The sequence below is a fragment of the Anolis carolinensis genome, chromosome 1, assembly GCF_035594765.1.
Source record: "Anolis carolinensis isolate JA03-04 chromosome 1, rAnoCar3.1.pri, whole genome shotgun sequence".
Classification (NCBI taxonomy): Eukaryota; Metazoa; Chordata; class Lepidosauria; order Squamata; family Dactyloidae; genus Anolis; species Anolis carolinensis.
The window spans coordinates 73,323,199-73,395,287 of NC_085841.1; the positions used below are offsets into that span (position 1 = coordinate 73,323,199).

The 72,089-nt window shown below is 39.4% G+C and overlaps 2 protein-coding genes across 3 annotated transcripts; both read right to left on the reverse strand.

Annotated features, from left to right (window-relative positions):
- Window positions 1-24,793: 24,793 nt before the first annotated feature.
- LOC134292300 (uncharacterized) lies at window positions 24,794-32,375 on the reverse strand. 2 transcript variants are annotated; one of them, XM_062976940.1, is made up of 5 exons: window positions 32,062-32,375; window positions 29,850-30,015; window positions 29,674-29,754; window positions 29,458-29,517; window positions 24,794-29,360 (listed from the first exon to the last, which is right to left on the reverse strand). In XM_062976940.1, exons 2-5 carry the CDS (start codon window positions 29,989-29,991, stop codon window positions 24,964-24,966), a joined length of 4,680 nt encoding a protein of 1,559 aa, XP_062833010.1. In that variant the 5' UTR covers window positions 29,992-30,015; window positions 32,062-32,375; the 3' UTR covers window positions 24,794-24,963. The 2 variants fall into 2 exon arrangements, with proteins under 2 accessions (XP_062833010.1, XP_062833006.1); XM_062976936.1 differs by lacking the exon at window positions 32,062-32,375 and having other exon boundaries at window positions 29,850-31,998.
- Window positions 32,376-33,277: 902 nt separating this feature from the next.
- LOC134297943 (uncharacterized) lies at window positions 33,278-35,026 on the reverse strand. Its single transcript, XM_062976948.1, has 3 exons — window positions 34,249-35,026; window positions 34,033-34,137; window positions 33,278-33,934 (listed from the first exon to the last, which is right to left on the reverse strand). Exons 1-3 carry the CDS (start codon window positions 34,474-34,476, stop codon window positions 33,389-33,391), a joined length of 879 nt encoding a protein of 292 aa, XP_062833018.1. The 5' UTR covers window positions 34,477-35,026; the 3' UTR covers window positions 33,278-33,388.
- Between the last annotated feature and the right edge of the window lie 37,063 nt (window positions 35,027-72,089).

Below are 72,089 nucleotides of genomic sequence, written 5' to 3' on the forward strand. Positions count from 1 at the left end.
GAAGGGAGAAAGCTGCATCCACAAAAAGCCAATCCAAACGTCATTACCGAAGGTCATCAAACAGAGCCGAAGTTCCCAGTCCAAAGGTCCAGGAAAGGAGAAAAGCACACTCACGATAGTCCAGTCCAAATCCAAGAATCACAGGAACCAGGAATGCCAAGCTGTAGAGCCAGGACCCAAAGCCCAACAGGAAAACAGGCAGCGACAAACCTACGCCAAAACGACACTTTGCCTTCTGCAAAGGATCCCCATTTCAAACCCTACTTTTAACTTACATATCATTATCTAAGATGAGCTGGTCTCCACCCCATCGTCATCTCCCACAGCTGTTCCTGTTATCACACGTGAATCCTGGTTATCATCCCTCCAGTTCCTCCATCTCCTATCAAGACTTAGGTTTCCCCATGACCCTGGTGTATCAGCTGTTTGCCAATCCTCCTGTCCCGAAAACCCCACAAACGTATCACTAGAAGTTGGCTCTGCACACATATCCCTTATTTCTTGTACCCTAGTCCAGTCTGATGTGCCCTCCACATTTTCATCACTCTCAGACCCATCATCCCCAGAGAAACCCAAAAACGACCCCTCCTCTGTGGGAACAGAAAGTATATCCCAGAGCTTCTTCCTCTCCCGTTCCTCATTTGATTCCTGCTCCCGAGTAACCCTCTTAGTTTCTCTATTCACATCCATCCCATCTCCTTCTTCAATCATTGACTCCTCATCACTTGAAAACCCTTCAAACGTGTCTTCCTCAGAAGGTGCCATAAGTATCTCCCGGATCCATTTCCTTTGCTGTTCTTCATCTGGCACCTGCTCAAGATTACCCCTTTTCCTCCTACTAGTACTTCTACTACCGTTTGTAATATTGCCACCAGACTAAACTACAACAATACCCCTATAAAATGGAGTGTAATGGAGAAATCCACCACTTCCCATGGAGCCTAGATTAGTATTAAGGAGAAAATACAGTGATAGCAAAGTGGTGAGGAATGCCTATTCCTCTGCATTACAGAAATGATTCAACATGGGCAAATCTGTCAGATCCCATCACATGTGTTTTTTTTAGCATTAGCAACAGTTTTGTCATGTGCCAGGGGCTCAGAACATGATTACTTGCACATGTTCTGAACTCCCTCCTTTCCGCACACTTCATCTCCATTTCAAGGATAAAGGGCAATGGGGAAAATGTTCCATGTCATGAGGTCAAGTGTCTCACAAAACTCCAACTCCCAGGTTTCTATATCACTGAACCATGACAGCTAATGTGGTAACAAGCTGCTGTAATTCTGCAGTGTGGTTACAACCCAGGAGATCATTATATGTCCCAGCAGGGTGTGTGGAGAATGCTCTGCATTGCCTGACTTACCCCAGGCCCCATCCCACAGGGGGAAGTGTCCACCTCCTAGCTTCCCCCCATTGACACCAATGCAACACGGGAAGCCTTCTGAATTCCTCTTCAGTTTTATGACAGAGCCCCGGAAATAGATATACACCATGGAATAGGAACTAGTGGGCTCTGTTGCAAAACTGAAGAGGAACCAGCATATCCTGTCTGTTGAGGTCACCAGTCTTCTTAGCCTAGAACTTGGAAAGGCTACCTCCTTTGAGTACAACTCCCAAAATCACCAAATCAGCATGTCCAGTGCCCAATTTTGGGAGTTGTAAGCCAAAAACTACTATCCCAAAATCTGTTCTACCCTTAACCTTCATACTCACTCATCTCTGAAATTTATCCTATTGCAGTCATTCTGTTTTTTATCTTTTGCAGTATTTAATAGTGGGACAAAAAGCCTTTCATTTTTACCTTCCTTTTCTTCTTCTGAGACCTACTTCTGGCCATCATCAGCTATTCAGGTCTCTGTGTGAAGTATGTATTGCATGGGAATTGAAAGCTCTGTCCCTACTTTGCTGTAGAAGCCCCTTTCAAAATCGACAAAGTTTAAAGTTAGTCACAAAGCTATCATGAAAATGGTGTCAAACTTTGCCTTTTCTATTAAACCTCCATCCATCAAGGTGGATAGGGGGTATTTTGCAGAGAAGTAACTGGACTCTTAAAGCAATAGCTAATTTCCTTTGGGTGGAAAATGATACTTTCTTGCCCGCTCACCAGCCCACTCGCCTGGCTGCTCTCTTCGCTCCCCCCCCCCAATTTGGGCATTTGGTCTCCAAAAGGTTCATCAATACTGCTATAGAATGTTGCCATGGCAGTTAAAAGGAGGCATAACACTATGCTTCTGTAGTGTGAAAAGGTCTCATGTCTTTTCTTCAAAACTGATCCACATTGGGCAGACAATATTCAGAAAGAGGACTGGGAGTCTGGATTGGGATACTATTTTCAAAATCCAAGAGTTAAGTCCCATTATATTTAACAGTTTTGTAAAATTAGTAATGCTTTACTTTTATAGGTCTTAGAAGTAGCTAAAAAAAAAGACAGTGTGGTGTAGGTATTTGAATGTTGGACTATGACAAAATTGAGGAGACAATTGCTACTATATGATATCTTATACTACTTGGAGGAAAAGAGGAGTATAAATGTAAAACAATAATAATAAATTCTGACTGTTCTCCACTCGGCAGCGTAAGGTACAATATAAACCAGTGTTTGAATCCATTTATATTCATATGAAAATAACTGAAATAATACAGTTACATTGCAGGCATGACAGGGCAAGAGAAAAACAAAAATGAGGCATGTATTTTAGTAGAATAAAAATGTAAGATCTTGAAAATTTTAAATAGCATCTTAAACATATCATTGCTTCAAGATTTTTCCATGCAGTTGTCAACACTGCAAACACTGCAAAGGGGCAATCTTAATGGCCATATCACTGTATCAAAGTTCTTTTTGTGTAATTTTTGAAAAATCATACTGTAAATGCACATCAGGAATACAGAAGTGGGGGAAATGTACTTAAACATTATCTGAGGCCATGCCCCATGCATGGAAAGTAGGGCAAAGAAGCAAGAAATGTGGAATAGATTATAATAGGTCAGCCATCCTAAGTCAAACCTGGAGTGCCTCATATGAATGCTTTTCGAACATGCATAAAACATACTTCCTCTTTCAACATGGATGGCTGTCAAAATGTGCAAAAGTTATTTAGAGGAAAGATAGCAATGCTCTTGCTCTATATTGGCTTTGTGATGTCACTGGTTATATCTACACTGAAGAATTAATGCTATTTGACACTACTCTCACTGCCAGGGCTAAATTACATAAAATTGTGGGAGTTGTAATTTGGTGAAGCACTAGAACTTTAGCAGAGAAGGCTAAAGACCATGAAAAAGACCACTCCCAGGATTCCATAGCATTGAATCAAAGCAATTAAAGTACAGTAAAGTCTCACTTATCCAACGTAAACGGGCCAGCAGAATGTTGGATAAGTGAATATGTTGGATAATAAGGAGAGATTAAGGAAAAGCCTATTAAAAATCAAATTAGGTTATGATTTTACAAATTAAGCACCAAAACATCATGTTATACAACAAATTTGACAGAAAAAATAGTTCAATACACAGTAATGCTATGTAGTAATTACTGTATTTACGAATTTAGCACCAAAATATCACGATGTATTGAAAATGTTTACTAAATTTTGGATATACGCACACACATCAGACATGAAAAGCAGAAGGCACATTTTAGTAATATGAAAAACTGAATTTTTAAAATGAGGGTGTAGTTGAATTCCCAATTTTCACTGTTGAGAGCCCTTGCTATCACTTGGTTTCTTATAATGAGTTTCTCATAATGAGTAAGCTATTAAACTTGATGTATACCGTTTGCTTATTGGTATTTCTTATTTTTAACATGTTGCTCTTATTATTCTTGATCTTGTTATCCATAGGACTGCATGGATGCTGGTTACAGCTTGTAAAGCATATGGTAGTGCTTACAATATGAATATTAAAGTCTGAAAGAACAGTTTGAATTTTTAACATGTGCCACTTCAGTTTCCCATTGGTTCTTTCCCTCTGGTAGAAATTTCACATATTGTTATATAATACTCCCTCTGTGACTGGCATATGGTTTCCTTGAATTTGTAAGTGATCTGTCCCTTATTTCTATTGTCCAGCCATGGGGAAGCAGCTCAGATTCTGAAATAATGTATGGGATCATGTTTTGGATTGGATGAGGTTGAATAAATTCATGATGGCAAGGGAAATCTTATGAATTTGGTGAAATAATATAACTTTTATTGGAATGGGTAGCATAACATTTTGCAGTATACGAATACTCCAAGGTCTAGTAATTCTCATGGATGACCAAGGCAGAAGCCACTACACCACACTGTCTCTTTCACCACATCTGCAACAAAGCAGGAGTTACCTAAATATTTGTTGTGACTCAGCTGGAACCTCAGATTGACTCTGAAGAGGATGATGGGATTCAGGTTCAAAATCAGGTTCAAAATGTCCCTGTTGTAGAAGATGAGGAACAGAGAGTGCAAGTTCATTTTCCCACAGCAAGGAATTATGTTGATGATACTGAAACTAGCCAGGTGCAAATTGACTTGGAAAAGAAGGACAGTTCTCGGTCTGATAATGAGGCTCAGCAAACTAACGAGCAGGCTGACCTTGACGAAACAGATTCCCTAGATCGAGCTGACTGTTTGGAATTCAGGGTTCGGAGTAGTGTGAGAATTGCAAACAAGAGGGAGGTCAGAGGCCAGAGAAATGCTTTCATGCTTTGCAAAGGATATTAAAGCAATGTGTTTGGAGACAACCCTTTGCCAAAGCAACTTTTCGCTCAACCAAGAAGCAAGCTTGTTTTCCTGGATTATCTTGCAGCTCTTGTGTTCATGTTCTTGGGACTTTGTCATGCTCTAATGGGACTTTGTTTATTCCTGGTGATTTCTTGAATTCTGCTCTAAGGCTTTATTTTGTAACAATCTTTTGGACTTTTACTTTTGTTTTTAAAGAACTTTTTATCTTCTATTTTCTAATAAACTAAAAAGACTTCAACCTGTGTGCAGTTTGGTGTATACAGCAAGGTGAAGCTATCCTGAGGTGTGACAATATTATCATCCCACAGACTTCAGTGTAAAAAATAGGCTAAATTTCAGCTTGTTACCCCCAAAGTATTTTGGCCATATCATGAGAAGATAGGAAAGCTTGGAAAAGATCATGATGCTGGGGAAAATGGAAGGAAAAAGGAAGAGAGGCCGACCAAGAGCAAGATGGATGGATAGTATCCTTGAAGTGACAAGCTTGACCTTGAAGTAACTGGGGGCGGTGATGGCTGACAGGGAGCTCTGGTGTGGACTAGTCCATGAGGTCACAAAGAGTCAGAGACAACTGAGTGAATGAACACCCCCCTCCAAAGTCACCACGACCAATTTTCTTTCTTTCCTCTTCATCTGAGAATGGTTTGGATCTAGCAAATGTTTTATGATTGTTTTTTAAATAGATTTTTATTAGTTTTTCAGATGAGTATACATAATATAATTTGACAAAAGAAAAAAGAGAAAAGGGTTGGTGTGGAGAGGGTCTAAGTTGTAAAGGGTAAGGAGGGGGGTTAGGAATAGGAAAAGGTAAAGGGGGATCAAAGGGAAGAGGAAAAAATGTTTTACGATTGTCATTATAGCAGATCACTACAAATGTAAACATTGCATGCTATTCTAACAGTGCAATCCTATCAATTTCTACTCAAAGGTAATTGCTAGTAGCAGGTTCAAATGATTCGCCCTCCTTCTTGCTTGCCCAGGTGCCTTTGCAATTGCTTTAGTGACTAACACAATGATTGTTGTGGTTCAGCCATCATAGCCCAGGTTTCATCGAGATTTAGAGTTAGAAACAGATGAGGCAATGGATTTCGAGGGCATTCTTGCTTCAGTTCCAGGCCCCATGGCCTTGCAGGTGCCGAATATTGTGATATTACAGGATCCGCTAATTGACGAACATTCCAAAGTCACTTCAGTGTTACCCATCCCAGATGTTACAGACGTGGGGGAGAATGGAACTTTTAATCGGAGAGATTTTGTTACAAAAGATAGAAGCAAGAAACAAGGGGTGAGAAGAAGTCAAAGACTTGCTCTCAAATTGGATAATGATTAAATTTCCCATGAGAACTTTGTGGGTCCTGCACTCCCTAATTCTTGCAGACTTGGGATTCTGTTAAAAGTACTCATCACTCTATGCTGATTGTGGTGTCAACTTTGTCTTTCCTCGGAAGAGGTTCCAGTTTCCAGCTCCTTGCCTTATCTTCTAAATCCGTGCTGAGTTTCCAGTTTCAGGAGAGCCGCGCTGAGCCGTAGACCTTGCCTTGTTACTGTGACTTCCTTGTTCCTGAATCGAGATTGACTCTGCTTTGTTTACCTTGCTTCCTTGACTTTGCTACAGGACTTTTCAAGCGGATTTGCAGTGCTTTGTTTCTGCTGTTGCTTCATGGACAAACTTTGATTTTTAAAGGAAGCTATTGAGCTTCACTTGTGGATTACAAATTGGACATTGATAAACTCTTTCTGAATTGCGATAGACTATATATTATGGACTATTTCTTACTCTGACTTTCCACCTTAAATGCACATTGATATATATATTCTGCTTCAATAAACGGCTTGTGTGTTATATTGGCTTCGGTCTGGTTTTCGGGTGCTTGAGCTGCCTTGGGGTGCAACAATGATATAGCTGCTTTCCCTGATCCATCTGCTTTCCTGACCACAGGGGAAACTGGGTGGCAGCACCAACCCATATAGATAGATGAGTTTGGAGCTGGTCTGCTATCCACACTCAGTACAAATTTCAGGGTCTACTATAATGTATTACGTGAAATCCCAGATCATTTCTAGACTTTGCTTAATGTGAGGCTAAACCAGATCTGGTCAGTTCTGACAGTGAAGACGAAGGGTTGTTTGAAGGGCCAATGTTGTAGCCCTCCCAGCCTAATTTAGTTATTGCAGAAGAGGAGCCTTCAGCAGTAGCGACCACCTCCCAACAGGAGAGCAAGCAGAAGCCAGTACATCAGGGCAGACTGCTTGAAGGGTTAAATGCATGGTCTCTTTTCAAACAGACAAGAGAGTGCTACAACTGGCAAGTCTGCCTGATTTGCAGAGAAATGAGCTCTACACAGGCAACACTTGAGAACATAGGATAAAAGCTTTTCAAGGTTTTAGTCTTGTTGAAGATGGCAATGTCTTTGGACCTTATCACATAAGGAAATTGTCAGTTTCCGCGACTGCTTGAGAATGATTTCATCACATGACATTTGCACCATCCCGTCAGTATTTTATGCCCATTGTACTCGGCTACTGGTTATTGGTTGTTGAGTTTAAGTTTTTATGATGTTTTAAATGTTTTATGTGTTTGATTCATTGTAACTGCAATGTATTTTATGGTGTTATATTTCAATTTTGTTTTACTGGGCTTGCTCCCCATGTAAGTCGCCCCGAGTTCCTTCGGGGAGATGGGGTGGGATATAAGAATAAAATTATATTATGATTATTATTTTTCCATCAGAATCCGTCTGCAAAGTGGTTATTTGCAGATGAAATCTAATTGTGTTTTTTTGAAATATTACTGATTCTTCTGTTGCTAATACACTGTTTTTGAGTGTGATATGAAAATCTGTATGCATCCCATCTGGCTGAACAGTTTAAAGACCCTCTCCCTAAACTACAAGCCCTAGAATTCTGCAGGAGGCAGAAACTGGATTTAAAGTGGATCTATGCTCTAGTGTGATTAGGTTATCTATTAGCGTCAGAATCTGAATGTGTAGGGAACAGCATAGTGGTGTGTCCATCCATGCTATAGGATTACAGCATCATCTACTTGCTTGTTTTCAAAGTTTAAGAGAAGAGAGTACACTCTTCTCAAAAGTAGCACATTGGCCATACAAAAATGCTCTAAAATATTTTTAGCTAGGTATTGTGGATGCCACAGTGGAAGATGTTTTTCTTGAGAATTGGTGGTCTTTGGGGTACAGAAATGGTCTGTTCTTAAATCAAGAAAAGGGTCACCTGCATTAATAATCTCCACCACCACTTTTTCTTCAACTTTTGGAAGGTTGGAAACCTTGCAGAAACACACACAGAGAGCATTTACAGGAAATCTCTGGAGACAGCTTAGCTTCCACGTTTACTCTCTAAAATGCGTAAGCTTAGAGAAAATAGAAGAGCATATATAACAGAAGGTGAACATTTGACATTCTATGGAGAGAGAAATTCAGAAAAAATGACTAGCTGTCATCGGTATTACTTGCTTGTATGCACAGCTATGCATTTGTTATTTTTATTATTTTTCTTTATTTGCAATTTCTAGTACCATTACCATGGTATCCTTCCAGAGCACATGGATGAGCTAGGGCTTTTTGGGGGGAGGGATTCTTCATTTTATGGTGGATTGAGTTATTGTCTAAGAAAACCCAATGAAATTTATCATGTTGCTATAAACCGAAAAGCAGCTTGAAGGCATATATGCACCTCTACACAGACATTCCTAAGTAGTAGGACTCTGAAGATGAGACTTGGGAAACAGCTATTTTATGCAAAGCACATAAGTAAAGAGTTACAAATAAACACAACCAAATAACAAACAACATCAGATGTAACTTACTATATTAAAATCAATATAATGTGCAAAATTATGCAATTGCTCCAAGATGTAACATTTTTATGGTTTTTAAATGCTACCTTTCAAATACACTATAGAAGGAATTTATTTCAAAAATATCATCATGAAGACAGAGAAATTAATTGCTTCAAGAAATGAATTTTCCAACCTGTCCTCCTATTTTTTTTTACATCCAAATTCTACATGATCAGCTGGTTTTTGCAATAAATAAAACAAAATAAAATCTAGCAGGACAATGGAAAACATGAATCACCACAAGAGGTGGGCTGGATGACAAAAATACACTGAAGGTTAATTCAAGTAAGGGATAAATGTGGCATGTATTACATATAAATAATATAAAATAATATCATTTGTAGGTATTACAATGCACTTATATGTAATGCATATAAAGGAAGATGTGCAACCTCATTTTGGGGCATTGGTGCTTTCAGTCCCATGTGCAATTGGTGGCCCTCTGTGTGAGATGTTTCTAGGCACTATCCAGTTGCTGATTTGTATGAAGAACTGTCTAGACTTCCAATGCACTGGTTGAGAACCACTGCTATAAACAAACACCACCAATAAAGCAAGCAAAAGATGGAAAAAATAGGAGCCACCAAACTGTGCTCAGGAGGAATGTATGAAGTAGTTGTGGATATAGTGCTGCACTCCTAAATGACAAGAAGGGGAAAGAGGTTGGCATAAAATAAAAGGTAACTGTTGTTGGCCACATGGAGCTCAGAAGTCTGGACTTTGCCAAATTGAAATGGGATGGGGCACAATTATGAAGATTATAACTAGAGAGATGATTAGAAACATGGGGATGCTTTTTGCAAGAAAATGGGATTGTAATTAGAAGAGGAAATGGAATCGAGAGATTTCTCAAATGTGAAATGAAAAAGCTTTTGTGAATGCTAAAAAAAACATGGTAAGAGGCCAAAAAAGCCACCGAATATTGCTTATGATTTATTTATATTTTTATGCATGAAATTGATACTTAGGTTACTTAAAAAGCTAATTATGAGAATATTCAGTTCCTTCTTATTTCTCTGTTAGCATATATTGAAACAACTAACAGGATGCTAATGCCATATACTCATGCCATTCATGTTTGGAAATATGAGCTGAGCTGTACAGAATGCAGTTATCTGGGACTACTTAACCTTTGTAAAGTTAAGCACATAAACACTTAACAAATGGATGTGTGTGCTTCCAAGTGTTTTTTAAATAATAATTATAAATTTATTATACATTTATTACCCATATCTCATTTTATGTACATCTGAGGGATATTGTGTTCACTGAAGGAAGTGATTTAACCCTTCCGTTTACCTCATATCCACACTGCATCACAAATTGCTTTCAAAATTCTCTCACTTCTGAAAAATGTTAAGACATGAAGGACACCAGCTTTAAAAAAAGGTTGACACTTCAACATAACACCATATGTGTAGAGTGATAGAATTAGCAATGTACCATACTGACTAATTACTAGTTCCTATGTTGCTAGGTAAGAATTTAGGCACAGAATGTATTTAGGGGGAAGAAACTGGTGGTTGTTCAGCTTCTGTCTTGCTAGTTTGATTACACTGCCTAAGGATGAATCTACACTGTTTTATATCACAGGATCTGATCCCAGATTATCTGCTTTTAAATTGATTTTATGAGTCTACACAACCAGATAATCTGGGATAAGCAGATAATCTGGGATCAGATTCTGGGATATAGGGCAGTTTAGATCCATCCTAAAGCCCCTTCTACACTGTCATATAATCCAGATTATCAAAGCAGATAATCCACATTATTTGCTTTAAAATGGATTATATGAGTCTATACTACCATATAATCCAGATAATCTGGATTTTATATGGAAGTGTAGAAGAGACCTAAGGGAGCCAATTCTATGTATCACATTTCCTTAGATTTTCTCAGTGTATGCACATTTATCTCATAATCCAAATCAGGTAAGATGTATACAATCAGTATTTTATTCAAAATTGTTCTGTGTTTTGCAATGTTTTGATTAGAGTCATGAATTTTTGAACAGAGACAAGCTAGAATGTAATTCTTCATGTGTGCAGACCTTGAAAAAGTTGCTTGAGCTTTCAAAATACCTCAGTCAGCGTGGCTGGTCTTGGCTCAGGGACTCTAGAAATTGTAATCTATAAAGTGATAGTCGAAATTCCCAATTGCAGTTTACAATGTATAGCTTTTCACATCTAGGCCTGTGCGATCAATGAAAAAATGTTTCAATACTCATTACAAGATTAGGGGGTGCGGAGGAGTTGTTTCTAAAGTGTTTTTATATGGCATAAGTGTCTGTTTCGTTACTATAACAAGAGTAATCAATTCATTACTATTATGTTAAGTGATTGCATTGGGGGGGGGGGGGGGAGAGAGCTTCCAGGGCTCCTTTCCCATTCATTTTTAGAGCTATTGGAGAAAAACATGCTACAATGATAGAGCATATTTACCAATTTACCCCCCTCCCCCCTCTGCCGGCCAAGTTTTAGAACATTTCACTCTCATTTATTAATTTTGGGGAATTTTTAAGCCTTTTACAAAACGCCCTTTAAAAAAAAAGTACAAGAGTAATGTCACTGAATTTCTCTACAATTACATAACATAACCAGGGCATCATTCCCGTCAAGTTTCAGAAAGATTAGCACATCTCCTGATTTTTGGGGAAAGTTTTAATTTTTTTGTCAACATTTTAAAAATCTTTTCTAGTTGCTATGACTGGATGGAGTGGGGTGGGGTGGGGTTGGGTGGGGGCCACACTTCGAGGACAAGATACATTTTCCACTGCAAGCAAGCCCATCAAGTTTCAGAATGTTTGAGTTATCAACAGATTTCTAGGAAATTCTTGATGTTTCTAGAAATAAAATCTCCTTTAAAATAAACCCAAAAAAAAATATAAAAGACAAAAGGCACACACTTACCCCAAAAAAGAAGCAAGAAGTAAAGCCACAGCTTTAAGCTATCGTTGACTCATTTTCTCTCTCTCTCTGGTGCTAGTACTCTAGTGCCAGCCTGCCTGCCTGCAAAGATAACTAACTGAACCCAGCACAGAGTTCTTATAACATACCCTGCCCAATTGCAAATGGAGTGTGCAGTGTGGCACTGAGGAATGTAAAGAGCAATGGCTCCGGCTCTGTGAATTAAAACTGTGTCACAGAGAGTTATGACGTTTACGTAACTTACACAAATATACCAGGTAAAAGTTTAGATTCTTACATTTTTGGCGTGGGCAACGCCAGCGTGTCGGATATCACATCGTCTGCATGGATTTAACAAATTACATAGATTACGTAGATTTTACTTGCTTATGATGGAGAAACGATATTTTACACAGCCCTATTACCTACATAGTAGGGGGGCTAAGAAACCCTGTTAATGAATTCTGAAAATGTATAATGGGACACCAGTAAGAGGATCCTCATGCGTTTTGGACTCTATCAATAGGCATTGGTACTCCTTAGCCACGATCCCATTCTGCATCAACTGTTAGTTTGCTGGTTCCCTTACATAGTAGTAATGCAACAACAGTCCCTTGCTGAATATGAACATTGAGAAACTGCTGAGTTAAAAATTTTTTTGCAGATACAAGAGCATTTATGAAGACCCAATATCCTAAAAGAACTCCAATCAACGTTTCCAAGCTCTGCCTATGTACACTTGTGAATTTCATAGTCTAGAAACTGTGAAAACATTCCATATATGGTTTTCAGTTACTTTTTACTCATGTAGAAAAGTAACTTTTTTACTCATGTAGAAAAAACAAAATATCACGGATTCTCCATCCTCTGTATATGTTAGAAAAGATGTATAGCTTCCTATCCACTGACTCAGAAATGGAAAAGGCTATGGAATAATGAGAGGGATTCATTTTATGTTTCAACTGGAGATGTGGTACGTATAATGGTATAAACCACTTCAATGATCAATGTTCATTTGCCCCAAAGGTAAGGTGATTATTCTATTTTTAAACTGCTTTATACTTTATGGATGTTCTGTAGAGCTGCTTTTGCAAAACAAAAGTTCTGATATTTGAAGATTTGGGCTTTGATCTTGCTGAAATGCAATGCTTAGCTACACAGCAGGCAGCTCAGAGCTGCATGAACCTAGTCAGTGTGGATCAATACTTGAATCTGTCATAAACTAACATCAGACAGCTCATGCCATCAGTAGTGCAGCCAATATGAGAGAGGCCATCTCAATGCTGTGCTTGTGTGTAATGGCCTCTTCGCGTTTATCAGGGTTTTGCAGACTCAAGTGTTACATATGGGGAATACTGAGCTGTGGTCTGGATTGTCCTTTTGTGTCATAGTACTATATGTGAGGACATAGAAAAGGACATCTTCTGCCATGGCACCCTATTTGTCTAATGTTCTCATTGTGCAGGCCCAGCTGGCATTGAGTTTGGCATCATTTGGGTGCCAAGTTAACATATATATGCTGTTTGAAAAATTAAAGCTTTAGGATCTAATGATTTTGTCCCATTTGTACACGTGACTGGTTTTAAATCATTATATAATTTAATCTTCTTTCAGACTGCAATTTAGCTTTCATTATTTTAAATGTTTATTTCTTTTAAACGCTTGGATTTATTTTATCCTGTGCTACTCTTGGATCTTGCATATTACAGTAATATATTTACAAACTAAATTGGCACATATACAAAACATATACAAAATAAATACTTTTATAAAAATGAATTAGTTATACAACTGAGATTTTTTTTAATGCAGCAGAGAATAAAGTGAGGGTTATTTCACTGTTCTCCAGCCTTGTACAATTGATGTGACTGCCTGATTGACCTTTTGTGTAAAAATGAATAATTCTATTCACTGATGTGTCTTTTGACTGAGCTGGGCATTGTCTTGTCTGGGTTGAGTTTCAATTTGTTTCCCCTCATTCTGTTTATCACTGCCAACAGGCATTGGTTGAGAACACAGGCAGTTTCCTTGAATTATGGCAGAAAGAAGTAGTAGTGCTGGGTGACATCTGATGCCCAGACTTTTGGTAATCCCTTGTTGTGGCTTCATGCATACACTAAATGGAGTAAGGGACAGAGCCATGTGGGACCCCATGTGTCAATAGCAAAGAAGTCAAATTGAAGACCACCAGTGCTGCTATCTGGATTTCTCTCTCCAGGAAGGAAAATAATCACTGAAAAACAGCACATTTCTGCAGAGAATTATTTCCTGAAACATTTTGGGATGAAAGAATATCAAGCAGGAAATATTTATTTTCTCTGCAGAAGGAGAAGTCTGTGGTAGAGAGAAAACTGTGGAAATTATTTCTCTGCACTTGTGAGGGTGATGGAATTTAATATCAACATACTTACCAATGCAATCCTTTATGTATCTACTCAAAAGAGAATGTTGTCATTTAGGATTGTATTGGATTGCATTCCTTTGTAGTTTACCTCTTGTGGAAAACAGTAATATGAAGTAACCCCTTACTCAACAGGGTGTGTTTTTCTTTGTCTTTTGGAAAAAAATCATTCCCTTTACACTTCTCCCTCATATACCCAGCTCTTTCAGTTGCTCTTTATAGGGCATGTTTTCCAGATCTTTGATTATTTTAGTCGCTTTCCTCTGGACACCTTCCAGCTTGTCAATATCTCTCTTGAATTGTGGTGCCCAGAATTAGACACGGTATTCCATGTTTTTTTCCCCCCATGTCAGGAGCGACTTGAGAAACTGCAAGTTGCTTTTGGTGTGAGAGAATTGGCCGACTGCAAGGATGTTGCCCAGGGGACGCCCAGATGTTTTGATGTTTTTACCATCCTTGTAGGAGGCTTCTTTCATGTTCCCACATGGGGAGCTGGAGCTGAAAGAGGAAGCTCATCCGTGCTCTCCCCGGGTTGGATTTGAACCGGCAACCTTCAGATCAGCAACCCAACCTTCAAGTCATCAGTCCTGCTGGCACAAGTGTTTAACCCACTGCGCCACCGGGGGCTCAGGTGAAATCTGACTAAAGCAGAATAGAGGACCACAATTACTTCTCTTGATCTAGAAAAGAATACTATACTCCTTTTGATGCAGCCCAAAATCTCAATTGATTTCTTAAACCATTAGCAGCTTTTGTAACTGTTTACTAAATTCAAAGGACTGCTTAGGCAGGCAGGCATAATAATGCAAAGATAATGTGCCTGTCAGATAAGAAAAAATGTGGGCAATCCTATTCTACCATTTGGGTTGTAGAAAGAGATATAGACTTCCTTCTGGTGTCACCTGGGCATGCTACAAATATGCATTGTTATTTTCATTCTACTAGTTTTAATAGTCATTGATTTTGTCAAATTCTCTGATTGTGGCACAGTCTACTATAGGAGGAGGTTCATGGATGGGACAGCATGGGATGCCTAACTAGGTGATACCTAGCCTAATGATGCCACTGTCCCTGATGTTAATCCACAGAATCCAAGCCTCTGAATCCTAAAGTGAAGGTTTGGTAATACTGTATACACTAGGATGAAAACCTCACTGAAAACAATGCAGTGGGGGTACTTGGCACCCACACTCAAACTATACATCTCTGCGGGTGTTTGAATTCAGATCCAAGCTGTACCTGTGGTTCATTATGTACCAAGAGGTAGGTGCCTGAAAACTTCTTATTTTTGTGGATGTCCTTCCTTAGGCATTTGTGAACAACATTTTTTTAAAAAAATCATTTCACCAGTCTGCATTCTCAAAGAAGTGTTTTTAGATTGGATCCTTTCTGTCTTTTGCTCTTGTATTGAGTTTGTCACCACGGCACACAAATGAATTTGATCAATAATGTCATGTAATTAGAGGTACATGGAATACAACTTAAAAATTATCCACAATCACTTCCCAGATCTCATAATAAGGGAACCTAATTTTGAATTGCATCGGCAGGATTTTCTTCCAGGTTTCCAAATATTTGCTCTTTCAATTAAGCAGATGGAGAGCCTGCTGGTAATAGGCACGCAGGCTTCAGAACTTCTCCTGCAACTAATTCTTGCCCAGACTGAAACGAATTATGTGCAGCAATTTTTTATCAAGGTAAATAACACCATGTGCCACTTGGCAAAAAGCCTAACAAAAGCAGCAGTGGCAGCAGTAAGAGAAAACCTAAGAAATGTTTAAAGGTATCGTACCTACTGGGAGATTTTTATTTTTATTTTTTGCTGGATGCCACCAGAACAAATGGGGCACCACAAAAAAGCGAGCTGTTCAAGAGAAGGCTTTCTTATCTAAGTGCTCTGGAGGATATTTGCTGATCAATCCTATGAAAGGATGATATGCTTATGTGTGTCCAGGGGATGAAATAACAAGCCCGGGGGCCAATAAGGCGCTCGTATCATCTTTGTGAATTTTACAAATACAGCATGAAGCTCAGTGTGACTCAGCCTGAATGGAATTTTTAACACATGCATTTTACATGATAGTTCAATGAGAGCTTTCTCAGGCAGTTTCTCTAATACCATGGGATGTTGGTTTATAGGCAATTTTTTTTATCACATTGGGATATGCCACAACACATTTTGTGAACCATTTGAGTCAGACTGTAAAGCCCTAGAATATGGGAATTTCAAGGCTATTTGATTTGCATCCTTTTGTAAACACTTTCTGGTCCTTTTTGAGCACTGGTAAGAATAAAAAAATGATAAATTTTAGGAAGCCCTGAAGAAATGCAGATTATAGCCTAGTCCTATGTGTGTTTGTTTACTTGGCAGCAAGTCCCACTGAGTGAATTTTCAATCTTAGTAGCCCTGAGTTCCCAAGATTCTAAACAAAGTTCCATGAAGTACAGTTCCTTTAAAGTCAGAGAAACTTATTACTAAGCAATACATTTTTAAACAAGGCATTGTGTTGCAAAATGTGAGACAAGTGATAATAATTTCTTATTCCTCCCACAGAACAGAATTTAAGCCCATGGCCACTGGCTACCAGGGCTCTCTTATCAGTCCGATGGTGAATCAGCCCTTGATTTTATTCTGGCCTTGGATATATTCTGGGAAGGATTTAGAATCATAGGTGGTGCCTTTAGATCTAAATGTGGAATGTCAGCATCTTACCGACATGCCTTTACTGTTGTCATGTGCTTTCAAGTCCTTTCCAACATACAGGCAACCTTGTCATGGGAATTCCTTGACAAGATTTGTTCAAAGGGGTTTGTATAAGTGAGATATCAGCACTCTATTTGGCAGAGATAGCTTATAAAACTACAACTCGCATTTTCCCATAGCATTGAAAGATGTGTCGAATTACAATAACTCTACAGTGTAGATGCTAGATGCACCCTTAGGCATTCCACACCCTCCTTTTAATAAGTCGAAGCTTGAAAATTGGAAGCAAGTGAAAGAAATCTTCCCCTCGGAAGGGAAATTCGCCCCTGAAAGAGTTATCATGGGGAAAAGGGTTCTCCACTGAAGCTTTATCTCAAATTCTTGTTTCCTCAACAAGTCAGTTTTTTCCAAATCCAATTATCACAGGGACAGAAAGTGAGGCAAAATCTTCTAAACAGGGACACAGACAGCAAAACAAACATCACAGGGTTCTTTATGTGATATATATATATATATATATATATACACACACACACACACACACACACACACACACACACATATATATCTTTAAAATGTACCTGTTCTGTCTTAGATACACATTTATCTTAAGAACCTATCTTGTCCATAACTTGGGGACTGCGTGTAGTCTATTTACATAATTCCAAGTGATAATTTACCTGGCAACCATATATTATATGTTACCATGATAGCATAATAATTTACTTGTGTAAGTTTGTGAGTAGATCAATAGGTACTACTCCAAAGGGAAGGTAACGGCGCTCTATGCAGTCATGCTGGCCACATGATCTTGGAGGTGTCTACGAACAATGTTGGCTCGTTGGCTTAGAAAATGGATATGAGTACCAAAGTAGTAATAGGGGCCACCTCTCGTCAAACTCATTTTTGACAGGTGCCACGCCCCCTTGAAGCAAGGAAGTCCTGCCCCTTGAAGCAGGAAGTGCCACCTCCTAAAAGAGGAACTCCCTCCTCCTAAAAACAGGAAATGCAATCCCGGGAGACCCTTCCCCCTGAGGTGAAGCCCTCCCACAGCCCACAGCCCACCCCTACCATAAGCCGCCCATGTGATGGGTATGTCTATGGTGCATGTTCCCTACTCCTACTGCAGGAGCTTACCACGTGGTGGGGCAAGCACAGACATGTTTCAATGAGGCATTCATGGTGATGCGTATGGGCTGAAAGGCCCCTTGCCTAGACTGACCCCTCTGCTTGAGGAAATGGGGCAGCCAGGACCGTGTGCTAGGTCTTAGTGGTGAGCTCTGTGCTCTGTGTCCAACAGCCAATGGATTTAGGCCCATAAGGTCATCATGTGATACTGGGAGGGCCCATTAGGGCGGAGCTTTTAGGAATAAATACTCCATGTGAGTTTTAGTGCATCCCTTGACTGCTTTCAGAGGAATGGAAAATATGGAATCACCAGATGGCCCTTCAAGCTCAGCGTGCCTTTCAGTACCGGAAGTGCCTAGAAAGAAACAAACTGCTATGAAAAGAAGAGCTGAAAGCGGCTATAGGTATTGGGCCTATCCAAACATGTCAGGAACAACAGGACTTTCCCTACCTGTGACACCAATGAATAGTCCTAAAAAGCCGCGAGAATCCTCGAATGCTAAACCTCCGACAAGGCTTAACTTATTACCAGGTCTTTATGCTGTGAAAAATAAATTCACAGAGGTTAAGCCTGATTTAAATGATCAGGGCACAGACAGGATCGATTTGAAAAAGCTTTTCCCTGAAATGCCGAGAATGTATCATGCTGATGCTACTGCTGTTCTTAAAGAGGCGGATGAAGAGATGCTTTGTAAAACAGACTATAAGGATATTGAGAGAACGGGAGAAGAACCAACCTCAGGCAGATGCGTCCATCGGTCACTCCTAGAGGAGCTGTTGAAGGATGGAGCGGCGGAAAAGGAAGTCATGGCTGTTGATGAAAACACAACTGATGGTTTCGAGAATATTACGGTACGTGCTAGAATACTTGTTTGGGGAGTTGGTGGGGATTGGTCTGGTATGGGGAAGGGAGATGTGTGAGCAATATGAGATATCTTTAGGAATGATGAAATGAGTGTTGTAGACTCAATGCTATTTGTTTGATCTCCGTAGGGCTGTATCCAGTTTTCTGGTGATGTGGAGGATCTTCAGATTGGCGACTCTCAGACCATGGAGCTTTTCAGCATGCCGCGTGTTTAAAGCCTGTTCTGCAGAGCAGAGCTGCTATGTGTGTCTCACAATAAAATTGGTTTGTTTTGTACCCCTGTGTTCATACTTGCATTCGGTGACATAATGTCAGAGTCCGATGAAATCCTAAAGAAAATATATTTTTCGCCGGGTAAGGTAGGAAGCCTCGGAGGTGTTTGGCCGCTTTTTCAAGAGGCCAAAAAACAATGCAAAACTGTAAGGAAGGGGGATGTTACTCAATGGCTATCCAAACAAGACAGTTACACGTTACACAGGCCAGCAAGGATCCATTTTAAAAGAAACAAGACTATTGTATCTCATGTGGATTCTCAATGGCAGGCTGATTTAGTGGATATGCAGCGACTTTCCAAGTTTAACAGGGGTTACAAGTACATTTTAACAGTGATAGATATCCTGTCTAAATACGCATGGGGGTTGCCTCTGAAGGATAAGTCAGGTAGAGAGGTGTCGGAGGCCTTTAACACTATCTTCACTCAAGATGGTCGAAAACCTGAAAAATTACAGACAGACCGGGGTCGGGAGTTTCTAAACAAGGCGGTAAGCACTCTGTTGAAACATCATGGGGTTCACCACTTTGTCACCAACAATGAAGTTAAAGCAGGAGTTGTGGAGCGGTTTAACAGAACTTTAAAAACAAAAATGTGGAGATATTTCACAGCTCATAACACTTTTACATATATTGATGTATTGCCTATGTTCCTCAAAAGTTATAACCACAGTTTTCACCATACTATCAAAACAAGGCCCGTAGATGTTAACGATTCCAACGCTCTAGACGTGTGGAGGAAAGTTTATGGGCCACATGTGAAAAGAAAAGAGGAGTTATCGCAATTCAGAAAAGGAGACCATGTGAGGATTTCCAAAAGCAAGGGTAAATTTGCTAAGGGGTACGAACAGAATTTTACCAGTGAGATATTCATCGTGGACCAGGTTCTTCAAAAAACATCCAGGCCTGTATTTCTATTGAAAGATTATGCGGGTGAAGATGTCATTGGCACCTTTTATCCTGAAGAACTGCAAAAGATTAATACTGACAAAGACCGCATCTACAGGATTGAAAAAATTCTAGCCACAAAAGGTCGGGGTGCGAGAAAGCAATGCCTAGTGAAATGGTTAGGCTGGCCTAGCAAGTTCAACAGTTGGGTTCTGGCTTCCGAAGTAACAGAACCTGAGTAGCGGCAGTGTTTTTTATACGCCTAGGAAAATGGGGGGAGGTAGTTTTTATCTCACACTACCTAGCAACGCGAGTGCTAGAGCCTTCCCTAGGAACAGCATTTCAAGCTTTACTATATCTTTAGCAAAACCTCTAGAGCTCTCAGGGGCATGGGAAGTAGGACTAGTTGAGATACAGTACCCCCACACCTGGAATAACGTGACCACCGACCCACGCTTTGAAATTGCACAGGGGGAAAAGAAGTGGTCCTTCCAGCTGCAGAATGGATATTATTCCAGCATCCCCGAGCTGTTGGAATACATGAACGAGCGCATATCATCACGCAAGAGACCGCCCGATGCGATTCTTAAGTATGACCCCGCAACCAGAAAGGTCCTAATTAAACCCGAGAATCAGTGTACAATCGAAGCTGACGTGGAATTACAGCGTATATTAGGACTGTCTCCCAACATTCCTCTCAGAGCGTCAGCTTTCTCAGCAGACATCACAGGAGGTTTCAACACATTATATGTTTACACTAATATAGTGGAGCACCAGCTCGTTGGTGATTTCTACGTGCCTCTGCTGCGCTGCGTACCTGTGAAGGGAAAGAATAACGAGTGTGTCAACATTTGTTACGATAAACCTCACTACATTCCGGTGAGCAAACACCACATCGACACTCTCACTGTTGAGATAAAGTCAGACCAGAACAAAAAGATACCATTTCGCTTTGGAAAGGTGATTGTGAAGCTACACTTCCGTCCCAGGAGGACATTGGATCTTTAAAAAAGAAAATGGTCATCCTGAAATCCTATGGGGATCCCGGTCTTTATAAAAACTATTACAGAGCACAAGCTGGAAATGGACTTCCGGGTTATCATGGTATCCCCCAAATGTACGGCTCAGGACTGGGTGGGATTTTCAGGAGCCTTTTCCGAAAAGCTGTACCGCTTTTGAGAAGAGGCCTGGACATCATTAAACCCCACGCAAAAACAGCTGCGCGTAATATAGCCAAAGACATGGTCGGTCATTTTACACAGGCAGTTCTAAACAGAACAACCCATGAAAACCCACAAGAGGGATCAGGGCTGATGTATATTAGAAGGAGAAGAGGCTTAAAAAGAAAAGCATCACAAGTGAGGTTGAAAGGCCCGCCCCGCCCTGTTAAAAGGAAAGCGCAGCGTAGAAAGAAACCACAGAAGCGTCGTGGAGCGAGAAAGAGGCAGAGGATACAGTCTATGAGCGATATATTCTAAAACAGCATCATGGCTTTTATTCACGGATGTTCTGAAGAGTGCACTAAATCTGAACTAGATTTGTTTCACATTGGGCCTACACAAACTAGTATCGAGAGAAGCCTTTATATCGAAGTACCCCCACTAACGGCTCTTACAGAAGCCGCACCCTTGGATTTTTTTATTGCTGGAAATGGTGAAGACTACATGGATCTCAACAACACACTTCTATATTTGACGTGCAAAGTGGTGAATGAAGACGGAACAAACCTCCCCAACGATGCTGCGGTAGGCCTCGTGAATTACCCGATAGCCTCCATTTTCAGTCAGTTAGATGTGACTTTAGGGGACCGTCTCATCAGTCAAAGTAACAACTGCTATCCTTACAGAGCATACATTGAATCCGTGCTGAACTATTGCGAAGACACACTAGCCACGCAATTTACAGCGGGGCTTTTTTATAAAGATGATGCTGGGGAGCATGAGTCTACCGAGCTGGATGGAGAAAATGATGGTTTTATCAAAAGAGCAACCCTGGGAGCCGGTAGTAGAAAAATAGACTTGATGGGACATCTCCATGCTGACCTGTTTTTTCAAGAAAAACTGCTGCTGAACGGTGTCGATGTGAAAATTAAACTTACCCGCAATAAAAATGCCTTCTGCTTAATGAGCAATGATGCAAACAAGCGTTACAAATTACATATTTTATCAGCCTCCCTCTTTGTCAAAAAAGTGAAATTGACACCCGGTGTCCGCCTTGGACATGCTGAAGCCCTCTTGACATCTAATGCCAAATACCCAGTGGACCGTGTAAGCATGAAAGTATTCAGCATACCGGTAGGGAGCCGTGTCTCCAATCAAGAGAACCTGTTTTTGGGTCAACTTCCTAAACAGGTGGTGATAGGGTTGGTCGATAACGATTCTTTCAGTGGTGCATACAATAAAAACCCTTTCAACTTTAAGCATTATGACATCAATTTTGCAGCTCTCTACTTGGATGGAGAACAGTATCCCATGAAACCATTTCAGCCCAATTTTGAAGAGGATAATTGTGTGAGAGAATATATGAGTTTGGTTCAGACTGCTGGCAAACACATGAAAGACAGCGCACTTTTAATTAACCGTGAGGAGTATGCAAAAGGCTACACGCTCTTTGCGTTTGACTTGACTCCAGATCAAGAATGTGCCGACCACTACTCCCTGATTAAAACTGGAAACCTGAGGGCAGAGCTGCGTTTCGCCAAGCCTCTACCAACAACCGTCAATATGCTGGTTTACGGTGTTTTTGACAACGTGATAGAAATAAATCACAGGAGAAATGTCTTGTTTGATTATATGTGAGATGGATAGCCTTCAGTTAACTCATCTACTAAGCTCAAATCCCTATACTCAAAAGAGTTTCTATGGGGTGTTACCATGTGACATGCTTCCGAGAAAGCATCTGCAGCAAAGGCCGCTCGCGTTGATTATCAACACTCATCCCCATAACCTCCCCGGGGAACACTGGTTAGCTGTTTACCTGCCGAATGAAAGAACTGCAGAATTTTTTGACTCATATGGACACCCTCCTGACTATGCCTTGTTTCCCAAAACCATCGTGAACTTTTTAAAAAGAAACGCCGACAAAACTGTGTATCAATGCAGGCCTGTACAGGCCTCAGACTCTGTTGTTTGCGGACATCACTGCATATTTTTCCTTCATCAACGCTGCAAGGGACTGGACTTTAAAAATATTCACGCATTATATTCCGACGATTTGGATAAAAATGACAAAATGGTTCTTCAATTTGTAAAGAAAATGAACACAAGACCACGTGCCTCGGATATGTTCCAAACGATACAACAATGTATGTCCTGTAGTGCATTTCATAATCGTGTTTAATAAAAAGCTCCTCCTAGAGCTGCTTTTGGAATATGATACGTGTCTGTCGTTTTTAAAAGAACATTCACAAACAACAAAATAGGTTTTAAGAATATAAGTATTTTATTCATTGAAAATAAAATGTATTATAAGCTGAGCCATGCAGGGGTGCTGGCCTGGCGTTGCTTTTTAGAAGATCTGCGTGACAGAGACGGAGTTTGAGTTGGGGGTGAACCCTTAGGGTTCTTTAGATAGTCCAGAAGTTCTCTATTGGACGTATTACCAACCACAGATGTCGGGGTGTTTATTTCGGCCAAGGCCCTCATAAAGGCATCCCACCCTTTAGGGAGACGTGTGACAGGTAAGGCGTGAGTTTGGATCGCAGCTTTGACCAGGTCCAAGATGTTAGATCCGGGAATCACCGCTCCTTTATACACAAAGGATCCTTTATCATCCCATGTAGAAATATTCTTGTTTTGGCTTATTTTGCTGAGCATCAATCTCGCATGATTCTTGTATCTAGCAGGCAGGCCGTCCACCACTTCACGAAACACGGTGTCAGAAGGGGGCTGTGGTGTTTCTTCAGCAGGTGGTTCAGATAGAAACAGATTTAAACTTTGCTTCTCAGCATCCCTCTGTTTTACATGAGTTAAATATTTTTGAAGTAAGGTATCGTAGAGTCGTGCTTTTTCATGTTCGGATAAATCAGACCTTCGTAGAATCTCTTGCATTTCTCTATCTAGGGATGAGATGGCTGTAGTTCGGATGTTTTCATCCTTGGGAGGTGCGCCTCTTAATTGATCCAGTTGACGGCTGGGAACCAGATACATTTTTTCAGCATATTCCATCACTGTTTGGTTAGAAAACTGGTTAACAGAGGAACGGCAAAACTTAGCAGAGGTCCCAAAAACCCTCCAGACTGTTTCACAAGGCACTTCTTTTTTCGAAGAGACACTTTGCTGTTTCCCAGAATTCTAATAAGGCGGCGCCTTTTTCTCAACGCCCGTAGCTGGTGCGGGGCCAAGGGGATGTTTCCCTTTAAAGTATTGAGTGCTATTTCTGAGATAGTAGCAATTAAATCATTGGAGCCCGTGCACAAAATGGCTTTTCTCTGGCGTGGTGGTACCTTAATAAGTAGTTTTAAAAGTTCCAGGTTTCTCTTTACACGATTGGACATATTATCCAGGAGGAGCAGGCAGCCGCAGGTCCTACGCCGTTTTAAAACAGTTGCCTTTTGTAACTCCGGGATTTTTTCTTCATCAAATATACCACAGGCCAATCTGGCGGGAAGATTCCAGTTCTTAATCTGTATGTTTCGGGTGTAGTACCATTCAAATCTATCATTAAATAACCGTGAGGTTTGCTTGTTGCGTCTGCGTAGGATTCCATGAAAAAACTCACATTTCCTGGATACATCTGTCGTGCCAAAGTAGCAATTTGTAGTTTATCCCGGGGGTTTTTAAACAGTACCATATATTTTGCATTAAGACTGATGGTTCTGTTGCTTTTTCCTTTGCAAAAAATATTTTGTGTGATGAGGAAAACACTTATATTCCGGTGATGGACATACTGGGTGAAACACATCTCCAAACCACGGTTATCGCAAGCAGGCTGCATCAAATCATCGATTACTATAAAATTGACTTTATTGGGTGGTAACAATTCATCATCATCAAATTTTTCAGGTAAACCCTGCACAAACTGGATAAAGGGGTATTTACATTGGAGTTCATTGTACAGGGGTTGCCAGCAACTGTAAAACCACACAATATTTTGAGGTAGTACAGAGAACACATGATCGGCATTATCCAGCATATTTTTTATAAAAAAGGTTTTACCACAGCCACTCGGACCTGCTAGAATAGCAGAGAAGGGATGCTGCCATCGGGTCTGCAAATCAGTATCCATAAGGGAGCGTTGTAAATCCGTCTTTAATTACTCTTTTATCAAAAACAACCTTCTGTGTTTTTTTGAGGGTTTTCGTATGAAGCGTCCACTGACGCTTATTTCGAACAATACCCGGCTGATGTATCACAATTTCACGAGGCTGGCAGCCTTTCTTGTCCGAGACGTAAGCGAATGCCAAGTCTTTTAGACTGCTGAAATTAATTTTCTCACAGTTAGCACTATTCAGGGTGATTCCCTTAACTTTCAAACAAGCTGTGCCATCAGTCAATTTATATCCATAGGATTTTGGACCTACACTGACAAATTCTGTGATAGACCGGCCTGATGAAATTTCGTCAGTAAGATCCCCTAAATAATCTCCTAGAGGCGGTTCCCATTCCCCTTCCCGACTCACAAAAATGACACTGTCCGTGTCGTGATACAAAACACGACTACCTAATTTATCTAGCAACTTGTAGAGTTCAAGTCTAGCATAAGCAGTGGTAAAACATGCTATGAATTCATTTTTACGCCCAGCGGTTGTCACACGGTCCTCTGAATATTTCCATGAGAGACAGACAGCCTCATCATCCAGACATTCAGACATGGACACCTTATAAGCATCAGAAAATAGAATCTGAAAGAAATCCTCAGGATCTCTCAGTACTTGTGTGACAGGTAAATTTGTTCTCTGTCCAAACTTGCCCCACAATGAGTTTAAAAACAGTTTGGCAATTTGACGTTTTGCAGGATTCACTGCAATCTTGTTTCTGCGTAAACGCACCCCCTCCCGTGCATGATAATCCCTTATATATTTAGATTTATCTTGTTTACTCACACACCACTGTGGGTAACCTGAAGCCTCCTGCTTTTGACGAAGATGCATCTTTATATACCCTGAAAACAGATCTGCAGAACGATGCTCAAAATGCCACACCTCATAAATTTCAACAACTTTGTAGCCCTTCTCTATAGCTACATTCAACTCGATTGTACACCATGTTCCAATTAACGCTCTTTCCTCATCTGTGTGGTCACAAGGGTCCAGATGTCGTGCTTCTGCACAGGTTGAGCACAGTACGAACATGAGTTTTCCAGAGATTCTGGAAGGCAAAACTGGAAAATAGAGATTTCTAGGGGGAAAAACCTTGGCCTTAACTAGTCCAAAATAATTTGAAAGGGGCTTGAAATCCTTGTAAATGATTTCAGGATGCCCCAAGGGGTACTCTTTTGTTTTGTTTACATAGGGGTACAGACTAGTAAAGTCATAATATTTCACAGATTCCCCATCTTTAGGTTTATAATAGAGGCATATTGCATTTGTACGACCCCCAAAAAGCGCATCGCGAGGTTTTAGGGGTTCAGGAAAACTGGCTTTTGCAAGATAAGCCTGGACTTCCAAATCTGTTTTTACCATATTTCTCCACTCGTGCTCCCAAATGGAACGCACTTCAAACCCTAGGCTTTGGAGCTCCGCGGTCCTTTTCTGTGTCGCGTTAAAAAGAAACTCGTAAGATTTCCCCACCACGGGGTTGTCCTCCTCTGGAGAATAACAAATCAAACAACCATGAAAAAAACAACCGAAATACTCATAGGCAACTTTCTTATCATCCACAACTGCAAAACCATCCAGAAAATAATTTCCAACTTTAACCTCCCCACCATTCAATGCGTGACGTATTTCAACTTTTTCCTTATGACTGACAAAAGAGAGCCACTGTATAGAGGCGGATGAGAATCGCTTGTACTGATTATGGTAATCATTACAACTTGGAATCGCTATAGTATTTACCCTAAGAAATTTGAACCTATACATGGCGAGAGCCACACCTGCAATGGTAGGGTATTGAAAAGGATCAATAGCGACCCTGTACCTCTTGACTTTGTCTTTTTTCTTGCCTACCATGACTTCTCTTATACCCATTGTGAGCTGCACTATTTCATGTCTGTACTTGGTACAGGCCTGCTCCAAAATCTCAACATCCTTCTGACAATAGAATGCAAGCTCTTTCTGCATATCAAAGGTTTTTGACTGGTTCTCTGCATACCAGGCTGTAAAGGCTGCCTTTTCAGCAGGCATCATGTATTCTACGCCATAGCATTCGGGCTGTGGCATTGGCCCTACATAATCCCAATTCTCAGGCTTGTTAAAATAATGTGGAAAATACCCCTTGGCATCCTCAAATCCCAAAGCCTTTGGTAATTTAGAGAGTGCCATGGGTAGGTGACTGAGTGAGTCAATGAATTTTATGGAGAGTCCTACCACAGTAACACAGATCAACTTCCCACCCTGTGCTATAATTTCAACATCCAGTTTTTCTTTCACCAACTGTCGGAGTATAAAATAACAGTCATATCCCTTTGAATTGTGAGCTATGAATGTTGCATCTTTAAAGGCTCCATCTTTTGTAAACGTTTTAATAAATTGTTCAATACAGTTTTCGCCCTTAAATTCCCAGGTTTTGCCTGCAAACTTCCATGGCTCCCTTTCCCCTTCCACCTCAATTTCACCATCACTGTCTTCAGACCCACTATTCTCCTCCACAAAATCTGGTTTAAAACACTCCACAGTCTCCCCAGAATAAGCTTTTACAAAGCAAAAATTCGGCACGTGAGCCCCCGTACTCTGGTGACATTCAAAATCGTAAAATAAATATTTCACAGAAAGCTTTGGCTGTTTAAGCGGTTGCATGTAACACAAATGACCCTCATCTTCAACAATGTAACCCCAGCAGACCGTACACTGTCTCCCTTTACACTTTTCATCATCGTGATCCAGCTCCTGATAATATCGACACTTTGTACAATACATTCTCGCTAGACATTTGACTTTCTTCTCTAAACCCAGCTGTTGGTGTAATTTTAAGCAAGCCTCAGACCTACAATGAAACTTACATCGGGGGCATCGAACCTGTTTCCCTATCACATTATCACACCCCTTTCTCAAACACATTCTGCAATAAAATAGACATGAATGATGGTCATGATTATAGAGTTTGCGACAAAATTGACAGTAGTTTCGGATGCCAAATAGCGCTTTTACATTCAGAACCCCATAGAAATGCTCATCATGTAAGAGTAGAGTATAGGCTTGAGGATAAATGGGGCCCTGTGTTTTAAACAGAGCCCACTCTGACTTTTTTGAGTAATAAGCAACATCGATATTGACTCTTAAATGTTGTTCAACAGTAGAAATATCATTAAGGGTTACCTTTTTTTGATCAGACCATCCGAGTTCCATATGCAGTTTTTGAGCAGCTGTCAACATTTCTGAATCTGTGGGTTTATGTAAACTCATAACACCAAATAAAGCTCCAGCAAAACACATATTGCCACCTGCATAATTCAGGTCTATCAGATACTGTCTCTTCCTAGCAATTATTTCACTGGCTGGAATGGAACTCAGTTTTCGACGTGCTCCACCTTGTGGCGGTTTTGTTATAGTGACCACGAGCTCAAAATCACCATGAGCGCAGATTTCCATATTGCTCTGTAATAGACGACTCAGCTGGACTAGAAACTCCTCAGCATTAAAGAGATCCCTACTTCTTTTAAAAGAGAAGAGTGGATTTCGTAACCCTGAGGCTTCTAATCTCACCTGAACAAAATCTTCGGGATCAATTCTCTGGTTCAGATTGTCTAAGATGCCCTGGATCGCTGTGTATAATGCATTTATAACCTGTGCATATGACCTCACGGTTTCTAAATTTCTGAAACGGTATACCTCCCCGATCCGCAATGTGTTATAACTAGGAAAGGTAAATTGCCACCTGTGCACGCATTCTGCAAACACAGGGGGTGACCCATCATCCTCCTCACCAGAGGTGTCTTCCTGTTGAGGTCGGTACTCAACCTCGTTAGATGGGGATTCTACCTGTTGAGGTTCAGGAGAATGTCCATCCCTCTGGGTGTCTGTACTGGAAGAAGAAGCCGGGTCTGACCTCATTGAGTCTCTATTGCTTTTATGTTTTTGTTTACTTCTGGACCTGGCAAGAGTTTTTCTCGCCTTTGTTATCAATCTACGTCTCCTTTTCCAGTACAGTTCTCTAGGTGTGAGCTTCTTTTGCTTTCTTCTACCCCGCTTGTGCAACCCTCTACCTATCTGATAGTGAGTTGAGTTTGTAAGAGGGTTATAATTTTTACATGCTTTAATTGCTTTGAGAAGTTTTGGAATTTCATGACCGACGATTTGATCCAATCTCATTTTTAAAGCAATAGACTGTTTATAATTGTCGTCCGCTTCATCGTTCAATCTACGAATTTCAGCAAAGCATTCCCCCGCGGTGCTCATAATTTCACAGTCATGATCATCTTCCGAATTCAGCACAATGTCATTGTTGCCTTTCTTCTTCTTTTGAGGTCTAGCTGATTCCTGAGTTTCTGGCCTGGCTCGCTTCAAGCGGGTTCCTAAAAGATATAATAAATATAATAAAATACCTAAACACAATCACGTGTGGCTATTTCTCATATTTACAGAGAGATGTTCTGTGGGGCATACAATTACCTCGAGTTTTTGAAGTTGATAGATTGGTAGTCTTTGGAGTGGGCATGTTGGTCTCCTTATCTGGAAATGCAAATACATACACCTGAGTAGCTGTTTCTCATATTTACAGAGTGATGTTCTGTTGATTTCTGTAAGTTTGTTATTTTGTGTGATTGCGACTTTGTTAATTTTTGTTGTAGTATTTATGTTCTGTGTTTTACTACCATTCATCATTACCTGCATGCTTGGAAGTTGGTGGAATAGCCTTTGGTTTCTCCACAGTCTTGAAATCAGCATCCTCATGACGAAGTGCTTGTTCTGTGGAAAACAGACAATCATTTCAGAAAAGACACACACACACTGGGTGGGCGTTCATTTTATTATTAAATAACCTTTGGAGTATAAGGACAAACCCATCATTTGAGCATCATCCACTTCCAGCTGAGAAATTTGCACATCCTCATAAGTAATTTCATCTGGTAACGGCATATTTTCTATGATGGCTGGGTACTGGATATGAACGTTAGGATAGAAATGTTGGTTGATGTTGCTCATTTCTGATGGTTTGAGTTGTTGAATCTAAGAAGGTGGAGAGGGTTAAGAGGCAAGCATTAAACAGGTTGTGCAATCATTGCTGAGACACATTTCCATACAAGACCCAAACCGCGCCAGACACCATGGATTGGACCCACCCTGACAGATTACCAGAAATTGAAAAACAAACGTTCAGGATTATTCAATCTTACCTGAATTTGGCAGCTGGAAAAGCCCCCAAAACATCATTAGATACTGAGATATGTATCTCTTTACAAAAAATGAATGAGTTGGATGCCAGGATCTTTCCTATAATATCACCTCTGCAATTGGACACCCCCACACAGAGCTGTGAAATCCTTCAACATGTGATGCAGCAAACATTTTCCGATGGCAAGATTAACTGGGGCAGAATTTTTTCTATAATATTATTTGGATGCATTTTAGTCAGAAAAATGCCCTACACAGAAGTTCATGTCGATAATGTAGCTGAATGCATCGCAGCATTCTTGCTAGATCATGAATCTAAATGGCTTTGCCGTCATGGAGGCTTGGTAAGTAAAATAAACTCTTAAAACTTTATAATATTCAATTTAATATACATTATTGTGTATACATATAATATTGATAATAATATTATATATAATATACAGTATTGTATGTACATATAATTTATTGTATGTACATATAATATTGGTAATAATATTATGATGTGGTACAATATAATACTAATATTAATATTACAATATAATACCGGTAATATTATACACATACACACACACACACATATATAAATAATATTACCGTATAGTGTCATAGTACAATATGGTAATATATGATGTTAATATTGTACTATGGTAATAATATAATATATTGTATGTACGTATAATTTGTGAGCCAAATTGCCCCCCCCCCCACTTTTCTGGTAAGAAGGCCAATATATAAATATAGTAATTAGATTAATTAATTAAAACTAGCATAACAGAATCTTATTTCTCATTTTTTCTAGGAACATGGGGTGAAATACATGAATGCTCTAATGGATGGTAAAACAAAATTGTCGATTGTTGAATTTATGTTATATGTTTATAATCTAAAGTGGTTGATATTCCCTGTATAAATAAATAAAATAAAAATCTACATCCTTTTTGTTATTATTTATATAAAGCAAACAAACAAAATAATGTACCCTATTTTCTGTTGTAAAAATAAGCCGTAGCTTCCAATGAAACAGATTAAATTATAGGGTTGTTGTATGTCTTTCGGGCTGAATGGCCATGTTCCAAAAGTATTCTCTCCTGACGTTTCGCCCACATAATAATAATAATAATAATAATAATAATAATAATAATAATACTTTATTTATACCCCGCCACCATCTCCCCAATGGGGACATCTATGGCAGGCATCCTCAGAGGTTAAATTATATATAAAAATCTATTAAATGACAATTGGGTGTCTGACCTCAAATGAAGCCAGCCTAGAGGTATAGGATTGTGTATTAGGTTAGAGTACCAGGCACAAGTAATTCATTAGCCCTGATTTTCATAAGTACCCATTTGCCTAGGATGGTTTGAATGTGTATTACCTATTTCCAGAGGAGCATTCTTTTGTTACAGTAATTAGGTCAATACAGTAGATAAGCATATACAGATAATCTGCAGGGGCCTTTCATGTTCCTTGACTTTTTTTTGAATGGGCCTTTCTCCCACCTAACCAAACAAGACACGGCTATGGAAATATATATAGCTATGGAAATTAGCTATATATATTTTATATGTAAAATATATAAAACTCTATTAATAACAATTTAATAATAACAATTTAATAACAAATAAATAACATTTTAATTTAATGTTAAGTGAAATAGGTACAGTTTTACCACCAAGGGTCACCCATCATAGCCTTTTAAAGGACAGGATTCAGCCATAGAGACTTTTTAAAAAAAACATCCCATAAGAGGTTGACCCACATGTTAAATTATTTTAAAATCTTAAACTATATATATATATATATATATATATAGAGAGAGAGAGAGAGAGAGAGAGAGAGAGAGAGAGAGAGGAGGTTGGGAGAAAGGTTTGGACTTACCAATTCAGCCAGAAATGTTGCATGGGCCAGAGGATTGAACCCAGGATGTCCCAGGGTTTTTAAAGCGTAAGGGGGTCCTCTTTTCTGGTTGGGGCCGCCTTTCCATCCGCTTTTAAACTGAGAATTCCCATTGGCTGATGAGACAAACACCCTCCTTTTGAGGTGTGGTCATATTTGCAGTTAGGCATACATGTTGTACAGAAACATTTATATAAATCTCTATTAAATAAATGGGTATCATACTTTTTTTTATTTTGAGGGAAGGGGTTGGGGAAAGGTATATTGAAGAAAATTAGCAATATACGCCTTAAAGAGTAGTTGAAATATATTTCCAAAAGGGAAACCCTCAAATAAAAGCACATTGTGCATTATGTTTTTTTTAAAATCCATTTTTATTTTACCCCATTTTAAAATAATCTGCTAAATGGGGCATGATGGGCTATAAGGACTTGTATTTTCTAAAGGACTGTAACACTCTCCCTTCCCTATAGACATTGGGTTGTTCTGTTGGACCCTTATTTTATTATTTATTTTATTTTTGGTTGTAAAAATAAACCATGTTTCCAATGATGCATTTTAATATATATATATTAATACATGGTTAAAGAAAGGGGCCCACACTTCGCCTTGTGTATTCAGTTAAAGATCCAGGCACAGAGATGCTTATTATCTCTGTTTTTCAGAAGTCTTAAGCATCCGGCCCCACGCCACTGAAAATATGCATATCCTGATTGTCAGAAGGATCAATAAACAGGCACATATTTTCACTTTTCTATTTAGTTAGATATATATATATCATTAGAAATCTTATGAGTGTTCATTAAATGTACTTCTAAAGGTAAGCCCCTCAAATAAAAAACACAATGAGCATTATGTTGTTTTTAAATCCATTTTATTTTACCCATTTTAAAATAATCTTCTGGTAAATTGGGCATGTTGGGTTATAAGGTCGTATTTCTAAAGGAATGTAACACTTAAAGATCCAGGCACAGAGATGGTTATTATCTCTGTTTTTCAGAAGTCATCAGCATCTGTCCATGGCATGACCACTGAAATATGCATTTCCTGTTTTGTCAGAAGGATCAATAAACAGGCACGCATTTTCACTTTTCTATTTAGTTAGATATATATATATATACATTAGAAAACTTATGAGTGTTCATTAAATGTACTTCTAAAGGGAAGCCCTCAAATAAAAAACACATTGAGCATTATGTTGTTTTTAAATCCATTTTATTTTATCCCATTATTGAAAGTACCATATATTTTATTTCAATGTAACACACTTTTTTGAATTTTTAAAAACAGTCATCAATAGCTGCAAGTTTTACTCTTTCTTAAAATTAGTTATAATAGGCCAAAATTTGACATAATGTTTGTATGGACGGTTTTTTAGCACAGTTTTGACTTGCTGCAGAATCTCCTGGTTGCAACTCTTCAATCCAGCATTTAGAACTTTAATAGCCTTATCAGTTTGGCCAATATATGTTACCAAATTCATAATGTAGTCCAATATTTCAGAGGTCATATACAGAGAGTTTTGACAGTAACCTATCAAAAGTAAAATATGAAGGGTATTTATGAAGCATAAATTTCCACAAATATCCTTCAATTTTTTGCTTAGGAATTTGTTGTTCCATAACACACATTCATGACTCATCTGATTCCCTGCAAAAATCTGACAACCCGGACACGCCTCAAATAATATTTCGTTTAAACAGTGATCTAATATCCCGTAAACGGTTGCTTTGGCGGTCTCCAACATGACCGTCTTCTGCTCTACATTCCCTGTTTCAGTCTTGACATCCAATCCAAGAATGCTTGACATAATCACATGGCCTGGGCGTTGAATAGCACTCATTTCAGGGGTCTCCTATAAATAATAAAATTAATCAGATTTTAAAACACGCACATTCAGTGACTACCACCCCACCCATACATAAAACACATCTCTTCAAAACTCATACTTACTTGTAGCTGGCTTGATGCTACGCAGCATAGCTTCCAAATAGCAGCGATAGATGGTGACTTCACTTCTTCTTCTTTAGCTGCCCCTGATGAATTTTCTGTAACCCCCTAAAATGATTTAAAAGATAAGTGTAAGTGCTTTCAGTTCACAATTTTGCTCCTTGAAATAGACCCTTTCAACCCTAAGAGGGATCAGAATAATAGTTTTATGTTTTTTACCTGCTCAGAGGATGGTATTGCTGGTTCTGATGAAAGTGTTTCCAAAAGCCTGTTAGCTGATTCGGAAACCACCCGGTCTTCCTCACATTTTCTTTTAGCTAAATCACAGTCATCATCCTCATCAGAACTTGAACTTATGAAGCGTTTCCTGCTTTGGGATTCATCAACTGTTGAATCAGGTAGCTCTGAGGAAGAAACACTGGCATCTGATAATTCCATATTTTCCATTCCTCTGAAAGCAGTCAAGGGATGCACTAAAACTCACATGGAGTATTTATTCCTAAAAGCTCCGCCCTAATGGGCCCTCCCAGTATCACATGATGACCTTATGGGCCTAAATCCATTGGCTGTTGGTCACAGAGCACAGAGCTCACCACTAAGACCTAGCACACGGTCCTGGCTGCCCCATTTCCTCAAGCAGAGGGGTCAGTCTAGGCAAGGGGCCTTTCAGCCCATACGCATCACCATGAATGCCTCATTGAAACATGTCTGTGCTTGCCCCACCACGTGGTAAGCTCCTGCAGTAGGAGTAGGGAACATGCACCATAGACATACCCATCACATGGGCGGCTTATGGTAGGGGTGGGGGGTGGGTGGGCTGTGGGCTGTGGGAGGGCTTCACCTCAGGGGGAAGGGTCTCCCGGGATTGCATTTCCTGTTTTTAGGAGGAGGGAGTTCCTCTTTTAGGAGGTGGCACTTCCTGCTTCAAGGGGCAGGACTTCCTGCTTCAAGGGGGCGTGGCACCTGTCAAAAATGAGTTTGACGAGAGGTGGCCCCTATTACTACTTACCAACCTCCAGAGTCAGACACAACTAGACTTAATATCAAGGGGAAACTTTTACCTTTACTAAGCTTGGATAGCTTCGGATAAGAAAATTTGTTTCTATTTAATTATTAAAGGCTTTACATAAATTCTTTATGAAATAATAATGTGCATTAGATTTTGTAGGTTAAATATTTCTGCTGGTAGACACTACCATTTTAGTACCATTTGAGATGGAAGGAGTTATGCCAACATCTAGTTAGTCTGTTGTCATAGTTTTCTTTCAGCTACTGTAACTGAAGGATGTGAATCAGATACTTGAATTGGGGATGACCACATGTGTTCTGGATGTTGGTCTATCTTGACTGCCAAACTCTAACATAGCTCAGAGTGGTGATGAGTATCAATTCCTGGTTCCATTGCAACAGAATATTGTTGTCCAAGGCTAATTTTCTACTTATGTCCAATGATTTCAGAAATCCAGATAGTGCTGAAGCCCATTTAAACTATTCAGCAATAACACCATGATTCCACTTTAATTGGCAAAGCAATATCTTGTGGAATTTTGGGGTTTGTACTTTGATGAGGCACAAGAGCTGTCTGTCTGGCTGAGAATTTTATTCTTCCCTTAACTGCAATTCCCTTACCATACTGTTGGGATCATTAAGGATGCTACTATACTGTAGAGAAGTGATTCCCAACCTTTGGGCCTCCAGGTGTTTTGGACTTCAGCTCACACAGTTCCTAACAGCTGGTAAGCTGGTTAGGATTTCTGGGAGTTGAAGTCCCAAACACCTGCAGACCCAAAGGTTGGGAGCCATTGCTGTAGAGTTAAGGCAGCTTGCCAGCACCAGCATTATTTGGCCACAAAGGCTCTGTAAGACTACATTTTCATGATTCCATAGCACTGGCCCATGGAAGGTAAAGAGGCATCAAACTTAATTAAATCTACAGTGTAGATCAGGCAAGCCTGGTGTAGATGCACCTCCCTAAGTTACTTCTCTGGCAACGAAGCTAGAACTATCCCAAGTGGAAGTTGTAGTTTTACAAGGTCTTTAGCCTTCTTTGCCAAAGAGCCCTGGTGCAACACAACACTAAACCTCCCATGATTTCATAGCACTGAGCCATGGCAGTTAAAGTGGTGTCAAAATTCATTAAATCTACAGTGTAGACACACCCTATGATTCTGTTAGGACTGAGTCAGACTTCTCCAAATGTTAATTTATTGGCTGTGACTGTAATAAGATTTGCCGTACTGCAGATGACCATAGCAGGGAGCCTGATTTTGTAATTAATTTGGTCTCATCTGAATCCAGTTTTATTTTTTTCTATCCCTGCTTCTGTGCTTTTTATACCAAACATGAAATGTGACAGGGAAACCTTTCTCAATTACTTTAGCACCATGTCTTTTTGGGAAAGAATACTTACTTAGTTGCTTAATGCTAGACTGTTTAAACCCAGGAGCAGTAAAAACGTTGGCAGGACCTTTTGAACTGAAGACTAGTAATCCATAGTTCAGGTTCTTAGACACTGTTAAAAACAGCTGTTCAGAAGGCTTCTTTATGGAATACATGTTCAGCTGTGCCTATGAAATTTCACATATGTACATGAAATAAAAATTTACTCCTGTGTCAAACAGATGTTTCTGAATACAAAGGCTTGCCATCAAAAAAAGGCGTGAAGTATCCCTGAGATCCTAATTATCTAGTCTTTGAGAAAAATTAAGAAATGAAACTTCTCTGCATAAAGCTTGTTGGGCTTCAACAATAAATAACAACAGAGTATGAAATCGTCACATAAGGGAAAAGTCACCTGTGCAGAAGTATAACAGCACCATCTGACATGTTGCAGTAGGACTTTTCTGGAAATGTTTAAAACTCTTTATCAGTTAATTATTCAGTGAAAATAGCAATATATTGCCATTGTTTATAAGAATTATTATTATTATGTTTATTTATATTCAGCCTTCTCTCTCCATATGGAGACTCAAAGTGGCTCACAATTAAAAGCATTACAATACAACTTAAAATATATAATATAAAATATTAAAACTGTTTTAAACATCATTAACACACAGAACTGCTTCCACTGTATCTTAATTTTATGCTTCAATATATAAATCCAATATCTGCGCTCTGAGTCATCTACATTGTCTTGGGTCACATCTTCTTGAGTCTTCTTGAGCTGAGATACTAAACAAATAGATAACTACAGAAATGTCGATAAATAACAAATTTCTGATGATTTTAGAACATCATACATGTTTGATTATATTATAAATTGGGCACAATTTCTTAGTTTTTCTTGCACTGAATTTATTCTCTGACATGGTTTGTTATATGATATGTGCAAAGCCAAATGTTAACAGGACAGTTGCTCAAACTTGGCAATGTTGCAGAGCCTGGCAGAGGAAAACAAACGTTAATGTTCATATACTTTAATGGAGCCTTTTGGCTTGGATTGTGCATCAGACTATGTGCAGCATCATGCTCTTTAGATGCAGATCCATGGTACTCCTGCCTAGGGAGGTAGCTGACTTTTGATGAAAGCATTTAAGCCTGGGGATAATGCCATGGCTGCTTACTGGGTGGGGGCAGATCCAGGAAAGCAGCCTTATTTTTCTTCACCTGGTGCATAACTGATGGGCTGTCTAATTGCCTCCCCCACCCAGCTAGTACATGGACATGGCAGTGCCAAAGCGCATTGACAGCTTTTTTTTGTATGCGTGAGTGTGATTAGATATTGCATAAACAGCTAGTGATGGTTTCTCATGCAACATCAAAGAACAGGTCACATAATACATAACTTTGGGTACATTTATATGGGCCAAATATCCTGGGGTGAATGAGAATTGGCTCCATGCCATCCACCTGGTACACAAAACCCTCTTAGCCCCAACACATACTCAGCTACCTAACACAGTTTTGTCATGTGTTCAGCAAAGTCAGGAGATATTCCTGAGCTTTCCCAAGCTCTGGAGCAGCCTCACACTACATTGTTAGTGAGAATAGTTGTGCCAGTTCTGACTTGGAACAGATGCTATTGTTCACATTGCCAGCCCACTTTCCAAGGACAAGGGGAGGCACTTATCTTTGTTGCAGCAGGGATGACCATGGAGAGGCAGAGAGCTTCTAGCTGTCACGCATTGTCCTTGCCAATGTTAGAAAAGGTGCTGCATGATTCGGAGAGGAGGGGTGAAAGGAGAGATATTGGCCACCTCCTTTTACCACTACCATCACTGCAGCTCTGTAGCCACTGCTACAATGACAAAAGTGATAAATATAAAGGGGAATTATCCAGTTTGGCCAAACCAGGTTTGGCCTAATTGGACAGTGTGGACTATGCTCTCGCTGCTGAAAAGGGAGCTGCGTAAACATCATGGTAAAATCCAGGGCTGATCTGAAGTGGAATACTTTATAGGAGTTCCTGACTATGTAGATGCACCTTCTGAGATAGTACATGTTGTAGATATCCTCAACAGGATTCCATATTTGCTGTAAAGTACTTGATAGGCCAGTACTTGACAGGCAGCATATTTTCCATTTGGGTAAATTTTCTTTTGTCTTACATATGTTTTAGGTAGTGGCGATTCCACATCCAACTTTAAAAACTTGTCTTATTCATAACTATGTTGCCTTTTGTGGGCATGCTTACAACTCCAAATGGTATTCCATTCAGGTTAGTGCACTGGCATTGGTGTTGGGCAGAACATCTAGCACTAGATTACTTTTCTTAAGGCACAACATGAAAATCCTTCTGCACTTTACTGTGTGTAATATTAGGTCTCTTCCAGCATGTGCCCCTCCCCAAGAAGTAGCTTTTCCCAGCTCTGACCCTTCTACCGTGTTTCCCCGAAAATAAGACAGTGTCTTATATTAATTTTTGCTCCCAAAGATGCACTAGGTCTTATTTTCAGGGGATGTCTTATTTTTCCATGAAGAATTCACATTTATTGTTGAACAAAAAAAAATGAACATTTATTCTATACTGTACAGTAGTTGTCATCACAAACCAACATAACCAGACAAACTGTGAATCCTGTCAAGAATTTCTTGTTACTACTATTATTTCCATAAACAACTAGTATGTACATATACTAATCCTGCAGGCTATGGTGTTTTGTTTGGTGGGCGCCGGGCATGCTTCCAAACAAAATCTTTGCTAGGTCTTACTTTCGGGGGAGGCCTTATATTTAGCAATTCAGCAAAACCGCTACTAGGTCTTATTTTTGGGGGATGTCTTATTTTAGGGGAAACAGGGTATTCTCAGTCTGCTGCTTTCTTCCTATATGCAGTGCTCGGGCTCCCTGTACATGCCTCCTTCTCTGCTAATGGGGAAGCTTCAGCCCTGCAAGTTCCAAATCAACATTTTGATTTGGATAATTAGTGACATTGTTTCAATTTTCAGCTTGCAAGAGGAAAATTAAGATCCTTCTTTCCATTTATATTGCTAACATTTGTTTTCCTTTCTATTTCTAGCATGCATTTTCAGTGACATCTTGCTAATCCAATCTCTCTAATTAGGATTCCTCCTTATGTTTGATTAGATTTATGTTATGCTTATATCTGTTTGCTTTCTGTCCCTTTCTATTTTTGGATAGACTTCAGTGGCCTATAAAGACAGAGGAGGGATAACCCAGGGTAATGAAAAGCAACAAAACAAGCTCCCTTCCTTAATGCAGCAAGGGAAAGGTTCCAGCAGAAAGCTTTGGGGGCATGAAATTTCCTTGCTTACAGCAAATAAACTAGACAGCTCCATTTGCAAGCTTGCTTTCCCTTTAGTCTTATTTTTAGAGATTCAGAGCCTGGCCTCCACAAATCAGGTTAAGCTGTACATTACAAGGTAACTGGTTGACCTTGAAGCAATCCTTTTTGAGGGAGAGGTGACTAGGGGCTTGGCAGGCACAATTTATGTCACTCTGGGGAACGCAAAAGGAGCACATGAGCATAAATATAATGTGGAAATGGGAGCAGGAATCGGAGATAGATCTGGAAGATAAAGGCCTGGGTCTGTGCTTTTGAGTAAGTAGGTCAAAGTATGATAGCATCATCTCCTGTAGAAAGACAATTCCAAATCTTGTTTAGATGTTATGGGATGCCAGCCGGGCTTCATCAGAGAGATAAAAAATTATCTCCATTATACTGGTGAGGCTGCAGAATGAGGGGGAAACTAAGCATATATTATGAGACTGAAAAGGCTCTGAGGCAGAAATCAAAGGATGATGGGATAAGTCACTGGAGACCAATTCTTGCTAAGTACAGTGCTAAAGCTGTTGGAAGCTTGTGCTCTCTGGCTGAAGTACTGTACTTAGTGAAGTCATTTTACAAGAACTATGTTGTTCCTGCAGTCATAGCCTGATGCTGGTGCTTTGAATCCACATACATATATACAAACTCAAATACATGAGTAGAAGAGTTGGCCCTAGGAGATCCTTCAACTGCTATGCTCAAATTAAAAGCATGCTTGTGTACTGCCAGCTAGTGCAGGATTTTGCATTTTGCATTAACAAAAGCCACCACCCTAACTGGTTTAAGCATTGGGCTACAACATTGAAGCCTAGGGCTCAGATCTCTGCTCAGCCATGAAAACACAGTGAGTGACTTTGGGCAAGACATATCCTCTTTCAGCCTCCGAGGAAAGCAAAGACAAACCATTCTGAATACATATTGCCAAGAAGACCCCATTATACCTAGGATTGCCATGAGCAGGAAACAACTTGAAACTCCACACATTTATATGCTGTGATATGTTACTTAATCTAATTCTCTAAGTGCAACAATGTTTAAGTGGTGTTTTTCTTTAAGTATGTTAAAAGGTATCTTGGAACTGGAGAAAATAAATATGGTATTGACACTGGAGAGTAGGCAATTGCAGAGCTGTTTGGGAATGGAGACAGATGAATCCCTTGGCAACAATAGCTAAAAGTACAGGCATATATAAACAGGCAGTTGAACCTGGGACGAGTAGGAATCAGCTCCAAATTACCCACATGATACATAGGGAATTCTCACTGTCAATACATGACAAGGCCACTTAACATAGTTTTGCCTCCCTTTAGGCAAAGTTGGGGAATGCTCCAAAGTAGCCCTGTATACAATATACAATACAATTGTATAAGAATATTGTATTATGATTATATTGTATTGTATTGTATGAAGTAGCCCTGTAATTCAAAGTAGTATAAATAATTGACCTAATTTTGATTCAGAGCTAGTCCTGTTGTTCATACAGCCACACCAACTTCCTCCTTTCATTCTGCAGTATGCGGACAGGGGATGTTATCCTATCTCCAACACAGCGGTGACCATGTAGCTCCAAAGAGCTTTTGACCACTGTTGAGTGCTATTGCTGACATTTACATGGCTGTCCAAGTAACTCAAAGAAGAGAGGAGGATCGTCTCTCCCCCCCCACCCCAAAGTTATTTGGGAACCCTTGAAAACATCAACAATGGTACCCAGAGACAGCCATTCACACCTATTCCAATGTGTTTGGCCATCAAGGCCATCATAGACACTCAAGGCTCCATCCACTACTGTAGCAGAAATGGAGTACTGCACTCTGGACTGGCCCTGAGGTTTTTTTTGTTTTGTTTATGCAGATGCTTCTTATATATTTTATGCAGTGACCTTCACACCGCTGAAAGCTAGAAATGTATCCTTTTAAAAGGGTTACCCAGATCTGTTCACTTAGTCTTATTTCATCTCAAAATAAAGCTTATCCAGTTGTCAGAGCACGTTTGTCACTGTAGCTGTCTCAGGATGCACACTGCAGTTATGTGTATCAGGACACCAAGCAGGTTTCAGTCATTGCAAGTGAGGGCTGGTGACTAAAGGACTGTCATGTATTAACAGAGCTGTGGCTGCATGTTGCTAAGGTTCACTTTGAAATAGCAACCGACTATAAAAGGTCTGGGTGGAGCAACCAATGTAAGCCTTCTTCCTACTGTTCCTGTGCATGAAAGCAGCATGATTTTATATTCTGGCTGGAAGGAGGAAAAGTAACAGTGATGTATGTTGCCAAGTACATAATGCAGTTCATAAATTGTTTAAATTATTTTAATATTATATGATGCATATGAGTGCATGCATGCAGAGGTACATGCAGCTATGCTCTTCTCGTCAAGTGAATCTAAAAGTTGTAAGAGTGAAAAATATGGCTCCAAACTATTTGTTACAAATCAACAGGAAATCTGAAACTGAAATAATGGTTCAGAAAGGAACAACTGCTAGAATCCTACATTTAAACTCAGCTGCCCTATTATATCTCCAAACTCTGGAGCTCACAATGCCTTTTTTTCCTCCAATTTCTGAATTGTCAGACAGGAGACACGGTGCCAGCAGGAAAAAAATCCCTTATACAATCTCTTGTTAGCTAAGTGCAGTGTTTTGTTCCACAGTTACATGTCTGTACAAGCCGTCATTGTGTCATTCATAATTACCACCTGTTCAGTGGTTCCCTTCAGGTTTCATCACCTCTGCAGCTTTAAGGAGCCAGCTGCAGGAAGCGGAGTCGACTTCCCTGGAGCAACAACTGTCAGGCTCAAGGATTCAGGCTATAATTGCTGCCTGTTGCACAAACATCTCTCTGCTTCCAAAATATAAAATATCTAGAGCCATTTGCTTGCTTGGGATAAAAACAAGACTTGTCAAGTTTGGTTTCTGCCAGAGCTTTCCTTATGCCAAAGTCCTTGATTTTTACACTGACTGCTTTGAACGTTACATCCTACCAGTCAATTACATTGCAGGTTGGTGTACTATCTTTCATAAGAAAGTTACCTCTGATCCCTGAAGTTCTCAGTTCAATTTTTACCTTAACCATTAATTTGATAGGCAGCTCTAAGAATTCCCTTATCCTTCTTCATCCTAACTGCCCCCTACCCAGAGTTTAAGAGACAGTTTGTAGCCAGTGGTAGCGACTCCCCTTACTGATACTGTAACGTATAGTAAATAAAGCTCTGAGTATCTCTAATGCAAAATGCTTGTGACCGCTTGGCTCACCAACATGCCATTTGCCTTTCAGGTACACATTTCATGTGGCTGAGTCTACAAGCAATGAGTTGAAGACAGTCATCATTCTCTTTAACCCAGTGCTTTTGGACTCTATTGAGTGAAGCACTGTACATGAAAGGCGGGTTAGCGAGAGAGCGAATGAATGAAGTGCTGTACCTGAAAGACAGGTGAGTGGGTGAGTGAAGTGCCCTAGCTGAAAGTTTGCAGGCGGGTGAGCAGGTGAGTGAGAAAAGAACTGTAGCTGAAATGGGGTGGGTGAACCTGTTGTTTATGTAATGCAGCAAGACACATGGAGAGGGAAGCTTAGCTAGACTGTTTACAGCAGGGAGACTGTCTTTCTTCATTAGCTACACTATATCCTGGTCGTCTGCCAGCAGTACACTAAGATGATGAATCAAGGTTGCAACTATTATGTGAGGAAAGCTAAAATAATGATTTTGTGACCGGAAAAAGAGAGTGTGACTATTATGAGGTGGTCACTATTATTCCTGACTTAGCAATCCCTTCCCTGCCATTTTAAGAACCAGTTGTTGAATTCGGCAAAGTAGCTTTATTCAGTTCCTGATCTGGATGCAAAGATGACAGTATTTCCAACAACTCTCCCACCCGCAAATGTGTCTGCAACAAGGACCTCCCCTGATTGTTACAGGCTTGCTAGCTGCCAGGATGGGGCTGGAAATGTTACTATCCTTGCACCCTGAATGAATCTCTTTTGCTTAATCCAGTGACTGGCTCTTGAGGTGAACAGGGTGGCATTCATGTACACTTCCAGTAGTGCTACATAGTCTTACTAAAGACAGACCAGTTACAAATCCATAAATCTAGGTAATAAATCTGTAACTGCAACACTGAATACCAGTCATTGATTGTGTGATAGAAACATGCATGGCTATACCCACCTCATGCTTTGGGCTTCATGTGATCTCTTCCAACTCTAAGGTAACTGGATGTTAAGTCCAGTCATGTCTGACTCTGGGGGTTGGTGCTCATCTCAATTTCTAAGCCAAAGAGCTGCCGTTGTCCATAGAGACCTCCAAGGTCATGTGGCTGGCATGACTGCATGGAGCGCCGTTACCTTCCCGCCAGAGCGGTACCTATTGATCTACTCACATTTGCATGTTCTCGAACTGCTAGGTTGGCAGGAACTGAGGCTGACAGCGGGCGCTCAAGCCGCTCCCGAGATTTGAACCTGGCACCTTTCGGTCTGCAAGTTCAGCAGCTCAGTGCTTTAATGCACTTCGCCACCGGGGTTCCCTTCCAACTCTATGATTCTACTATTCAAGCTGGACTATTCAATAAGACTCTGTAACTTGGATAAATCCTATAAAGACTAGATTGAAACTTTGACTGGATCCACTGTCCCTCTTACATAGTGGTTGCCACAATCTTGTAAATATTGCTGTCAGTAGACAACTAAACCTTGTGATATGAGAACATTCTCCCTTCAAGTTTGATGGGCAGAATCCCATTGGTGTTTTTGTTGGCATCAGTGCCATTGTATAAACAGTTGTGCTTTGAGGGATGTTGCTCAAGGCTGCTATCCTAATCCGTATTTTGCAGGCTATGTCAGACTGGCTTAACCTCTGTACAAACAGCATGTTTTTGATGACATTGCACAGGAGTTGTCCCTAGCGTAGACAAGCAGTTCTAAAAATGTTTGACAAATTTTGTACAACAATGCAATCTGGTATAACTTCGCATAACTTGCTGTAGTAAGCATGATTTTTGGCTGAAGAAAAGCAGATAGTGCCAAGCTGGCTCTTGGATGAATAACTGCTGTTTCTTCACTTGGATCCTAAAATGATAGAGGTAACATGGTTCTGCGTCTTAAATGACAGAAGAAAGTGACAATTTCTCCCTAATTCCAGCATTTTCTGGATCAGCAGAATGCTTCTACTTTGAATCCGCATTTATTTTTCTAATGGGATGAGTAACAGTTACATATAATTAAGAGAGTGCAATGTACCTGTAGTGGGGGAACAGACAGAAGTAAATTAAATCCAATTCGAGTTGCTGTAAAGTCTGTTATGTTCAAACAGTGGCATATTTCTTCCCATGTCTGGATTTTCAGGGCCATCTCTCAAAAGTGCAGGGATGCATAACAGAAAGAAGACGAAAAATTAAAAGTGGCTATTTTATAAAATCAGAAAGGGAGGGAAAGAAAAGAGGAGAGGCACAGGAACATGTGAAGTTTTTAACTGCCTTATTTTTGTTGCATCTTCTCCTAAGATATAATTTGGTTTCTGAGAATTTCAAGATGCTAATAAATTTTCTTCTTTTATGAGTAACAATCTTTAAACTAGAAGTTTGGAGAAAATTCAATAAATCTTCAATGAGGATGAGATGCTCCTTACATTAGGGTCCTCATTTGTAGAAAGATCCAGAACAGATCTGCAGTAATTCATATGTTTTAACGGAGGCTAGAAATGGAAATGGAGATAGGTTGGGATGATACAAATCAGACATTGTTATTGTTTTCACTGCTACTGTAATTTTAAAGAGCCAGTATATAGAATAAGTTTTAATGTTTATATTGGAAAGTGCTTATTGTACTTTTAATGGTTGTATATTATTTGATGTCATGGCCTATGGCTGGTACAATAAACCATTCATTCGTTCATATGTTTTAACTTAAAATCTGATACTGACTACCAAAATACTATTGGATTTGAAGCCTGAGAGCACAAATACAGAGGAACCAAGAGATTGCAAATGTGAAACTGTCTTCTGTGTAGGCCCGGGGTTCCCAACTTTTGGTCCTCCGGGTGTTTTGGACTTCAGCCCTCAAAAATCCCAGCCAGTTTACCAGCTGTTAGGAATTGTGGGAGCTGAAGTCCAAAACACCTGGAGGATCAAAGGTTGGAAATCACTAGTGTAGGCAGACTGGATAACAGCTTCATGAAGCTTTCCTAGACTTTGTGACAAGCTTGGAAATATGAGCATGGCTATAGTCTGTAAATACCTACAGCCAGTCCTCTACATTCACTGGTGTTAGGGACACAGAACCCTCATGAAAGTGAAAACTACAAATTAAAAAATTGCTACATTTTTCCTCAGTGAACAAGGAATGTCTAAATGTTCCCGCTTGAGTCTATGGTCAACTTCTATTGGAAACTAATCACAGAATTGCATTGGAAGACCGAAAGAGTCCTGGAGAGATGCTTTCTTTAGGAGTCTCTAGGCCCTCTAGCACAGGAAAAAGGTGATAACTGAGTCTGGAGGTGTCAGGACCCAGGCTGCAGAGCACCAATAACCATGCGCAGAGACCAGAATCTATCTAATATCTTTATTAAAGGAATATATAAAGTCAATAAAAACAAGTGAAGAATATAGTTCAGAAGTAGACCTTTCAGGAAAGGTCAAATATAGTCCAGGAAAACAATGTCCAATATGAGATATTAAAGTCCAAAGTTATAATCCACTTCACCGAAACACACACTATTTGCCAAGCAATAGTGTGGGGAACTGTCCGTAGTCTTGAGGCTTAAGGTAAATCCGAAGGAAACTGGAAAACAAGGCTTGAATCAGAGAAGCAAGGTCCGTGGTTTAAAACGCAAGGCAAGGCAAGACTTGAAACTTGGCAAAATCAAACTTGAAACAAGGCAAACATGAATCAAAAACTGAGTCCATAGAAGTCCATGGTACAAGGCTGGGCTGGAAACTTGATCCGGGATCTGGGAACTGGAGTACGAAGTCTACACACGATTTCACTCCTCAAGCCAACGAATTGACTCCGCAAGGATTCCTTTGCGGGCAAACACCTATATAGGATCTTGTTTTCCCGCCAAGGAACACTTTCTCTGGGGAACAAGAAACGAAACCTATACTGTGTCCAGATGCATGACTCCTTAAAGTTTCCCAAGGGAAGCAGACTTAATCAGCTAATTGTCTGGCAGCTATCCTGGCGCTCCGGCGAGTCGCCTCTCGAGCGCCCCTATCTTGATTATAATAATCCCGGCGAGAAAATGGGGGAGATTTCTGCTCAAGGCTTGTTTGGCTGACTTCTTGAGGGCAAACATCTTGCAGGTGCAAGGGCTCCAATTCTGGCTGAAACGGTGGGAAACCCAAGTTTTCCTCTTCATCTGCCTCAATAGTACCAGGAACGGGACTACATGGCCCATGAGTCATCACAGGAGGATCTAGAGCAGTGGTTTTTAACCCATGAGTCCTCAGATGTTTTGGCCTTCAACTCCCAGAAATCCTAACAGCTGATAAACTGGCTGGGATTTCTGGGAGTTGTAAGCCAAGACACTTGGGGAACCACTGATCTGTAGATTCCTAGAAAGACAATTTTAAATCAAACCCATGAATTAAATCCACGAAAGTCAAAACCACAAATATTGAGTAATAACTATTTTTATACAAACTGGTTACTTTACTGCTACCGGTAATTTCTTTTTGCAACTTATTATTGCACTGACTGCTGTGCCTCAATCACTAACAGAAGGGACTTTTGCCTCTTGATGCAACCATTGGGTGTTAAGAGAAATTTCAGTTGGCATTTGGATTGTGGCAATAGTGCCAGCATTTTGAATACTAAGCATGGTTGAATATGGAGCATTTGTGGATCTGTAACTCTACGTAACTATAGGTCACGAATCAATAATTGCGATGTAGAATGTCACTCTTTATTTACAAGGATTGCATGGAAGGCAGTTCTGGCACCCTTACTGTATTGCAATCAACATTCCAGACAAGTTGTGAATTGGCAATGCGTTCTTTTGCTCCAAATGAACAGGTCCTTAACAATTTTTATAATACTGTAATAGATTTCTGAAGCCATAATGAATATTTGGTGTTTATGGTATATTAACTACTGTATACATGTAAAATCAAAACATGATTTTTTCCCCTTTCTTTTTCTTTTAAAAGTCTAAAGGTTGCACATTTTTCATGTGGATCTAAATTCTCCATCTGTAAAATTGCAAAAGTGGAATTGCATGCCATATTGCAGAAACATTATAAAGCCAGTACCTTTATTGCTAACAGGGCCATATCTGAATTAAGTAAGGTTTCAACCTCTGCCATAATTAACCTTGGTTTTTTCTTAAGCTGCAAGGGCAATCCACTGACAGTCACACACATCTGCTGCATTTTAAGCATACATGCTCTCACACTTGAGTGCAATATTTTGAGCAAAAGACGTGCCTGTTTTCCTCTGCAAGCTCCAGAATGAGAGATCCAAGCATTCAGCTCCCCTTCCATATAATTGTGCGTTCAGTCACTGAATATGGATCGTGTTTAGAGGAGCCGTGTAACATGTTGACAACCCACTGTGCATAAATATGGATTATTCTTTTTTGCAACAGCTTGGCCAAAGCAGAATGAAAATGACTGTTTGTTCTATTATTTTTGTAACATCTAAGCAAACCAAAATAAGCTTTCTAGGAAAGAAAAGAAAAGCTTTAACGGCCAATTGAGGGGGAAAAGGTCTCTGATGGAGGAGTTCTGCTCCTCAAATCTATTGCTTTCTTAGATTTTGCCAGTTATTATTGTCTTTTGCATCATTAGCTCGTCAGTAATCTAGTTTGCTCCTTCTGAACTGGAAACCAGGCAGAGAGGAAATGGAACAATGCAGATGACAAAAAGTGTAAAAAGAAGCCTTGAAGTAAAGGAGGCGGATAACTGAGAAATTGCAGCTGAATGAATTCTTTGCATCAGTTTGCACTATTGAGATACTATAAGGAGACACTGCATCTGAATCACGTTTCCTTTTCCTGGCACTACCTTTGAAGAACTAAATCAAACAGAAGTGACAAAGAATGAAATTTCGAACATAAATGACACATAGAAAAGTTAAGAGATCATTGAATCTCCATGCCATTTCTCTGAAGAAATATTAAAGAGTGCAACATTTCCAAATTCTTAATATGCGTATAATTAATATCAGCCTCTTGGTTGGACAAGCAGTTAATATTATCCAAGTGCTATATTTCAAGAACTACATATCTGGCTGAGGATTGGTGGTAGTCTATGGCAGAGATGGGAAATCCTTTGTCATATCAGCTCAAATATGTCAGGGGCACAGTACATGGTGGGTGGAGAGTATCACAAGACTAGCATCTTCCCTCTGGATTGGGGTTGCATAGACTTCACTTTTATTTTTCCATTGAAATAATAATTGTGCTGTTGTTGTGTACCTTCTAACTTCTGATGGGGTCTTATAGGGTTTTCTTGGCAAGATTTATTCCTAGTCAGTTGACCATTGCCTTTCTCTCAGGCGGAGAGGGTATGATTTGCTCAGGATCGTGCAGTGGGTTTCCTAGGCTGAACCAGAATTTTTGAAAACTTGTTATCGAGTCCTGGTGTAATATGATATTGCATAACCTATTGGAAAATAACTGCATCCTGTCTCTGGGCACATATCCTTTTGGCAAATGTGAATCTCCATGAATATGTGGAGACCACCTTTTGAAAACCACTAGTCAAGAAAAGCATGACCTTATTACAAGTTAACTCTTTGAGCAAGTGATAGTCACAAGCATTAATGTGATGGCACTCACGTAACTCAGCTGTTAAATTGAAGAACCATGTCTTTAAACTGCCAGTGATAAAGACATGGCACTATAAATATATATTTGGTTAGCAGAGTTTTAAAGATGTTTCTTTGCAGTTGCAGTTGCTCAAAAGATATCTACTCCCTTGAAATCTCTTAGTTTAAAATACACTTTCAGAGATAAAAAACAGTCTTTGAAAAATAACCTATCTTGTTTACTCATAACCATCTTGCATTATGGAACATACAGGAACATCTCTTATTGAAGTTCCATTACAGATAGGATGTAGGTTTCTCTTTGTATTGAGCACACAGGGTATCATTCTTAATCAATAGTCCATAGTTTTTGAGTATAGTTGTGTACTCACTTAAGTCCATAAACATATATCTCTACTGAAGTCTCTAAACAGCAATATGCATCCACCTCCACTGAGATCTGGACACATACATCTTTCATTGAAGGCCAAACACATACTGAAAACAAAATGGAGTCTGCACATGCTCAGTACAATCACATGTCTATCACTCCTCCCACACCAAAGAGGTACAAACTGGCAAATCAACATGCACATAGAATACAGGTTAGCAAATATATACATTAACAAATAGTGAGAGACTTGGGAGTGTCAAGGACAGAACGCCACAAGATAAGATATAACAAAGTTTATTGGAGTTACAGAACCAAAAATGCCCGTAAAAGACAAGGGCTAGGCAAACACTGGCCTTAAAAGTAAAAAGACACAAGGAAAACGCTCAAAAGATAAATCGGATTAAACCGGAGTTTAATCCGGGTTAAACCAAAAAAGCTTACTTCAGCCTGGGACTTAAACAAACAAAAGCTGGTGAACAAAAAGTTCAAAGGAATACAAAAAACCTGGCAGCAGATGCTTCTCTGCTGCCAAAGGCTATATTTGAGTAACTAAGAGGTTACTCCTCCACACAGCAAGCAATTTCCAGATACAAACGCAGCATTCAAGGGCAGAAGCGGTCAGCGAAGTTCCAATCCGGTCCGAAGGTCGTAAGGCAGGTACAGACGTTTGTAGTTCACCAGGTCCAACGATAATCACAGGAAGGAGAGTCCGAGGCCGTAGTCAGTCAGTCAGTCAGTCAGTCCAGAATAAACAGATGGCGTCCGTCAAGAATACGACGGAGGTCCAAGCTATTAAGATTAAGCACAGGTTGCACAACAAAAGCCCACACAGTTCCTCCTGCCGTCTATGCCCAGTGTCCTTGGTAACTTACGTAGTCAGCAAACGAATCACACCCGTCTTCAGGAATTTCCCACACAGAGCCCAAGCGTTCGTCCAGATTACCTTGCCCAACGCAATTAGCCATTGCTTCCAAACCCCATTTTATGCCAGTTTACAGCTCCTCATCGCTATCAGCTGTTACCCTAATTCCAGGCGTTTCCTCATCACTTTCCTCATCAGAACTGAAACACCTTTGACTACGCCCCACAGCATCCCCAGCTGTGGATCCCGTCCCATCCCTCCAGCTTGTCCACGGGTCTAATCCTGAAGGTCCCCAATCGCCTTCCATACTATCATTGCCAGTGGCACCCAAATCCTCCCTCACACGAGTCCATTCCATGTCATCCTCCTCTGAGCTAACCATCTCTTCCTCCATTCTCTCAGTAAAACCCACAAAGGAATCCTCGTCAGATGGTTCTGCAAATAAGTCCCGCAGCCGCTTCCTTTCTCGCTTCTCGAGAGTATCTGACTCCCGAGGAGTCTTACGACCACGTCTCCCAGTATCGGAGCCATAAGGCTCAACCATAACAGGGAGGTTGCTATTTCCAACATATGAAACCATTACAACATGCTGGCTTTTAATATTAAACATCAATTTGATATTGTATCCTATATACCGACTAAACTGATTAAAAGCATATCAAACAATTTAATAAAATAAAAGCAGGTTTTAAAAGTTTTAATTGTTGAAAATCAAATGCACTTGGAAATAAGCCAGTTAGGTGCCAAAGAATAATGCAAAGCCATGTTTATACACACTCTCACACACGTTTGTATGAATCTAGGATTAAACTGACAAATAGACCCTACATTTTTAGCCTAATATCTGTTTGGTAGAAAACATTATAAATGCTACTATTACTGCTACTATACAAAAGAAGAAGATTGGAGAACTGATGTCTTTGTCAGAAATATCTCCTGTGTGTTCCTCATCCAGGACAGTCTGCTTTGCTCTCTTCAAGAAAACCTCAGGCCTCCTAATATGCTGAAAAGGAAATATACAGGCCTTAAGTTGCTGGACTTTCTCTTCCAACAGGATAGCCAACTTGCACTTGATGTAGATGTAGCTACTCACATCCTCTGGAAATAACACAAACATTCCACAGCTGCTGCTGACTGTAGGAGATCATTCATCATCAATATTCAGTAGCCTTAAGGAAAAAAACAGAACTGCAGGTCTCCCCTGAAAACTCCCTCACGAAACACCCACACAAACTGGCCTTGTTGGCTTTCCCTGTTAGCTGAGTTCCTGTTCACTGAGCTCCAGGGATAGGGGCTGCAGTTATATGAACCTCTGGTCTAATCCAGCATGGCAATTGCTATCTTTTAGAATCTAATTACTCTCAGATGTCTTCAGAACTTCACATCACCCTAAAGGGAAAGGAAAAGCTTGAGATAGCCTTTAAACTAAGAATCTCTCTTTTTAAAAAACATCAAGCAATTTCCCTTTGATAAATTCAAATGTTCTTTCTTCACTCTGCATCAAATTCTTAATTCCCAGAAATGTTCTTTATTACTTTTATTTATTATTTCAATTTTCTTTGCCTTTTCACTCAGCACTAGAAATGTCATTTTGTATGTTGTTTATCTCTTTGGGCCAGTTTTGAACTTCGCTGAAATATGGCTTGGAAATTATTATTTCTTCATGAATGTTGTGTTTTCTTTTTCCCCCTCCTTTCTTTCTTTCTTTCTTTCTTTCTTTCTTTCTTTCTTTCTTTCTTTCTTTCTTTCTTTCTTTTGTGTGTGTGTGTAAAAACTGACTTGCTTTTTAAGTACAGTTAAAGCATTCTTTGTTGTGCTAGCTGAGCTGTACTACTGGGTGGGTTTTTTTTAATCCAGTGCACTGCTTTCTTGCACACTCTCCTTTTCTTGCTTACTGTGAAATAAATGAAAGGCAGAATTTTGCAATTCATAACCTTGAAGTTCTTTGAGGAGTTTTCACCTCCAGGGCTGAGTAACAGAGCATTTGCAAACAGCTTAGAGAGAAGTGGGAGAGGAAAGGCAATAAACAATATTATTTTGGATCTTCTTGATTCTTGTTAAACTTGAAGGCAGACAAAGTGGCTTTTTAATGACAGAATTAGGCAGTGACGCAACTTAAAATATATCCTGTTACTTGTAGAGCCGAATGCTGCTGCTGAAAGATAGCTCTAGGGCTCTAAGCGTAATATATTTTTAATCTTTAAAGATATTCAGCCCTTGAAATAGTGTGTATAACCATTGATGCAGCTATTTATGCAGGGTTATGGTGGAATGCTACAAGATAGCAAAGAAAGATCACGTATTTCCAGTGGAGCGCGCAAGGACTTCCTTCCTTTGCTAAGGGCAGCCACTTTAATTCTTTGGAGGTAAGAATTTATCCTCCGCCCCTCCTGCAGGCACACTTCATCTGCATATGGGAAATTCTCCTTAGGGCAGTTTCCCCTTTCAGTCATTTCTGGAGCAGAAATGATGCAGCCCACATTGAGGTCTGATAGATGAAAAGGAGGGAAAACTCACTTTTGCCTTCTCTTCACTTGCTGATTCACCAAAAGTGTATTCCTGCAAGGTGGGTGGAGTTATAAGAAAATTGTTTCAAGACATTTTGGTTAATCTGTGATATCCCATGCTGGTACATCCTTAGAAGCGTGTTCCTCAAATACTCATTGTGCCAACCAACCCTCTTTTCCTAAGAAATACAAGGGAAAGTACACAGGTTACTCAGGAATTCAAAGACCCCAACCCCATGAATGTATTCCTTCATAGTGGGGAACTGGACTAGATGGCTCTGCAGTTCCTTCCAGCAGTATAAGAAATGTGTATGTGTTACTAAATGGCAACTATGAAAAGACCTTGTAAAGAGACAGTCCCCTCATTCTTTAGGGACATGAAGAATCTTTGAAAATAGTCACAAAATAGTAAAAATAAACGTGTTTTTGGTAAGAAGATGAGAAGACACCCGGACTGAAAAGAATTGTCACAGTTGGAACTTGTTCCATGCAAAACGTATAAACATTTGTTTTGCACAAAAATTTGAAGTATTTTCTGTGCAGAAAATGCTCCATAATCACATTAAATTTTGTGTAGAATAATTAATATGCTGTTTTTGAAGACTTTTGTCAAGGACAGAACGCCACAAGATAAGATATAACAAAGTTTATTGGAGTTACAGAACCAAAAATGCCCGTAAAAGACAAGGGCTAGGCAAACACTGGCCTTAAAAGTAAAAAGACACAAGAAAAACGCTCAAAAGATAAACCGGATTAAACCGGAGTTTAATCCGGGTTAAACCAAAATAGCTTACTTCAGCCTGGGACTTAAACAAACAAAAGCTGGTGAACAAAAGATTCAAAGGAATGCAAAAAACTGGCAGCAGATGCTTCTCTGCTGCCAAAAGCTATATTTGAGTAACTAAGAGGTTACCCCTCCACACAGCAAGCAATTTCCCGATACAAACACAGCATTCAAGGGCAGAAGCGGTCAGCGAAGTTCCAATCCGGTCCGAAGGTCGTAAGGCAGGTACAGACGTTTGTAGTTCACCAGGTCCAACGATAATCACAGGAAGGAGAGTCCGAGGCCGTAGTCAGTCAGTCCGTAAGTCCAGAGTAAACAGATGGCGTCCGTCAAGAAGACGACGGAGGTCCAAGCTAATAAGATTAAGCACAGGTTGCACAACAAAAGCCCACACAGTTCCTCCCGCCGTCTATGCCCAGTGTCCTTGGTAACTTACGTAGTCAGCAAACAAATCACACCCGTCTTCAGGAATTTCCCACACAGAGCCCAAGCGTTCGTCCAGATTACCTTGCCCAACGCAATTAGCCATTGCGTCCAAACCCCATTTTATGCCAGTTTACAACTCCTCATCACTATCAGCTGTTACCCTAATTCCAGGCGTTTCCTCATCAGAACTGAAACACCTTTGACTACGCCCCACAGCATCCCCAGCTGTGGATCCCGTCCCATCCCTCCAGCTTGTCCACGGGTCTAATCCTGAAGGTCCCCAATCGCCTTCCATACTATCATTGCCAGTGGCACCCAAATCCTCCCTCACATGAGTCCATTCCATGTCATCCTCCTCTGAGCTAACCATCTCTTCCTCCATTCTCTCAGTAAAACCCTCAAAGGAATCCTCGTCAGATGGTTCTGCAAAGATATCCCGCAGCCGCTTCCTTTCTCGCTCCTCGAGAGTATCTGACTCCCGAGGAGTCTTACGACCACGTCTCCCAGTAGCGGAGCCATAAGGCTCAACCATAACAACTTTCTTCCAGCAGGATGAAAATTGCTAAAACTACTCTTGCTTTTTACAAAAAGAAAATTAGTGAAAAATACATCTCAGTTCTATTACATGCATTTTTTTTTACAACACAGAGGTTTTGCATCTACTTTATGTTCTAGTAGAAAAGAATGAAAGTTTTAGGCTTTGAAATGCATCTAATAAAAAGCATAAACTCATGCCTAAATTAGGGGAAATTGTACATTACATTACACTCTATTAGGAGAAATTGCTCACAGGGTTTGTTTGTTCGTTTTTTGCCAGAAAGTCTGTATACAAAAAATATGTATTTCTGTGGATTCTGCATCCATGAATGCAATCATCCAGAACTAGAAAAAATTAACAAAATTCCAAAAATCAAATGTTGGTTTTGTTATTTGACATAAAGGACACTGGTTTACTAAAATATTGCATATAACAGGACTTGAGCATCCATGGAGTTCGATTGTCCACAGGATGTCCTGGAAACAAATCCCAGTGGATAACAGGCACAAAAACATGAACTTTCATGAAGGCTTTTACATTATTTTTGTCAGGTTCTAGAAAAGTACGATAGAATAAAGTTAATATGAGGAAAATAATGAAATCAGATGTGACAGATTCACCCACCTCCACATGTGTGACAGTGAGAACAGAAGGCCCAGCCCACTATGCTCTCTGTCTCGTAGATGGGTGCAAGTTAGATTTTAGGTCATTCTTTGTTAAAATGATTGTAGCTGAACTAAACTGTTGCCTTGCTTTACATTTTTTAGATAGTTGTACTTTGGAAATGTTTTAATTTGTTTATACTGCCTAAGATCTTAGTATTATTCAAATACTAAATAAATAATTTCTGAAATTTTGAAGGCAGTATATACGAAGCTATTTGATATGGAAGGCTAACCTCCCCGCCCTCTCTCTTCCCAGCTCCATGTACCATAGTCCTGCTTCTGTCCATTGATTCCCTTCTTTCCTGGAAACTCATAAAGGGTTAGGAGCTGATGGCCTATAGGTCGGCACTAGTCCATGGGTCACCACTTTAACTAGAATATGGAGTGGAACATTATATCTGTGTGTGCTTGTGATATAGGTAGTGCTCTAACCTGTGTGTGCCGCCAACCATATGTTAGTACTTACTGGGTAATCCTTTGGAAAACAATACAGGTTTGGATATAGTGCTCTCTCTTAGATGCTTTTTTTCTCCCTCATTCTGTGTTTAGAAGGGGAGGGTGGAAATAGAAATGCAAATGCAGGTTGACCCAATAATGAAAAGCCTCCTTATTAAACCCTGCTTTATCTCAGAGCAGCCCTTCTTTTCAGAGCATATCCAAGCAGATAAAGGCATCTTACCACACTCATTAAACTGTGCATGGTTTGATGCAATCAGGCTTGCTTCATTTGCATATGGATCAGTTTAATCTAGTTCATCCATTCTCCTACCTATTGTTAAACAGGCTTCCTCTCTCCCTCCCTCTTCCAGTTCTTTCTCTCTTTTTTCACTCTCTGTGCCAACCTTTTGATGCAAGCTGATAAACAAACTGTTGTAAGGGCATCAACATCCTTCTGAGTGATCATTGTGCTTGTACGCTTGCAGTGTCCCATGCTTTGGTGATTATACCTTAGTTGGCATTCCATATGTTCTTGATCATGTCTGTCTTTGCTGATTTAGGAGAAGCTGTGCTGTGGAGACAGCAAAGAAAATAGATGATGATGAATGCATGCCAAAAGCCCGGATTTAACATCACAATTCACAAATTAAGCACGATGTCCACATTCCATTGATTTAGAAGGATAGAAGGTGGAGGTGCAGATTTATTACAGGTGTTATTACAGTCTTTCAATTCCTTTCTGTCACCCTAATCCTTCAGTGATGAGGCCTTAAAAATTTGCCTTCATAAATACTTACCCTGGCTGGTTCATAGCAAGCAATAGAAAGACTCTTGCAGAAAATAACCTTGCAGACTAACATAAAACCATAGAGTTGGAAGGTGCCCCATAGACTACTGAGTTCAATCTTCTTTAACTTCAGGAACTCTAGGTCATGTATCCCCAACAAGTACATATTTTATTACTTCCACAATCAAAAATATCCAGTCACGAAATTCTCAAAAGGACAATGTATTTCCATGCATGGTTTTCTTACTCACTCACTCACTTACTCTGTGTTTGTTTCTGTGTGCATTATGGCTACTCCCCCAATCTTTATCAGGACTCAGGCACTGGGTTAAGGAAGAAGTAAGAGCTGGCTCTTCATGTGGCTGTCTTCAAAGAATAATATTATTTCTATCTTCCCACCCTTCCTGATCTCTACCCATTGATTCCATATTCTGGCACACAACTAAAATAATTGAACAGTTTTAGGGGCACTTAACTTTTGTGGCTTGTGTCTGTGGAGTCTTTGGTGAGTCTACATGGGCAGGAAAACACAGACTCACCTCATAGTCACTTTTGGCTATTCCCATGACATTTGCTGATTTTTGGTGAGTTCCATGAGTATTACAGAGTTCTTTCAGCTTTGCCCTATTTTGGTCAAAGTTTCAGGATATGTAGAAGTTTGTTGAAAACTCTGGATGCTGCTTTTGAGGGGCAGTCTGGACAATGGGATCAGATCCAATTTGGACTGTTCTGCTGCTGAGACAGAACACTGGTACCATCACCCTTTCCCAATGCTCATCAGTAAATGAACATGTCACACACTTCTTCCTCTTGGTTGCATGGGCACCTCCAATGACCAGGAGCTTGCATGGAGCTCTTTGTCCAGCAAAGAATAGCAGCAGTGACATGGAGGTGACTGTTCAGTGAAGCTAATGCAGTCTTAGCCCAGTTGGACTGTATGGATGTGAATATGGTGCCACAACACATTTGGCTGGGTGCATCTGGCTGCCTCCAGGGCTTCCAGACTTTAACAATCAGTGTAGACTTGTTTTTCAAATGCCCCTTAAAGCTGGCAGATAAAGTCAGTCCTTCACATCCCCCCAAATGAAAGTGAAAACCCATGAATAAAGAAATTGCTATTGTTTTTACTTGAGAGAGAACCAGCACAGCTCTGCGGTCAACTTCTATTGGAAGTTGAAAGAATTGCAATGGAAAACCTAGAGTTTTGTAGGGATGTGTTTTCTCTTGAAATCTCTACATCTTCCAGCATGACGGGAGAACTTTGAGATTTCTAGAGAAATAATTTAAAATCAAATCTACAAAATCCAAAGCTTCAAATGTGGAGAGATAACTATAGTCAGTTTTCTCTAATGGTTCTCAACCTGGGGTCCCCAGGTTTACTAGCTGTTAGGATTTCTGAAAGTTCACAGCCAAAAACATCCGGGAACTGCTGTAGAAGAAACTGCAGGAACAGTGGTGGTGGTGTTGGCATTGGTGGTGGTGGTGGGGTTAATACAATTGGCCCATTCTCAACGAAGGTTCTCTAGATTCAAGTAAGATTTTGTTTTACCAATATGAAGGTCAAGAAAATTCATGCTATGGCAGCTGAGTAAATCGTGTTACTGAACTCAAGGCTGTGGCTAAAGTCTGAAGCTATATACACGTGAGAAATCAATTATGTGATGTTATTACCATTGTCCTACAAAAGTGAAACTGGAAGGTTCAGCAAACACCATTCTTTGGTACACCAAACATGGAAAGAAGCTGTGTAATAAAGAATATCATGACACAGACTGCTGATAACTTTGGACTGTGTGTGTGTGTGTGTGTGTGTGTGTGTGTGTGTGTGTGTGTATATATATATATATATATATATATATATATATATATATATATAATTTCTCAGACAAATAATTTAAAAATTAGACCCTTAGAATGCAAAAAGGACCCAGCCTGCAAACCTCTGCTGCCTCCATTCTCTCTCTGCCCCATCTGTTTCCCCATTTGTCCTCCAACGCTACACATGCTGACACAGAGAGAAGCTCTCCTTCCAAACAAAAAGAATGTTGCTGTCAGTTCAGATGAGCAAATGCTAGCAAGATGGCAACATTTTCAGTCCTGGCAAATACCATCAGAAGTTCAGTTTATTAATATTGCAACAGTTGTACTAAATGAGATCACTTGGATAACAAAACATTTATCAACTAAACGCTGCCACCTACTGAAGTTTTGCAAACAGCCCAGATGATTGGATAAGATCACAAATTCACACTGTCAGAAGCGTATGGTTGTTGCCGAAATCTCTTCGAAGGGGTTTGTGCATGTGGGAGAGAAGAAAAGAATGATAACCGAAAGAAGAAAACAAGACATCTCTTTCGTGCAATCTGTTCAGAAAGTGTCAGACTAAATCCTAGAGAGCAGCATCCAAATAGAGATGGATTAGATTTTGTATCTTGATGAGGCAGATTTCTTCTTGATCAAATATATGACAAACATATTTTAAAATTGATGGCCAGCATATGAGAAGAAAAAAGGAAACATCATATTCCTTATATTTTATATGGTAAACATAATTTCTAATAAATCATAACATGGTGCAGCAAAGGTGGATAACACCAGGCATTGGTCTTTTAATCTCAAAGTTCTCTGTCATGCTTCAAAGTAGCATCATTTAACTTAATGTGATTACATGAATTTAAATCTTGGATAACCAGATTATAACCTGATACTTTCATTGAAGCTCAGGATACATATTAAATATACTTTAGTAGGGATTATTTTCCTGTGCACATCTTTTAACTAGCATGAAATCTTGATAGAATGATAAAAGAATAGGGGTAGCTTTTTAGAATTACAACAGTTTTGTGTTGTTTTGAAGCTTTGACAAAGTGTATACGACTTCAATCTGAGCTTCTCAAGTACATGTGTATTGTGTATGTGCAATTCTAGATTCTGAGAAGTGCATAATTCTTCTAGACATTTTCTATCAATTTCCTTTTATTTACATTACACCTTTCTCCCCAATATGGAATGCAAGATGGCTCACAAAATAGATTAAAGCAAAATACAGTTCAACAAATAATACAAAAGGTTTTTTTTTTTAAAAAAAGAATGAAGTAAACATTCATATTAAATCCCTAATTGAAAACAGTTTTAAAATATCAATTAAATTACATGGAAAAGAGGTGGATGCTTACATCTATTGGATGGGTATTGCAATTTTTTTGGCATGCAATGTAGAGAAAGGAAATTATCTCTGCATCTAGCACATAGATTGCTATGTAAATGGAGTATGGCAGTTTCAGGCTGCATGGTGTGCAATGACAGGGGGTTGGACTGGATGGCCCATGAGGTCTCTTCCAACGCTATGATTCTATGGCACAACGGATCAGTTTTTGTTAGTTATGAATCACAAAGCCCTCTGGAATAACCTCTAAATATGGCAACTTTATATTTAATTTTTCTTTTAAAAGTGGGAAATCCTTGGAAGCTATAAATCTTAACTATGCTATCACTGTGGAGCATGGTTGGAAGCAGAGCAGTTCCAACAATGAGGAGAATTAAGCGGTCGCTTCGGGTGCCAAACATACGGGGGCGCAGTCGAGACTGCTTTTTCTGTTGTTTTGTTGTAAAACATGATGTTTTGGTGCTTAATTTGTAAAATCTTAATGTAATTTGAAGTTTAATAGGCTTTTCCTTAATTCCTCCTTATTATCCAACATTTTCGCTTATCCAATGCGTTTATTTTTCAGTGATTTTTTTTTGGGGGGGGCACCAACATTCTGTTTGCCTACACTTGAAAAATACCTAGGGCCAGCTCTGGTTAGAAGGGAGGGAGAATCCTATCTCCTTCACCAATCAACTATTTTAGGAAGCTTTACTGTGATATTTTAGGTGTGCTGCCTTTATGCTTCCTTATTAACAAAGTCAGCATCAGAGTACTCATCCAGATCCCATTTTTTAAAAGTTGTGAGCAGCATTACAGTTATTCCCCCTGCAGCGGCAAGCTTAGTACAAGCAAAACACTAAAAAGGGAGAATCCATTTAAAAAAAAAAGTTGTCTGGAAAAGCTCATAGACTTACCTTCATTATTCAAGGGATAAATTGTTTTTCTGACACTCAGGGACTGTATTATCCTCTTCTTGGATTATCCTTCACCCTTTTAAGCCTTTAGCTTTACTGAGATTGGAATGGCTATTTCTGAGGGACCAGGGAAAATGTTTTGTTGACGAGGATCTTATCGGTCCTAATATGGAATTCAGGAATCATAGACCTGGGATAAAGTGACAGCAGTGATGATTCCCTGAGAAAGTCCAAGGGCATTTCTGACAAGTTTCATGGATGACAGCTCTCATTCAATGAGAATATGGGTTAAAAGATGGATATATAAACTTTCCAATAGCTAATTCAGTTCACAAAAGAAAGTTTCTCAGTGGTATAGCTACTGATTTATATGTGAAAATGTGGAGCTTGCACACCCAAAAAGATTTTCCCAACCCATGAATTTTTCCTTTAGCCCCCAAATTTCCAGCATTGTCAAAATGACATATTAAAAATAATCTCCAACTACAGTGTTTATATTTGCTGTATGCACATTCACTTTTTAATCTTTGCTTAGAACAATCAAACTGTATTTCTTAATGCTCAATGGATGTTAATGCAATGCTAGAATTTTGTGGAATTTTGGGATTGCTAAAATAATAATTTGGATTTGACCCATTCACAAAACTGCTACAAGATTACTACCAAGAGGTAGGACCTCATCATATGGCTCAAAATAAGCGCCCTAGGATGCTTTTTGCCTCTTGGGGGACTGAGCCCCATGGCAGCCATCAGACAGCATTGCCTGTGGCACTGCCCCCAACTGGGGTAAAAGTGTTGCCAGATCCTTTTTTGGCAACATGGGAGGCTTCCCATGTTGTTCTGGCTCCATCGGGACCTCCCTGCAAGGGCGTTGCTTTCCCAATGCCATGAGGAAAGTGTCACGAGAGGGAGCTGTGTGCGGGGTGACAGATTCGCTTTTATGATAAAATAGTAACATTGTCTTTCAGTAGCCCATGAAGGCTAGAAAGAGCCAGATGGGCAGTGCTGTCATGATACATACAGTGTATCATGACAGCACTGCCTATCTAGTTCGTTCTTAATGCTTAGTCTTAAGATCTCTTAGCAGCATGAGGCCATTTTGATAATAAGGCAGCAACATTAGCTTACCTTTGTAACATGGGAATACAGGCCAAGTGAAGGCATTTGAAGTATGCATTAGTAGCTATAGTGAAATTCCCTTTTTTTTTTTAATAAATTTTTATTTTTTAAAACACAAAAAATACATACCGTAGACATACAAAACATTTACAATTCCCACCACCAACACGAGGATTGTTTTCTTTTTACATATTCATTTCTTTATGAGACAATTTTTATATCTTTATCTTAATCCATTTCCAACCTATATACTATATAACATTTGTATCTTATTTCTTATGGCTTGATCTCCAGATTGATTCATGATATAGTTCTTTACCATTGTCCATCTTTCTTCCATTTCTCTTGTTCTATTTTCATTAGTTTTTACAACATTTAGTTTCACATTCATAATTTCAAATTCCATTTGCTCCACCATATATTGGTACCATTTATTTACTGTCCATTTTGATTTATCTTTCCACCCTAATACTATTACTGCTTGTGCACATTCAATTATTGCTTCTTTTATTTCCCTTTTATTTCCCATTTCCTCTCTTTTCCCTAATACCGCTATTTCCTTTGTTATGACCCACTCATTTCCTAGTATAGTGAAATTCCTTGAGCAAAAACAGGAACTGAAATAGTTGCTCATCAGCTTCAGTTTCTAGTCTGGAGAAAACTATTAATTTATTTATCATCCATGTCAAAAATAGAGAACGGTGAGTTTTTTCAATATTCAAATGATTTAAATTAAAGCTCATGGTATTAAATGAATGTACATATGTATACTCTCTGATGTGTATGTTTTAAAATATTAGTTTAATTCCAGGCACGAAATGATGTATAACTCGTTGACAGCAACATTCTGTATTTATTCAATTCTAAGACACTCTTCCCCAATCTAAAAATGGGATGTGTTTTTGAATTGCGGGTGTTTTTTAATTTATATAAATTAAGTTTTTTCTGTTGTTAGTGTGCTTCTTACAATCGATGACATCTTAGAATCGAAGAAACACAGTTATTTTAAAATCGACTGTAAATTTCACTGACTCAATGTCCATAAATGAAATTACGAATCAAAATTTAGCACCTTTTTGAACCACTAGGATGATGAAGTCTGGTCTACTGCACTTCTGTGTACTCTACATGTGTTCCTATCTGAAATGACAAATCCCCTAGATTATTTTTGCCTTCTTTGGTCTTTCAGTCTCTGTAATGGAGAATATTCTTTTTTAAGTAGGAAAGGCAGTATATCAATTAAATGAATAAACAAAGAAACAATAAAAACAGGATTTTTTCCAATGGAGAACTTGGAGACAGATGACACTCTTTGAAAGACTTGTTGGTACTTGGCATTGGTGCTGCTTTATCTAATGTCATCCTACTTCAGCAGTGGGCAAAGCAGCTTTCTGGACTGCAATTTGCAAGAGACTGATTACACACAGATAGCTTTAATTTTCTCAGTTGTTTCAAAGAGAAAGCCTCTACCACACTTACTGGTCCTAATTTGCTGGACTTTTTGTTTGGCATCTCTATGACCTGCTAGTTGGAGTGACAGGATCACAGATGTTCTGAATTTGTTTTTTGCTTTTCTGGAGCGTATTCACTTTTGGGAATGTCTAACCTGCAGGTTCATTTTGTTGGTTTCTGTAGAAAACATCATTTTCTGATCTTAGCTGTGCTTGTTGGCCTTCAGTGAGAGTCAGAAAAACTTTGTTGGGGGTCACCACCTTAGTGGTTGTAACATACCTTTCTGGAATTATGGGTCATGTTGCCACCTCAGAATGCCTTCCATAGCTATATTTAAAGAAAAGTTTAAGACTGAATAAGTTTCTTCCTGAACTTGGAAAAGTGACCTGTTTGGATTATAGGCCCCACTGGCAATGCTAAAACCAAAATAATCTTTATACAAGTAATTTCCAACTTCCAGTTAATTTTACATTTAATAATTGCTCAGAAACTACTAATTATGCTGCCTTTGGATGGACCATCCTCCTTGCTGGGTGGGTAGTTAAGCTTATTTTATTTATTACTATATTTATTTATTATTTTTATATATTTATACCCTGTTTTTTCAGGATGGGGACACAAAATGGCTAACAATTTTCAAATGTTACAGTTAAAAACATCTAAAAGGTAACTATTAAAACAGAGTTAAATTACCAGTAAGTCAGCTATGCTTATATTTCCCTTGGGCCATTTGGAACAGTATCTGTATCACATACAAAAGATAAAATGTTAAACACATCTTTTAAAATGTAATATATTTATTATTTTGGAAAAAAGGTATTGTGACTTTTACAAAATATACATTTGTTGATTTTTCTTCACAGTAATATTACTCTATAAAATAACACTGCCACAATAGCTAAATTATCTTCCAATTCAAGACCATATTCTGAAAGTGATGTTAGCCTTCTGTTGTATGAAACAATTTCTTAAGCATAGTTCACTGTTCTATTGTTAAATCTCATAAGGAAGCAATCTAAAATGACAACACAATAACAACAAACAATACCCAAGAGAAAATGGAACTCAAATTACTTCTGTGGTGTAGGAGGATTTCCCCAAAATATGAACCATAGCTCATTTCTACATGTTTTACCATCTAGGTCTCTTTCACTTATGTACCTCAACAGCTTTGTGCCATGGCCCACTAACTTGTCCTGTGTTGTGTATATCTGTGTGTCCTTTTACCCTGTTTTCTTACTAAAACTGAGCCAGCTATAGTACAACAAATGGCATATCTACACTAACCACCAAGGTTAGTGTGAAACTGACACAAAAGATAGTGATCTCACTATGTGGAAAATTACTTATGAAGTCTCAAAACTGATTTGAGACCTGGATGATGCATACATTCAATAGAGACCGTGTTTCTGACCTGGCTTCAGGACCCGCAGTATCTGTGACTTGAGTCTCAGAGGATTCATATTCTTTTTTCCAAAGCCTGCCTCAATGTGCCTATGTGGATCACCAGAGCACCTGTTCATTAGTCTGTTTCACAATATGATGTGGTTTATAGGTATATATAGGTACATGGGCTGATGTGCGTCCTGTTTCAGAGTAACCTGTGATTTTACAATCACTTAGCATGGATTGAAAGCATCTTGAAATGATGCACTGAACAAATGCACACAGGTTGGGACCCACAATGCTCCTCTAGTCTTTTGTGATATGCAGAGAGCTCTTGTGGAGTATGACAATAAGGACTCATGAGGAGAGAAGCAGAAAGGAATAAAACTTCCTCCAAAGAATCACTCTATACCTGTCTCTTGGGAGTTCATGGGCTCACCCCACATGAGCGAAGTCTTTGATTCACTGTCTAGGAACACAGTAGTCTCAGACCTGTGGTCAAAGTACATGGTGTAATTAATGTTAATGAGCCATTTGAAGTACCCGAAAATTTAAGGAGTAACGCTTGAATAATGCAATGTGATCTGTTCTATGAGTAACAGCAACAAGCTACTTTGTAAACACTTGAACAGATATTGAAAACTAATTGCTTTCAAAGAGAAACATTCAAAATTCAGAGCAATCCAAGTATAATTTCCACATTATATTAGAAAATGTTGAAATGAACCATCAGAATGCAAACAAAAATATGGCAAATAAAGTGATACTAATCTTCCAGCTCAACAACTCTCTTATTCCAGATACATAATAAGAACAGACAATTTGCTTTGATGTAAATTTGAACTTGATTTAGGCAATGGCAAGGCAAGCCTGTAACTACTATAAATTCTCTTGCATAAAAATTATTCAGTTAGTTCATTGCAGTAGTCAGTCAACTGATACCTCCAGCTTTACACAGAGGTCTATCTGCTGTTCTTGCATGCTTGCAACTTTCCCTTCTTTGTTTTGTTGTTTTAGAAGACCTGACTCAAGGTTTAACCACATGAAGACAGTTTGTTTTTGTTTCATGTTTTACTGAAAAAAAAAGAGAAGCAAGTCCTTTCCTTCTTGGACCTGTTCATTTACATGCGATAAAGTCAACGCCCAGGAATCAAACAAGCTTGGACTGCAGTGGTAACCATTTCCAGTATGTGTAATATCATAACCTGGAAATGTTACTTAGGTCCATACTAGCTGTTGATTCTAGGAGCTGCAATCCAAAAAACGTAATTTATCTGTGTAATAATTCTTCATAATAACAATATACACTATTGAAATGTTAACTCGCTATGGAGAAGTGCCAATGCTCATGGGGTTATTGAATTCTGAATCTATGAAAGAGGATGGGTGCAGAGCTAAGATTCAAAACTTTTTGGATAAGGTCAGAAAAAAATCTGTCTTCTTGAAAGGAGAGGGGAGGAAATATTTTTTGGCATGGTGTGGAAGTGTATTTTCTTTCTTGCCTGCATCGTTTGTAAATGGAATAGCTACATTTTATGGACAGTTCAGAGTGATGCCTAGGGACATTGAACACCAATGAAATAAGCCTGAGTGTAAAGCAATGCATGCACATTTTCTGCTGATGGATTAGTAAACCACAAAAGTACCAAGATCTCATTAATGCAAAATTCTCAGCCTGTGGCTCGTGGGGACGGGGAAGTACTCCAGAGAGACGGAAAGATGTGCACTATTGTCACCGTAGTCTCCTAAAGCAATGGATCATGGGAAAAAGCAGCCCTCCAACTGCTCAGATCACCTTTCCCTGGGGAGTGCTGGTGTTTCAGCTAGCATACGAATCAGGAATGGGGAAATGGGAAGAACAGCAGTTTAGTTCTTTTGACTACAGGTTTTCTGACCCTGTCAGGGTGATATAGAAATAACACTACTGCTCCATTTTAAAGATGTTTCAGAGAGAAAGCATGTTCTGGATATAAATTTGAAAGCAAGCACATTAACATTGGTTCAGAGTGCCAAACATTTTATTGTGTACTGTCCTTATTATCTTTGGTACTAAAGACAGAATCTCTTCTTTGATCTTGCGCTGTGTGACAAAACCACTTTGTGGGAAAGCACCAAGGGCCCGGTTCACAGAAGCCTCTTAAGTATATTCTTCACGTGAAAAACTGGGTCTCAAATCAATTTTGAACCACTGAAGGAATGACATGACTATTCCAACACTGGCCATTTGGACATTGAGAATTAACACAAAGAGCTGAGCTGCTATTCCTGTTACCAGATGTCTGTAAAAATTCATAGCAGGCTATTAAATTTAGCAGATCCCATCTTAATTAGATTAGCTCCTGTGCAGCATGACAGACAAATATTTCACTGATGGAGAATTTATAAACATTGCTGGTGGGAATTCTTTATGTAAGATGAAGTCGTTTTTCTTTGGTTTATGTTGGAGGATAATACTGACACTGGTGTGTTAGAACATCGGTGTCAGGTTTTGTTTCCTTTAGTTTTGATTTTTTGTTTCCTTTAGTTTGGATTTTTTGTTTCCTTTAATTTTGATTTTTTTTGTTTCCTTTAGTTTTGATTTTTTGATTCCTTTTGTTTTCTTTTTCTTAATAACATGCAGGTTTTTTGTATCCCTTTCATGCTTATATATACACAACAGAAAGAAACTATAAGCAATTCTCAATGTCTAATCCCACTACTTAGTGACCACCATATAAAGCAATTGTTAGCCACCTGAGAGTTCAAGAGTTATAATTTGTTTGCACAAAGGGAAATGGAATACTGTACTGTGGACTGAGTTGGTTTTGTGTACTGTAACCTAGCATGATTATATCTTTTGCCATTTAAAATTATTGCCATTATATTAAAAACATGAACAAACATAGACACATACCTGAATTATGCCAAGAATATGACAATGACATTAAGAGACCAGAGAATCTGGAATGGTAAACTTTAAATGAGGATGCTTGCGGGGGTTGTGTCTGGTGTCCAAACATGGCCACAGCTTCCAACAGATTCTTCCAAGTCTCACAATGGCTGTGGCAGCTCATTTGCATTCTGATACTTCTTTGCATCACAGATATGGGAAGTCAAAGACTAAGTATGCAGGAACATAATACTAATGGAAGGAATTCAGCAGATGACCAGAATGTTCTGCACATTTGGCTATTTAATAATTTAGATTTCTCATGATTACTTGGAAAGTGTGCATGATCAGTGCACACTGTTTTCAAATACACAGATTGGAGATTAGATTGTAATAATATTATTGGACAGTAATAATGGCAACAGTAATGTCAATAACTATAACAATAATAACGACACTACTAATGATACTAATGACCACAATAGTGATAACAATGTTAGTATTAATAGTAATACTAGCAATAGTAACTTCCTCTCTGCCATTCAGTGTTATTCACTTCCATATTCTCAGTTTGTACAGAAATACATTTCCATCTCTGTTTTTATTTGAGGCAATTGGTTAAAAAAGCCAAGTTTTCCGAAAGAAGAATGGAAAATTAAGATTTTGTTCCATTTCAGACTTGCTTTCATTTGTTCACTCGTTTGTGAACATAACATTTCTTCAATCCTCTGGAGACTCCCTGTGACGACATCACAACTCCTCAGGGATTTATTTTATTTATTTACAGTATTTATATTCCGCCCTTCTCACCCCGAAGGGGACTCAGGGCGGATCACATTATACAAACATAGGGCAAACATTCAATACCCATAAACACATCAGAGACCGAGACAGACGCAGAGGCAATTTAACCTTCTTCTGAGGGGATTCATGGACTACAGGTTGAGAATCACTTCTATAAAGGGATGCAACATTTTATTTGTGGGTTGTTCATTTGTTTCTGGATGCCATTTTGTATGTTCAGGTGATGTTACTTCATTTGAGTATAAACAATAGACAAGTGTGTGTACATGTGTGTTTCTTGGGATACAGCTATGGATTTCCCTGGAGGATGTATGTGTAGGCTATGATGGTGACCTCCTGCCCATCAAAAGTTACTACTACAGACTTCCAGAAATATCTATAATTGCCTTCTACCACTTTCTTTGGATGCTGTGGGTTTAATTTTTACCAGTCTTGGTTCTGAATCAATTACATTTGTTTATTGCATTTTCTCTTTGTGACCAATTTCTTCAGCATCATGAGGAAACTATAGTGGGCATAAATGGTATCCATTCAAACACAGCAGGCCTTCCCCTTTTGTGGGGGCGAGGAGGACCCCCTCCCCCATGAAAGTGAGAAAACAAGGATTTTATAAATCACTGTTTTTCTTTACTTGAGAGAACACTTCTCTGGGAATCTCTTGGTCCTCCAAGGTGATTTTACAGTCAGCGCTCACTGAAAGATGACCTCTGAATTTCCTTGGAGGACCTAGAGAGTCCTAGAGAGAATAAATTAACCAAACCCTTGAACTATCATGTCTGCAAAAATTAAATCCTCAAATGTGGAGGATTCGCTGTGAAATATATTTGCTTATGTTGGAACCCTATACTCAGATACATGGAAGTCAATCACAGTGGCACTTGCTTCTGAGTAAACATTATGTTCATGATGTGTAGCCATCTTTCTCATTTATGCACAGCTATCCCACACACCACAGTGTCTACAATTCAGTCATCTCTTGTGTTTAAATAAAATGGGAGGGGAAGGTCTTTTGTGCTGCCCAAATGCCCTTTAAACTCTTCCAAACGCACTCACAGGTGACTGTTACCTGCATGTCAATGACCCCACCTCTCCACTAGTTTTAATTCAGAAAGATAACTAGCACTTCTCAGCTGTCAGCATTTGAAAGGGAGTGGGGGAAGGAAGTCAAAATGAAAATGGGCTGGTTAATTAATTGCAAGCACTGCTTGAAGGACCAGCACATATATTTAATCAGTTGCCTAGTAACAAATGGGGTATGATGTGAATGCTATCAGCCTGCAGCGTGAGCAAATGCTGGATCTTTTCTTTTTATCAGCCGTCAGCATGCATGCTCTGCTGTTTATGCATCCCTGTGTTTTGAAGGACTCCTTTGCTATTATAAGAAAACGGTGATCTGGGTAGGAGTCCTGAATGACATTTTGACTTTTTCCCTTCCCTTCCCCCACTGTGTTTCCTTTTTAGATAGAAAACAGACTCAGTGCATATGAAAATGGACTTGGAGATGGGAAAGAAGAACATACAGACACACACACTTGTACTCTCTCTCTGTGTGTGTACACATGGCCACAACTCTCCTTTTGAGTCATCCCCTCTTGTTCGTTTCTGGTATCTAATTACCAGATAAAGGGGGGATGGACGCACGTGATAGATTGCTGCACCCATGAGCCTATATCATTGACTGTGCTCACCAGAAATTATAAAAGTTGCAGTCCAATACCTCCAGGGGGGGCACATGTTTCCCTACACTGGATTATTTATTTATTATTTAAACTTATATGGCGCCACTCCCCTAGGGCTCGGGGCAGCTTACAAGAAAGGCTAAAATCTAACAATTTAAAAACATCTTTAATATCTTTAAAAAACATAAGTTTAAGGGACATTTAAAATCCCTACATAACTCTTAAACCAGTGGTTCTCAACCTGGGGTCCCCAGATGTTTTTGGTCTTCAACTCCCAGAAATCCTAACAACTGGTAAACTGGCTGGGATTTCTGGGAGTTGTAGGCCAAAAACATCTGGGGACCCCAGGTTGACAACCACTGCCTTAAACCATATACAGTGAATCTGGAACAGTTGTGTGTGCATAACTTTGGATTACACATTCATAACTGTGATACAGGATTCTGGCATTTAATATAAACTGGAATTTAGTATAAACTGGAACAGCCTAATTCCAAACCCTTTTGGCAATTTTTGATTTAGTATTACATTTTTAATTATTGATATCTCCAATTGGTCACGACCCATGGATTTCAGTGGGTCTACTTTAACCTTGACTAGGCTTGGACCCAATCCACTGCATCTTCTTTAACAATCAACTGTCAGTCAGAAAATTCCTGATTCAAATCCCACTTGTTCCACAAGCATTCTATAGACCTGCTAAGCTCTCAGCTCCCAGCTATTTATCAGTAATTCAGGGATAAAAATATCAGTGTCACTCTAAGGTTTGTTGTAATGGTGACTGATTAATGATTAGATATGATATCGTTAGAACATCATATGGTATTATATTAATCCTGATAATTATTAGACTGCAGGGAATTAATGGATATGATCCTGTTTCCTTCACACCAAAAGCTCATTATGCCATGCCGTAAGGTCTTCATAGTCCTATTTTATCTGCATTTCACAGTCTACCAGATGTTACTGGATGGGGTTTTGGACCATCAATGATCCAGGCTCTGTCCAAGAATCTAGGAATGAGGGACATATCAACAAATAATGTGACACGTGTCAAATAGTGTCACTTTTTGTAATCGTGTTATTGCCATCTTACTAAGGCAATTTCATTCATGTGATTTATCAATCCATTTGAAATTATTGTCAGAGTACCTATCACCACTGTGTAATAGTGATAATAATAACAACTAGATAATATTATGTTGTCACCATCAGTTTCACAGTCTACTAAGTGTTAAGGAGTGGAGCTTTGGAACATCAATTATTCAGATTCTGTTCAAGAATCTCCAAGTGTTTTGTAGATGTGTTATTGTGAGTCTGTCTATGGTGATATCATTCAGATGTTTTGTCAGTCCATTTGGAATTGCTCCCAGAGCACCTATCATTATGAGATTCACAGTTATTTTCCCCCCAGACAGGATAAATTTAGATTTGTAGGTTTCAGTATTTCATAATCATTTCCCTCTTTTTTTGGCTTACATTCTGTTGTCCCCTGCAGTTGTCGTATCTATAATCCAAACTTTATTTTTCTCAACCACCGTTATTTCTGGCATATTATGTACTAATTGTTTATCAGTTTGAATCTCAAGATTTTTTACACCATCTTTTTTGGCCAGCTTTTTCAGGCTTAAGTTCTTTGTAGATGACAAATCCTATTTTTGACATACTCTCAATGGATATAAAGTCAGAAACTGCTAATGATATATTGTTGAAATTGGAGATATTTCTTAATTTCTGTGTTGCTTCCCACTTGCAGGAAATGCCTTACAACAACAACACCACCACCATATAACAAGTGAAAATTGTAAATAAATATTAGAAACT

Excerpts from the sequence above, each read along its gene's own strand:
- LOC134292300 (XM_062976940.1), bottom strand. The coding sequence starts at position 29,991 with ATGAGCAACATCAACCAACATTTCTATCCTAACGTTCATATCCAGTAC. Across the intron at positions 29,518-29,673 it reads ACCAACTTCCAAGCATGCAG|ATAAGGAGACCAACATGCCC; the intron begins GTAATGATGAAT and ends TTGCATTTCCAG. Across the intron at positions 29,361-29,457 it reads ATCAACTTCAAAAACTCGAG|GAACCCGCTTGAAGCGAGCC; the intron begins GTAATTGTATGC and ends TATATCTTTTAG.
- LOC134297943 (XM_062976948.1), bottom strand. The coding sequence starts at position 34,476 with ATGGAAAATATGGAATTATCAGATGCCAGTGTTTCTTCCTCAGAGCTA. Across the intron at positions 34,138-34,248 it reads CAATACCATCCTCTGAGCAG|GGGGTTACAGAAAATTCATC; the intron begins GTAAAAAACATA and ends AAATCATTTTAG. Across the intron at positions 33,935-34,032 it reads TAGCATCAAGCCAGCTACAA|GAGACCCCTGAAATGAGTGC; the intron begins GTAAGTATGAGT and ends TATTATTTATAG.